Genomic DNA, 68231 nt, shown 5'->3' on the forward strand with positions numbered 1-68231 from the left:
GTTGATGGCTGTCACCCTCACGACACCATAGATGTCAGCAGTGGTGCAGTGGGATGCCCAGCTACAAAGGAAAAGATTTCAAGGAAAGATCGTTTGATGACCGTCCCTACCAAAGCTATGAATATTCATACACAAGTCTTTGGACATACGCTTTTATTTCTCTTGGGTAAAAGCCTAGGAGTGGAAAAACGGGTCATATATGGTAGGTGTATGTTTTAACTTTTTTCTTTTTTTTAAGATAGACTATTTTTTAGAGCAGTTTTTGGTTTACAGAAAAACGGCTCCTTAAATACCAAGAATTGGGCACATACCCCCCTCTTTCTCCCTCACATTGTTTCTCTTGTTAATATCTTACATTTGTGTGGTATAATGTCATGTAACTATCATTGTAGTATCATACAGAAGTTTCAGGCCCTCAAGATGCCCCCAGTTTCATCTATTATCCCTCCCCACCTCCACCAAACTCTTGGCAACCACTGATCTTTTTTTTAACTATCTCTAGTTTTGTCTTTTACAGAATGTTACATAGTTGGAATCCTACGCTACATAGTTTTTTAATGGCTTCTTTTTTTTTTTTTTACAAGTTTATTTCTTTGGGGAGGGCAGAGAGAGAAGGAGAGAGAGAATCCCAAGCAGGCTCTGCCCTGTCAGCACAGAGCCCCATGTGGGGCTCAGACTCAGGAACCCATGAGATTAAGAGTCAGACACTCAGCTGACTAAGCCACCCTGATGCCCTGTTCTTTTACTGAGCAATAGGCATTTCTTTAAAGTTTATTTATTCCTTTTGAGAGAGGGGGAGGGGGAGAGAGAGAGAGAGATGGAAGCAGGTGCACTCGAATGGGGGAGGGGCAGAGAGAGAGAGAGATGGGAGCAGGTGCACTTGAATGAGGGAGGGACAGAGAGAGAGAGAGAGAGAGAGAGAGAGAGAGAGAGAGAGAGAGAGACAGAGAATATCCCCATCAGGCTCTGTGCTGTCAGCGCAGAGCCCCAGGTGGGCCTCCTTCCCCCAAACTGTGAGATCATGACCTGAGCAGAGATCAGGGTTGGAGGAGGCAAGAGAGGAAACGGCGCATGCAGATTAAAACAAAACAAAACAACAAAACAAAACAACACACATCAGGGGGCCGGCGGCTCGAACTAGGGAATGAATCGTAGGTTCAAGAGAGAAGTAGACGGATCTGATAACTATTTAGGATACATCATATCAAAGTCTAAATCAGCCCGGATTATACACCTAAATATAAACCCTAAAACTACAGATAAGCCTAGTGTTGCTTGAGCAGAGCGTTAGGGCAGGGCTAGGTGAACCATGGGCGTTTCCATTCCACTCCACTTGGGGTGGAAGACTGCTCAGATCCGTACAAAAGAAGGAGGCTGCAAGGGAGTGGGACGGAGGGGGCAAGAGAGGTCAGTGCGAAGCCCGGGGCTGGGGAACGCCGCTAGTCCTCCTCCCTCCCTCGGTCTTCTGGCTTCTCCAACTTCTCCCGGCGCAGCTCTGCGGGCGGGAGGCGGGATCTCCCGGCCTTGGGTGGGCCTGGCGATCGGCTCGCAGCCTCTGCCGCCCCCTCCTGGGGGAGGCGGCACAAGGGCGCTCCCAGGTGGGTGGGCCGAGGGCCTGGGGGCGAGGGCAGGGACGCCCACCCCTCGCAGGGTCCGGGCTCCAGAGACCCCAGAGCGCGCGCGAGAGACGGGTGCCCGCAGCGGCTCACCTCCGTGCCCTTCGCGGCGCAAACGGGAAACCGAGGCCGAGAGGGGCAAGGACTCGCCCAGGGTCGCGCGGCGGGGGTGGGGTGGGGGCGGGGAGCCGGGGTGGGGGGGCCCGGCCGCCGCCGGCCGAGCGTCCCCCCGCAGGCGAGCGCCCTGCCCGGCCCCTCCTCGGAGCGGCTGCTGCCGCCGCCCGGGGTAATCTCGGCTGGGCGCTGGGGGCCGGGGGCCGGGGCGGGGGCGGAGGCGGCCCGGGGAGGCCCGAGGGGCAGGGAATGCCCTCCGGGGGCGCCGCGTGGGGTGGGGCCGCCCGGCCCTGCAACTCGAGCCGCTGCCCCGGGTTAAAAATACCCCCGGCCCTGCCCTCCCCGCACCCCTCCCCCTCCCCCGCAGTGCCCTTCCGTCTGGGCGCCGGCGGCCCCTCCCGGGGGACAACTCCGCCTTTTACTAATTTGTCCTCTCGCGGAGCTGGCCGCCGAGGGAGGGGCGGGGAGACGCCGCTAGAGAGATAGTCGCAGAAGGTGGCGGGGAGGTAAGGGAGAGCGGAGAGGAAGCGGGGGTCGGAGCCCGGGAGGGGAAGGAGAAGGAGGAGGAGGGAGGGGGAGAGGAGGGCGGTAGGAGCAGCGGGAGGAGGGCGGGGAGGAGCGCTCTTCCTGGTTGGGCCCTGCCCTGAGCCGCCACCCGGGAAGGCAGCCGCGGGGACCGCTGCGATCCCCCAAACACTGCTCCCCCAGGTAAGGAGCTGCATGGCCGGGCCGGGATTCCCCGACCCTTGGCCACTGCTGCCTGCCGAGGGGCTGCCCCTACCCCGGGGCCTTCTGCGTGCCTAGGACAGGGGCGGGGGCTGGGGAAAGCCGCACAGCCCGGGCCACCGGCCCAGCCTGCGCTCATCACTGTCTCCAGGGTCTGGGCTGGGGGAAGGCCAGAGGGGAAGGGGTCCAGCAGCCCTGGGCACCCAGCCTGCCTCAGGGGTCTGGGGACGGGGTCCCTGGCTGCCCGAGGTTCTCAGCCTCCAAGCCAGGGAAAGGGGCCAGCGCCTAGGAGCTTGGCTGTTTGGGGAAGGGGTTACCGTGTTATTATCTCCAGGCTCTGCCCTGCCCCACCTGGCTGGCTGGCCACAGCACTGCAGGCCCAGGACAATGGGAGTCTGGGAAGGGAGAGGTGGTAGCCTTGTGGGGGGGAGTAGGGAGGTGGTGGCCAGCATACCTAGGGGCAGAGAAGCCCCTCTCCTGGATGCTGGGAGCATAGAGAGGTGGGGAAACCCCAGGTTTGGAAAGGAAGGGTGGGCGGCGGGCCACAGGCAGGAGCCCCAGTTCTAGCCCTGGGAAGGCCTGGGTTCTGAGCAGGGTGGTCTGTCCTGCAGGATGGCCGAGGAAATCATCACCCCGGTGTACTGCACGGGGGTGTCTGCACAAGTGCAGAAGCAGCGGGCCAAGGAGCTGGGCCTTGGCCGCCATGAAAATGCCATCAAGTACATGGGCCAGGATTATGAGCAGCTGCGGGCTCACTGTCTGCAGAGTGGGGTCCTCTTTCGTGATGAGGCCTTCCCCCCGGTGCCCCAGAGCCTGGGCTACAAGGACCTGGGCCTCAACTCCTCCAAAACCTATGGCATCAAGTGGAAGCGTCCCACGGTGAGAGGGACCACCACCCTGGGTGGGACTCAGTTTACCCCCATCCTGGGTGAGGAGTGGGAACAGGACTCCAGGTCCTTGGTGGGGAGTGGGGTCTGGGGTGGCTGGGTTCCAGTGTCTAGGAGGGCTGGCCCAGAGACAGGACTCTGGGTCTCTTGCAGGAGCTGCTCTCAAACCCCCAGTTCATTGTGGATGGAGCCACACGCACAGACATCTGCCAGGGAGCACTGGGTAGGCCGGGGGTGGGGGGGGGTGGGGGGGGGTGGTTCTGGGTGTTTTTTCCATAATAGTTCCCCATGCCTGCTCCTTCCAGCTCTGCCCTAACCCCTCCCTCCTGCAAGCTCAGACAGGCTCTGGCTATCAGTGCTGGGCTGGTTTGCCTAGATTCCTGGGTCTCTTCTGTAAGTCGAGGGACCCGGCACCCAGGGAATCCCAGTTTCTCCCCAGCATGGGCCCTCGTGCATCACTGGGAGCAGATTGGCAGAGCAGGTCTGATGTGGATCCCTCCCATCCCAGGGGACTGTTGGCTCCTGGCTGCCATTGCCTCCCTCACCCTTAATGACACGCTTCTGCATCGAGTGGTTCCACATGGCCAAAGCTTCCAGAATGGCTATGCCGGCATCTTTCATTTCCAGGTGAGGAGCCCCGAATCCACCGGGGACCAGGGCGTGGGGGAAGGAGGGGTAGCAGGCACCCGAGGAGGTGAGGACCGGTGACGCACAGCAGTCTGCAGTTAGGTGGCTTAAGCCCACACCCTGTGGGGGCCAGTCCTTCCTCTAGAAAGAATTTGACCTCCTGATACTATCTCAGATCTGTCATGTGTGAAACGATTGGGCAGGGCAGGTATTTCAGCTGGCAGTTTCCCTGTGCGTCTCACAGGGAGAAAGTGCTGGGAGGGATAGAGAGATCTCTGTGTCATATCCTGTGGGACAAAGCCTTTTCCGCCACAGGGCCTCAGTTTCCCCATCTGAAAAATAAATAACGTTCCACGGGGAGAAACGGAACAGCACATGTGGCCGTCCCACCCAAGACGTAAATGTCTGCACCCACCCACCCCCACCTCCTCTTGTGACTTTGGCAGTCTCCAGCCTCTGACAGAGCCCTGCAGAAAAGAAAGACAGGATTTAAGTCTGTTTAAACCAGTTATTCCTTTTTTGCACACAGGACCCATTTTTCAAGTGACACTAAGGAATTCTCAGTCAGCTGATGGTGGGAGACACACACCTCCGGGAGTCCTGGATTAGACCCTCTGGCCCTGGTGGCCCCAGCCCTGCCCTCAGGACTCCTGGGTGCCCTCCCCTTACACCTAGTCAGGGAGTCCCTTACCCTATTCCGAGCAGACCAGCCTACAGGACCCACGGTGCCATCCATCTACTTAGGCCAAGTGCTGCACCTGCTCCCCTAGCTGGTATGCAGGGGTGTGGCCTCGCTGCCCCTTCCTCCGCCCCCTTCCCTCACTCCTCTAATCGGCTCCTCCTCAACCTCTTGATTGGCCCGTTCAACACTCCCCCCCCTACAACCCTCACTACTGGGGTCCACCTCCTCTCTTTGTCCCATTGTTCTGCCCTCCTTCCCGCCTCCCTAGCCCTTGGCCGCTTCTGCCCCAGGGTCCTGACTCCTCTGGGCCCTGGGAAACCCGTCTCTCTGGCCATCCCTGAAGCAAACTCATGATTGCGGGGAACGTCATCCATCTTGTGGTCTAGACGCCACATGTTTGATCTACACTTAATTTACACGTTCACCCCCGCCCCCCATACACACACACACACACACACACACACATACACATACACGTCCGGACCTAGCTTGGGGAGAGGAGAGATAGGGGGCTGGTTCCATGGAAGCCAGGTCCCCAGGGCTTTCCAACCTCTCCATACCTGACAAAGCACCTTGGTCTGTTTCAAAAATATCAGTAGCGCTGCCCTAAAAGCTTTACCTTTGTGATCGCGTTTAGTGTTCCCTTGAGGACGGCCCTGCCGTTCCCTTTAAAAAAAATTATTATTTTTTTTAGTGTTTATTTATTTTTGACAGAGAGAGACAGAGCATGAGCGGGGAGGGGCAAAGAGAGAGGGAGACACAGAATCCAAAGCAGGCTCCAGGCTCCCAGCTGTCGGCACAGAGCCCGACGCGGGCTCGGACTCACAGACCGGGAGATCATGACCAGAGCCCAAGTCGGACGCTCAACCGACGGAGCCACCCAGGCGCCCCCCTGCTGTTCCCTTTTATGGATAGGGAAACTGAGGCTCAGAGAGAATAACTTGTTCAGGATCCTGGATCTAGAGACGGTCAGGTCTCTAGTAAATGGCAGAGTTGAGACTTGAGCCGCGGCCTGGGAGATCCCAAAGCAGGTGTTCACTGTGCTCTCCCCTCCTCCAGCTGTGGCAGTTTGGGGAATGGGTAGATGTGGTTGTGGATGACCTACTGCCCATCAAGGACGGGAAGCTGGTGTTTGTGCACTCCGCCCAAGGCAATGAGTTCTGGAGCGCCCTGCTCGAGAAGGCCTATGCCAAGTGAGTGGGGGCCCGGGGCAGGGCTCCAGGCACCCCTGGGATCTAGGGTCTCGTTTGATGTCAGAGTGCTGACCTGGGGCTGCCCGCAGGGTGAATGGCAGCTACGAGGCCCTCTCCGGGGGCAGCACTTCGGAGGGCTTTGAGGACTTCACAGGCGGAGTCACCGAGTGGTATGAGCTGCGCAAGGCACCCAGCGACCTCTACCAGATCATCCTCAAGGCGCTCGAGCGAGGTTCCCTCCTGGGCTGCTCCATCGACGTGAGTGCACCCAGCCCTGCCCCTCGCGCCCCGACCTGTGACCAGTCTCCTCTTGCAGCCCGGCCTCATCCCTTGTCCCGGGCTTGGCTCCAGACCCTGTCCTTCACCCCACACCGTCTCTGGATGCTCCCCCGGCCTTATCCATCCCTCCGGTCCCATCTGCCTCCGTTGTGTCTGGCGTCATCCCTGCCCCCCAAACCTCAGACCCCAGCTTGCCTTCCCGCCCTCCCGCTGCTTGTTCCTGTCATCTAATGCCGTGCCCATCCGCCGTCCAGCTCACCAGCCTCCGACTTCAGCTCTTTCCTAGCCTCCGCTCCCGCCCAGCCTCCTTCACCCTCTTCGCTGCTGTTCTGTTCCCACGACTCACCTTTGATCTCAGCCTCCCCCCCCTACATCACTGCATCCTCGACTCTAACCCCGTTCCCACCTTCCACTTTTCCCCAGTCCCGGCCGCCTCTAGCCTGTCCTCACCCCCTCCTCCACCTCACTGCATCCCTCCTCGCGAGGGCCTTGGGGGCCTGGGGGAGCTACGTGCAACTACGTGTGTGGACACGCATGTTTGCACGGAGTCCGGTCAGCTCTGGCCAAAGCAGTGTCAGTGGGCTGCCCGGGTCCCCTACCGGCGGTAGTGTTGACGGAGTGCCCAGACGGCCCCTCTTCTAGGGGCACCGTGTGAGGGGCTATTAGGCGGAGTCAGGGTCCCCGCCTGCCACTCCCAATAGCTGTCGTACGTGCGTGGGGAACGTTCAAGACCCGTGAGTGTTTGGCACTCACCTCCTGACTGGGGATGGGGACGCCGGCCTGGTCCCCGGAACCTGGCCCCTGACCACAGCACGTGTGTCTCTACAGATCTCCAGTGTCCTGGACATGGAGGCCATCACCTTCAAGAAGCTGGTGAAGGGCCACGCCTACTCTGTGACGGGGGCCAAGCAGGTACCACCGCACGTGGGGGCTGTCCCTGCAGGGTGGTTCCTGCCCCCTTGCTTGCCTTTGCCTGTCTGGCCTGTGACCAGGGCTGTGGGAGGGGCTGGCTCTTCCTCTGACCTCCTGCAGCATCTTATTTGTCTCTTGGGGCCACTCGTCCCGAGATGTTTATCTTACCCTGCCCTGATTTTCTGTAGTCTTGTGCGTAGCTGCCTCCCTCCATGGTAAGTTCCTAGAGAAAGGGCTGTACTTTCCCTGGCGTGGTGCTGGGTACCGAGCGGGGCTCCTGAGGGTGAGGTGGCGGGCAGGGGTGTTTAAGGTGCGTGCCAGAAGCAGGTGCTGACGGGAGCTCTGGGGCACAGGTGAACTACCAGGGCCAGATGGTGAGCCTGATCCGGATGCGGAATCCCTGGGGCGAGGTGGAGTGGACGGGAGCCTGGAGCGACGGGTGAGGGGCAGAGGACGCTGGCCGGGGAGGCTGGGGAAGGCTGGTCAGTGCCACTGGCATTTCTGCTGGGGCTCTGCTCGGGATTGAACGGGGGGGTGGGGGGGGGGGGTGGGGAGGGGTGGCATCTCCGTGTTACCGGGTCTGGGGGGCTGTCCCGACAAAGCTCAGGCCCAACCGGCCACCGCACCCAGCCCGTGAGCATCCTCAGAGCTGGCCATGACAAGACAACCCCTGGGATGGGATCTCGGGCTTGACCATGCGGAGGTCTTCTGACCTGGGCTGAGGGCACAGGCCCCAGGAACAGAGGCCGGCGGGTCAGTTCCCACCAGCCCCTGGCAGCACGCTTCTCCCCGCCAGCTCCTCGGAGTGGAACAACGTGGACCCTTACGAGCGGGAGCAGCTCCGGATCAAGATGGAGGATGGAGAGTTCTGGTGAGCGCCCCCCCCCCCCCTTAGTCTGGTCCCTCTCGGGGCCTGGCGCCCCAGCTCCCAAGCTGCACGAAGTCCGCATGTGCCTCCTCCCTGGGTGCCCTGACTGGGGACCATGGCTCATCCCTGCACCGTGACCCCAGGATGTCCTTCCGAGACTTCTTGCGTGAGTTCTCCCGCCTGGAGATCTGCAACCTGACGCCCGACGCGCTCAAGAGCCGGTCCATCCGCAAATGGAACACCACGCTCTACGAGGGCACCTGGCGGCGGGGGAGCACCGCGGGGGGCTGCCGGAACTACCCAGGTGATCTGACCTCGCGGCCAGCAGGGCGCACAGGGGCAGGGAGCACGGGGTGGCCGTCGGGCCCTGCTGCCTCCCGGCTCGAGGGCCTCGCCCCCCGCAGGTCCCCTGGCTGGGCCTCAGTTTCCTCGTTTGTAAGATAGCATGGTTGTGCTGACCTCTGGGATTTGCTTTGAGACCTACAGTGTTGAATGTACTTGTAAATTCTGAAGAGCCGTGCCGGATTCACCATCCTAGGGCCTGAGCCCAGGGAGTTAACAAGTGGAGAAGACTCTGTGGCCATCCAGCCACTTTTCTGTCACTCCTCATTCTGGAACCTTCTCTCCTGGCCCACTGTCTTCCTCCCTGGGCCTCCATCACCTTTGCCTGGGCTTCTGAATCTATGTGGGTGACTTGGTCCACGGCCTGGCCTCTCTATTCTTCCCCATCTTGACCTGCAGTGGCCTTTTTTCTTCCACCTTAGTTCAGCCACCCCCTGAGACACCCGGGAGCCCAGCCACACCTTCCGGTCTGACCTCTGCCTTCACCCGTTCAGTTCCCTTATCCTGTAGCCCTCAGCGGCGTCTTACTATCTGGTCCATTAAAGCCACTGTTGTGGTGTCCTTTGTCTCCCGTCTTGTCTTCTCATCAGGTTAGCGTCGTTGTTGTAATCTTGTCCCTGCAAACATTCTGGCTCCTGCCTTGTGGCTCCCTCTGCTCCTCCCCCGCCTCCCCCGGCACAACCAGCGTCCTAACTGAGCCCCCTTCATCAGCTTCAGGACCACCGAGTGTGGCTGCAGAGAAAATCACACACCCGGGGCTGCACCTGCCCTGTGAATTCACGGCCACAAATCCCAGATGACCACCTTTCGTGGTCCCCAACAAGTCCACTGCTGATTAGTAACGTTCCCGTGCCCTCAAACTGGCCTCCGTGGTTCCTCCCATCTGTGGACTCGGCCTTGTACTTCACTGGAAGATAGCTGTCTTCACGCAGGGCACCTCCTGGATTCGCCCCGCCTGTCTCAGCCTGTGCCTGTCATTACTGCCTTCCCGACTGTGACAGTGGCAGAACTGTCCATGCTCATGGGGACCACGCCCAGCCCTGCTCTCGCTCGTGTTCTCCCATGTGTCTGGAAGCCTTTGGCTCCTTCATCCTTCACTTCTTGCTCCTGGGTCATTATGGAGAATCTCCTGGCTTAGAGCAATCCTCTTTTTGACCCCACTTTCCTACCCATTTCTGGGCTCCCCTTCGAGGCAAAAATGTCCAGCTTGCCACCCTCCTGCGTTTCCTTTCCCACTCCCAGCTCACGTTGTAACCCACGCCCGTCCAGCTTCCGTCCTCACCACGCTACTGTCACTGCTGGTTTGAAGGCCACCGGAGCCTTTGTCTGTGCCAAACCCACCTCCGCTCTGTTCTCATGTCCCGCGTTCTCCACCTTCCCAGCATGGCTCACAGCCCCGTTTTGGTCTTCTTCTCCCTCATGGGGATCCAATTTCAGCTTTTCCTCAACTAGAAGACCACCGTTCCCTGCATCATTTAGTGCGAAACCTGTCCTTTCCTCGCTGTCCTGGAGTGACAGCCGTGTCCTGTAGCTCCCGTGTATGTGTGGCTCAGTTTCCGGGCTCACCATTCCATCCCTCGGTCTGTCCCTCCAGCTGATAGCACGTTGGTTTCATTGCTACAGATTTATAGCTTTTGGGCAGGGTGAATGCCTTCAAGAGTCTCTTAGCTATTCTCGCCCTTTGTTTCCCTGTGTGAATTTTAGAATCAGCTAACCAGGTCGTTCAAAGAACCCTTTTTGAGACTTTAATTTGAATTGCCCTGAATCTATAGATCGATTTGGGGAGAAAGGACATCTTTCTGGTTTTGAGTCTTCTTATCTAAGAATGTGGTATATCTCTTTCTTTATTTTGGTCTTCAATGTCTCTCAATAACGTTTTATAATTTCTATTTAAAGGTTTTGAGATGTATTACTAGATATTGTATCATTTTGTTGCTATTATATTAATAATATTAAAAAATATAATGTTTATTTTTTGAGAGAGAGAGAGAGAGAGAAAGAGAGAGAGTGGGGGAGGGGCAGAGAAAGCGGGAGACACAGAATCCGAAGCAGGCTCCAGGCTCCCACCTGTCAGCACAGAGTTTGACACGGGGCTTGAACCCACGAACCGTGAGATCATGAACTGAAGTCAGACACTTAACCAACTGAGCCACCCAGGCACCCCAGTGTTTATTTATTTTTGAGAGAGAGAGAGAGAGAGAGAGAGAGCACAAGCAGGTGAGGGGCAGAGCGAGAGGGAGACACAGAATCCAAAGCAGGCTCCAGGCTCTGAGCTGTCAGCACAGAGCCCAACGTGGGTCAGCACAAGCAGGTGAGGGGCAGCTGTCAGCACAGGTGACAGCACAAGCAGGTGAGGGGCAGCTGTCAGCACAAGCAGGTGAGGGGCAGAGCGAGAGGGAGACACAGAATCCAAAGCAGGCTCCAGGCTCTGAGCTGTCAGCACAGAGCCCAACGTGGGGCTCGAACCCATGAGCTGTGAGATCATGACCTGAGCTGAAGTTGGATGCTTAACCTTAGGAGCCTAGTCACCTAGGCGCCCCAGTATGTCTTTTTAAAATTACATCTCCCATGTAATAGTGGCTGATAAACAGTAACATGCAGTTGACCTTTTAAATGTATTTTGTATCCAGCAAACTTGTTAAACTATAATTAATTTTACTGATTTATCTATAGATCCTTTTTGATTTTCTAATTGCAAATAATGATAAATTTGTTCGTTTCCAATTCTTGTAACTCGCACACTCCCATTTTACTGAGCCAGCCAGGCGCCCCCTCCCCCCACCCCCACCCCTACCCCTACCCCTTAGCCCTTTCACAAAGGACAACTTTTTACTACTGGATGTTTACTACAGATTTTATCCCTAAAGTTTTTTCTGTTCTAGTTTTTTTTGTAGATGCCTTTATCATATTAATGGGGTTTAATGTTATTAAATGCTTTTAGGTGTATTTATTATTATAATATGCTTCTTACCTCGTAAAACGGTAAATTACGTTAATCACTTTTCTAATATTAAATCAACCTTACGTTCCCGAGTGAAAAAACAACAACGCGGTCATGACATAGTTTTTTCAACTGTAGTTTTACATCCAAGTTCACAAATGAGATTGGCCCGTAATTTTCCTTTCTCATACTGACCTTGTCTAGTTTTGGTACGGGTGCTATATTTGGCTCAGAAGGTGAACTGGGAAGTGTTCTTCTTCTATTTTCTGGAAGAGTTGCATAAGATGGGATGATTTGTTGCTTAAATGTTTGGTAGACTTGATCTTTAAAGCTGTTAGCCCTGCTCTGTTCTCGGCGTGAAAATCAACATTTTGATACTGATCTTTAATGGTTATAGGATTATTCAGGTCCTTTATTTCTTCTTGAGCCTATTTTGACCAAGTTGTGTTTTCTAGGAGTTTATTTATCCTTTGCCTCTGTTTTCAAAATTATTAGCATAAAGGTATTAATATATTCTGATACCTCTTCTGTAATGACGTCCTCTCATTTATAGTATTATTTATTTGCACTTCCCTTTTTTTTTTAATATATTTTTTTAACGTTTATTTTTGAGAGAGGCAGAGAGACAGAATGCAAGCAGGGTAGGGGACAGAGAGAGAGGGAGAGACAGAATCTGAAGCAGGCACCAGGCTCTGAGCTGTCAGCATAGAGTCTGATGGGGGGCTTGAACTCACGGACTGCGAGATCATGACCTGAGCCTGAGTCGGTCGCTTAACCGACTGAGCCACCCAGGCGCCCCTGCACTTTCTTTCATCTTTATTAATTCTGTGAGAGGTTTGTTGGTATTATGCTTAAAGAAATGACTTTTGCCTGTTGATCTTTGTATAGTATTATTTTCTTTTTTTTATGTTTATTTATTTTGGTGGGGGGTGATTGCGATCAGGGAAGGGGCAGAGAGTGAGGGAGAGAGAGAATCCCAAGCAGGCTCTGCCCTGTCAGCATAGAGCCTGATGCGCGGCTGGAACTCAGGAACCTGTGAGATCAGGACCTGAGCTGAAATCAAGGGTCAAACACTTAATGGGCTGAGCTACCCAGGTGCCCCTATAGTATCATTTTCATATGACTTTGTTTGTTGGCAAACACTAATCTACATTTTTTTTTTTATCTCTAGATTTGCCTCTTCTAGACTTTTCTTATAAATGGGATCATACAAGATGTGTGGCCTTTTGTGCTTCTTTCTTTATTGTAATGTTTTCAAAATCTGTCCATCTTGTAATGTGTGTCAGGACTTGATTTCAATTTTAGGGCTGAATAATATTCCACGATTTGGAGATACCCCATTTTATTTATTCATTCATCAGTTGACGGACATTTAGATTGTTTCTAGTTTTGGGGTATTATGAGTAGGAATGCTGTGAACATTCATATACCTGTATTTGTGTGAGCAAAAGTTCTCTTGGGTCTCTAAGTAGAAGCAAAATTGTTGGGATCCATGGTAACTCCCATGTTTAACTTTCTGAGGAACTACCAACTGTTTTCCAAAGTGACAGCACCATTTTACGTTCCCACTAGCAATGTGTGAGTTCCAACTTCTCCGCATCCTTGTCAACACTTGCTGTTGTCCATGGTTTTTAGCCATCCTGGTGGGTATGAAATGGTATCTCATTGATGATGTGTGTTTCCCTAATGACGAATGATGTTGATAAGAATATCTTTTTATGTAATTATTGGGCACTTACATATATATTTCAGAGTTTCTATTCCAGTAGTTTGCCCATTTTTAGATTGGGTTGTCTTTTTTTTTTTTCTTTTAAATTCATTTTGAGAGAGAGAAAGAGAGCAAGAAAGAGAGATTACGGGGTAGGGGCAGAGAGACAGGGAGAGAGAGAGGATCCCAAGCAGGCTCTGTGCTGTCAGGGCAGAACACTTAACCGACTGAGCCACCAGGCACACCAAGTTGTGTTTTTTATACATTCTGGATATGACTTTATGAGATTGATGATTTGCGTATAATTTCTTCCATTCTGTGGATGTCTTCATTTTCTTGATAATGTCCTTTGAAGCATGGAAATTTTTAACGGTGATGATGCCCAATTTTCAATTTTTTCTTTTGTTGCTCATGGTTTTGGTGTCATATCTGAGAATCTATTGTCAAACCCAAGACCATGAAGATTTATCCTTGTGTTTTCTTCTGAGAGTGTTAGTGTTAGCTCTCATATTTAGATTGTTCATCCATTTCAAGTTAATTTTTATATAGGCATACCTCAGAGATAAATACTGTGGGTTCATTTCCACACCACCGCAGTAAAGTAAATACCACAATAAAGTGAGTTAAGTGAATATTTTGGTTTCCCAGTGCATATATTATGTGTATGCTATACTGTATTCTATTAAGTGTGCAGTAGCATTATAACGTCTTAAAAAAATTGTATACATCCTTGATTTAAAAATACTTTATTGGTGGGGTGCCGATGCAAAGCTCAAACCCACAAAGCCATGAGATCATGATCTGAGCTGAAACCAAGAGTTGGATGCTTAACTGACTGAGCCACCCAGGCGCCCCTAAATCACAAATGTTCTTAATGGCATCTAGAATGGCGAATCCTTTCCAGAAGGTTTTCAGTTAATTTTGCCAGGATCCATTGGAGGAATCATTATCTTCCTCACAAGATGTATTTGTTTTTTTCTTTTTTACGAATTTTTCAATGTTTATTATTGAGAGACAGAGAGACACAGCGTGAGCAGGGGAGGGGTAGAGAGAGGGGGAGACATAGAATCTGAAGTAGGCTCCAGGCTCTGAGCTGTCAGCACAGAGCCTGACGCGGGGCTCGAACTCACAAACTGTGAGGTCATGACCTGGGCTGAAGTCGGTCACTTAACCAACTGAGCCACCCAGGCGCCCCAAGATGTATTTCTTAAGTGGTAAGACTTGAAAGTTGCAAGTATTCCTTGATCCAGGGGATGCAGGGCGTGTGCTAGTTAACAGGCATGAAAACAACATTAATCTTGTTCTATGTCTCCATCGGAGCTCTTGGGTTACCAGGTGCATTGTCAGTGAGCAGGTCATATTTTGAAAGGAATCTTTTTCTAAGCAGTGGGTCTCAACGGTGGTCTTAAAATGCCCAGTAAACCATGTTGTAAACAGGTGTGCTGTTGTGTAGGCTTTGTTGTTCCCTAAAGAGCACAGGCAGAGTAGATTTGGCAAAATTCTAAATAGCCCTGGGATTTTTGGAATGGTAAATGAGCATTGCCTTCAACCTAAAGTTACCAGCTACACTAGCCCCTGATTAGCGAGAGTCAGCCTGTCCTTTGAAGCTTTGAAACCAGGCATTGGGTTCTCTCTAGCGATGAAAGTTCTGGACGGCATCTTCTGATACAAGGCTGCTTCGTCTACATTGAAACTCTGCTGTTTAGGGCAGCCGCCTTCCCTAATTACCTTAGCGAGCTCTTTTGGTAATTTGCTGCAGCTTCTGCACAGGACTTGCTGCTTCCCCCTGCACTTTCTTGTTACGGAGTTGGCTTCTTTCCTGAAACTTCACGACCCGGCCTCTGCTACCTTCACACGTTAATTCTGCAGCTTCCTCACCTCACGCGGCCTTCATGGAATTGGAGACAATGAGGGCTTTGCACTGGATTAGGCTTTTGCTTCGGGAATGTTGGGGCTGGTGTGATCTTTCATCCAGACCACTAAAACTTTTCCATATCAGCAGTAAAGCTGTCTCACTTTCTTATCATGTGTGTTCACTGGAGTAACGTTTTCAGTTTCCTTCAAGATTTTTTTTCCTTTGCACTCACAGCTTGCAGTTTGATGCGAGAGGCCTAGGCTTCTGCTTATCTTGACTTTTGATAAGCCTCATCATTTCTAGCTTTTGATTTGAAAGTGAAAGACAGGACTCTTTCATTGTGACACTCAGAGACCTTTGTAGGGTTATTAATTGGCCTCGTTCCAAGATTTTTGTATCTCCAGGAATAGGGAGGCTCCAGAAGAAGGAGAAGGATGGGGGAATGGCTGGCTGGTGGGTGGAACAGTCAGAATGCACACAGCAGTTTTCTAAGTTTGCTGTCTTACGTGGGTGTGATTTTTGGTGCCCCCAGACAAGCACAGCAGCGATGTAAAAGATCACTGGTGTGAGATAGGTGCCCAACTTCATTCTTTTGCATGTGGAAATTCATTGTTTCAGTATCATCAGTTGAAAAGACTATTCTTTCCCCATCGAATGGTCTTGGCACCCATGTCAAAAATCAGTTGGCCATTGATGTCTGGGTTTATTTTTGGACTCTCAGTTCTTTTAGTCTGTATGTCTATTTTTATGCGAGTACCACAGTGTTGTAATTACTGTAGCTTTGCAGTAAGGTTTGAAATCAGAAAGTGCGAGTCTTCCAACTTTTGGGTTTTTTTCATAATCTTTTGGCTTCTGGGACCCTTATAATTCCATATGAATCTGAGGATATGCTTTCCACCTCTGTGAAAAGGCTGCTGGAATTTTAATAAAGATGGCATTGAATCTGCAGATCACTTCAGGTAATGTTGACATCATAATACTACTAAGTTTTCCGATCCATGAACATGGGATGTCTTTTTTCATGTCTTTTTTTTTTTTTATTTTTTTCATGTCTTTTTTTATTTTTTATTTTTTCATGTCTTTAATTTCTTTCAGCAACATTTTGCAGTTTTCAGTGTTCAGTCTTTCAGCTCTTTATTAAATTTATACCTAGATATTTTATTTTTTTGGATACTATTGTAAAGGAATTGTTTCCGTAATTTACTTTTTCAGTTGTTCATTGCTGGTATTTGGAAAAACAACTGATTTTTGTGTCTTGGTCTTGTAACCTGCAACTTTGCTGTATTTGTGACTAGTTCTAGTAACTTTTTTGTGGACTCTGTGTTTTTCTACATACAGGATCATGTCGTTTGCAGTTAGAGATAGTTTTCTTTTTCCTTTCCAACTTGAATACCTTTTTTCTTTTCCTTGACTAATTCATCTAGCTAGAACTTCCCATACAGTGGTTGTTTAGCAACGATGTAAGCAAGCATCTTGTTCCTGATCTTAGGGTGAAAGCTTCAGTCTTTCGGCACTGAGTATGATATTAGCTGGTTTTTCCGTAAACACTCTTTGTCATATTGAGGACATTCCCTTTTATTCTTAGTTTTCTGAATGTTTTTATCATGAATATGTGTTGGACTTTGTGAAATGCCTTTCTGCATCAATTAAGATGATCATGGGGTACCTGAGTGGCTTAGTTGGTTAAGCTCTTGATTTAGGCTCAGGTCATGATCTCACAATTTGTGGGTTCAAGCCCTGCTTCGGGTTTGGTGTGGACAGTGAGGAACCTGCTTGGGATTCTCTTAATCCCTCTCTCTGCCTCACCCCTGCGCGTGCTCTCTCTCTCTCTCTCAAAATAAATAAACTTTAAAATATATTAAAAAAAAACAAACATGATCATGTAGGTTTTTCCCCTTTGTTCTATTAATGTGGCTTATTACATTGATTGACTTTATGTTGAACTATCCTTCATTCCTGGGATAAATCCTATTTTGTTGCATCTTGTCCTTTTAATATACTGTTGGATTTGATTTGCTAGTATTTTGTTGAGGATTTTTATGTTGATATCGTCCTGTAATTTTCTCGTGATGTCTTTATTTGGTGGGCTTTGGTATCAAGATAATGTTGGCTTCATAGAATGAGTTAGCTTGTCAAAAAGAAATGATAATGTAAATGAGAAATCAGGGGTGCCTGGGTGGCTCAGTCGGTTGGGTGGCCGACTTTGGCTCATGCTTTGTGGGTTTGAGCCCTGCATCAGGCTCTGTGCTGACAGCTCAGAGCCTGGGGCCTGCTTCAGATTCTGTGCCTCCCTCTCTCCCTGCCCCTCCCCTGCTCATGCTCTCTCTCTCTCTCTCTCTCTCTCTCTCTCTCAAAAACTAAATAAACATATAAAAAATGCAAAAATATGAGAAATCACACAGAATGGTAATTAAAACAGTACGTACCTATGTTAGAAAAGAAAGATCTCAAATCAACAACCTGATCTTCTACCTTAAGAATGTAGTAAAGGGTCAAACTAAACCCAAAGCAAACAGAAGAATGGAAATAATAAAGATTAAAGTACACATAAATGAAACAGAGAATGGAGAAACAATGGAGAAAATCAACGAGACCAACAGTCAGTCCTTAGAAGAGCTCAGCAAAATTGTAAAATCTTTAACCAAAGTAAACAAGAAAAAAAGAAGACTCGGATTACTCAAATCAGGACTTAAAGAGAGACCATCATTATCAAACCAACAAAAATAAATGGATTATAAGGAAGTACTGTGAACAACTGTGTGCCAACCAATGAGCTAACCTAGGTGAAACGGACAAATTCCTGGAAAGAAACAAGACCAACTTAAGAAAAAGAAAAAATCTGGATAGACCTGTAACAATTAAGAGTGAATTAATAACCAAACGTCCCAGTTATAACCTGCTAGTTACCGTTTTATTGTTGGTTTCTAACTTGATTTCCTTGTAGTCAGAAAACACGGTCTGATGAGATCGCAGCTTTGAAATCAACAGAAGCTGGTGCCGCGGCCCAGCACGTGTTCACATGTTCTCAGAAGACTGGTTCACGCTTTTGTGTGTGTGTCTTATATGCCAAGCGCTCCCCTAAATATTTTAAGTATGATAACTTGTTTAACTTTCACACTGACCCTGTGAGGCTGGCACTATTATGATTCCTGTTTTACAGGTAAAGAAAGTGAGGCACTGATAAGTGGCGGAGCTGGGATTTGAACAGAGGCATCGCAGCCCTACAGTCTGTTCTCTCGAACAATCCGAGTGGCACGCAATTCTGAGTGTTAGGGGGAATGTTTTATAATTGCCCGTCAGATCACACTTAATATTTGGTCGGCTTAGTCTGTCAGTTACTGGAAGAGGGAAGATAAAGTCATACACCATCCTGATGTTTTTGCTAGTTCCTCCCTTTATATCTGTTATTTTGCTTTACGGATTTTGCGTTATGACATTAGCTGCATCAAGCTTAGACTTGTTGTAAGTTCCTAGTGAGTCAGACCTGTTTTGTTGTTGTTATTTAATGGCTGCCTTCTCCGGGTGTAATTCTTTAACTTTCTAGTCCCTCTCAGTCGCTGTCACTATAGCTGTTCCAATTTTCTTTCCGCTAGTATTTTTGTGGTATATTTTGTTATACTGTTTGACGTCTAATCTTTCTATAGCTCAGCGTTTTGGTGGTTATCTCTTGTAAACAGCACGCCACTGGCTTTTTGATCATCCGGTTTGAAACATTTTGCCCTTGGATTGGAAAGTTTAGTCCATTGACATTCATGGTGATTGCTGATGACTTTGTATTTATTTCAGCAGACTTCCTGTGCGTTTTCTGTTTGTCCCTCCTGCTATGCCTTATTTTGGATTGAGTTCTCTTCCTTTTCTCTCGACTAGTTTTCCCGTCTCTGGGTTTGGAGGACCGAGGTGTTTGCTCCGTATCATTATTCGATACAGCCCATATTCACTGGCTCACCCATAGAAGAATAGTGTTTATTGCTCACCATTTCCACAACTTTTATCTGAGCTCATTTTCCCATCTGCCTAAAACATAAGCCTTCGTATTCCTCCTTCTCCTTCCCCTCCACCTCCTTCCCCCTCTTCGCCTTCTATAAACTTTCTCCACTCTTCTGAAAATACCTCTGCAGCGTGCTCGTTCTTGACAATTCTCTGAACACAAAATTCTGGATTGCATTCCTTTTAGCCCATCGGAGGTACCGTTACTCTTCACTCTGCTTCTCTGGTTGCTCTGTGAGCCGAGACTCTGTCTCCCACGCCTTCTGTGATGCTTTGTCTTTTCTGTTTTAAGATTGTTCATCTTTGAGGGGCACCTGGGTGGCTCAGTAGGTTAAGCGTCCGACTTCGGCTCAGGTCATGATCTCACGGTTCTTGGGTTCGAGCCCTGCGTCGGGCTCCATGCTGACAGCTCAGAGCCTGAAGTCTGCTTTGGATTCTGTGTCTCCTTCTCTCTCTGCCCCTCCCCTGCACACGTTCTGTCTGACTCTGTCTCTCAAAAATAAATAAATGTAAAAAAAAAAAAATTTTTTTGTTTAAAAAGATTGTTCATCTTTGATATTCCGTAATTTCACCAAGGTGTATTGAGGTGTGGATTTCTTTTTATTCTGCTTTGGATTCACTGGGCTCCCTGGGCCTGCAGGTTGATGTATTTCAACAGTTCTAGAAAATTCTTAGCCATGGTCTTTTAGAATAACAGCTCCTTCTTAGACTCTTCATTTTTTCCTTTTAGAATTCTAATCAAACGTAAGCTGGAACTCCTTGCTCAATCATCTAGTCTCTTTATCATTGCTCAAATTTGCCATCTCCTAATTTCCTTGCATTGCCTTCTGCTTCTGGGTAGTTCCTTCCGATCCATTCTCATTTCACGAGTGGTCTTTTTTGCTGTGTCAAATCTGGTGGTTAATCCTTCTAACAAGTACTTACTTTTATTAAAAAAATTAATGTGTAGAAGTTCCAGTGGCTCGTTTTCAAATCTGTTTATTCTTGCTCATATTCCCAAGCTTTTCATTTATTTCTTTAAATATAATAAACCCAGTCTTTTATATTCTGGCATCTGATTATTTCAATATTTTAAGTCTCAGAGGGTTGGTGTTTTGGTCCATTGTGGCTGCTGGTTCTCATTTACTCATGCCTTCTTTCCTTGTGAGATTTTTGTCTCCTTTGGCCTAGAAGTTCATCTGTGGGAGTTCTTTGAGTCCTTGGGTGAAGTTAGGTTCTTCTGGTATTTCTATCAGTCACCTGGGATGACTCTTTGAATCCCAGGACACTTTTAAAAATAAATTATCTCCTGAAGGTTTCCTTGACTTCATAGGCAAAACGAATTGAAACTGGGGGCGCGTGGGTGGCTCAGTCGGTTAAGCGTCCAACTTCAGCTCAGGTCATGATGTTCTGGCTCGCGAGTTCGAGCCCCGCGTTGGGCTGTGTGCTGACGACTTGAAACCTGGAGCCTGCTTTGGATTCTGTGTCTCCCTCGCTCTCTGCTCCTCCCCTACTCACGCTCTGTGTCTCCTTCAAAACTAAATAAACATTTTTGAAAGATTTAAAAAAGGGGCGCCTGGGTGGCTCAGTCGGTTAAGCATCCGACTTCAGCTCAGGTCATGATCCCACACAGTTCGTGGGTTCGAGCCCCGCATCGGGCTCTGTGATGATAGCTCAGAGCCTGGAAGCCTGCTTTGGATTCTGTGTGTCTCTCTCTGCCCCTCTCCCACTTGTGCTCTGTCTGTCTGTCTCTCTCTCAAAAATAAACGTTAAAATTTTTTTTTTAATTAAAGAAAAGAAGGAACAAATTGAAACTGCAAGATCACGTGAAGGCCTGTGGTTATAAATTCTTGGGGAGAATTTTTTTTTTTTCCTTCCTCCCAGTGGGGTTTATTTTTCTTTCCTACGTACGCTGTTGGCATTCCTCATAGGGGTCCCAGTTTTATTGCAAAGATCTCCTGCTAGATTTTGTCTCCTGTCCCTGTACCCAGGGCTCAGGGTCTCCAGGAGTCTGCGGGAGTCCTTCAGCATTATTTACCTCGCGGGGCTCCTAGTGGCCATGTTTTAAAAAAGGCTTTATTGAGTTATCACTCACATACGGTCCAGTTCACCAACTTGAAGTGGCAAATTCAGTGTGGTTTCCATATATTCACAAAGTTGTGCGTCTATCAGCACATCAATTCTAGAGCATTTTTATTACCCCAAAAGAAACCGTCCACCCTACAGCTGTCACTCCTGACCCCTCCGCCTCACTCCCAGGTAACCGCCAGCCTCCTGTCTGCGTCTGTGGATCTGCCTGTTCGTATGCTTACCTGTGTTAGAGCCCATATCGGTACTCTCTTTGTGTTGCCGAATAATATTCCATTGTTTGGTTATACCACGTTTTCAAAAATCCATTTCTCCGCTGATGGACGGTTTGGGTCACTTCTACCATTCGGGTATTACAAATAATGCCACTGTGAACATTTACATCCACGTTTTCGTGTGGATGTACGTTTTCGTACATCGCAGTTTTGAGTATCCTTGCAGGGTCATAGGATAATTCTGTGTGTAACCATTTAAGGAACTGCCAGACTGTTTTCCGAAGCGGCGGCCCTGTGTTACATTCCCACCAGCAGTGTGTGAAGTTCTGATTTCTCCACATTCCCGGCTAACACTTGATATCTGTCATTTTGGTTAATGTCAACTTGTGGGGGGGGGGGGAGAGGGAGGGGACTGCTGTGGCTTATTAGTGCCTCTAAAAAGCAGCTTTGCTTACTGTGTCCAGCACCTGGTTGTTTTAGGGGGTCGTGGGCAACTGAGTCACCAGACTGCCAGAGGCGCAAGTCTCTGTCACCCTTTGCAGCCGTGTGGCCTCCTATCAGACCCTGCCTTCTCTTTTTCTCTCCTAAGTCATCGTCCACACAGCAGCTCCAGCTACCTTTGCAAATCCGAATCCGTTCATGCCGCTCCTGGTGCAAGCCTGTTGGGGCGTGGGGAGGGCCTTTTGCCCTTTGATTCAAACCACCCTCCTCACTGCCCACCCGGCTCCCACCAACCTTTGCCACTGTCCGCATTTCCCGTGCTGGCCGGAGCTGGATGCTGCATTAGACACCGGCTGTCTCCTCGTGTGGGTCCTTGTTTCTCCCTCCTGCTTCCCAGTGTCTTCCCAGGGCTTCTCCTTCAGATCTCACTCAAATGTCACCTCCTCAAAGATGCCTTCCCTGACCAGCTCCCAGTCTTTGTAATTGTTCTGATAAGTGCCCCGACTTGCTCAGACTTGGCCTCCCCTCCTGGAATGTGAGCTCACGAGGGCAGGGACTGCGTGTGCCCCCCGCTGCCCGTCTGTCACACGGCGGACACTTAGTAATAATACCTGTTGGACGAATGAACGAAGGGACACGTGGGGGAGGGGAAGCCCGGAGGCGGGGACCACTCTGCTCTGCGCCTCCCCTGACCCCTCCCGCCAACCCACCTCCTACAGCCACCTTCTGGGTCAATCCCCAGTTCAAGATCCGACTGGAGGAGACGGATGACGCGGACGACGACTACTACGGGGGTCGAGAATCAGGCTGCAGCTTCGTGCTAGCCCTCATGCAGAAGCACCGCCGCCGTGAGCGCCGCTTTGGCCGCGACATGGAGACCATCGGCTTCGCCGTCTACGAGGTGAGCCGATCACACGATCACGCCGAACCGGTGTCGAGAGCCGGCCTCCCGGTGCACTGTGGGCGAGCCCCACCAGGGGGCGCCAGAGGACACCGCCGCCACAGTCCTGAGGCAGGTGGCCCTGGCCACTGTCCCCCGGAGGCGCCTGCCGTGGCCGCTCTTGGGCCGAGGGTTCTGGCTTAGCTGACGACTGTGACGTAGCTTCTGGGGGACAGACTTTGGCTCAGCCTCAGAAAGAAGTGGCCAAGTGGGCGGCCCTGGAGGAGTAGTGAGCTCCCTGTTTTAGTATATAAGCAGAGACTGGCCTGGGAGGGCCCTGCTTCACTCACTGTGTCCAACACAGAAACTTCTGGACCTTCCTGGCAGGGCAAGAGAACCGCTACAGTCTCGGCCCAGGCCCGGAGCTCCCGACAGCAAACTGGTGGGGACTCTGATGTCCCTGGGCTGTAGGACATTGCAGTTGGCCGCTCTGGGGGCTGTGCTGGGTCCGACTCAGAGCCAAGGCCCAGGGTGTTCCAGGGGTGAAGAGGACCTTGCCCGGGGCCCTTTCCTGAGGTCCTGAGGTGCCTCTCTGGCGTGAAGACAGGTCTGGGCGGCCAGTGGCCCCGAGCCCTGCCTCCCGGTCTCCTCAGGTCCCGTGATTCTTAAGAACTCAGGGCCTCTGTCCAGCACACGCTGTGCCTGTAGGCCAAGCACACATCTCTAACTTTTTCCATCTCTCTGGCAGGTTCCTCCGGAGGTAGGTGACATCTGACACCTGGATTTACATACCCCTGAACACACAAGGCCTGTTGGTGCCCAGAGGGGAGCAAGATGGCAGCAAGCCCACACGTAGAGAGTTAAGAAGTCACCTCGTTTTACTGTTCGCGAACGGTCTTCCCACCCCCGCCCAGAGGGGGCAGATGTTGCTGTCCCAGGGGGTCTGACTTGGGGGATGCTCTGGGTAACAATAGCGGGAATGTTATTTCGCCGGAGTCCTGGTGTTCACGTTCACCTCCAGAGTATGTCCTCACCTCCGCCCTGTGCGGTAGGCAGCGTTGTCCCCTCCGTCTTGCGGACGGGGAAACTGAGACAAGATGATCTGGCGGGGCCGAGACCAGCCTGCCAGCCGCTCGGCTGGGCCCCGGGGCCTGCGGCCCGGGTGTGCGGGCAGCTCCCCGAGGGCGGGCTGAGCGGCCGGCTGCAGCCCCCACCCCCTCCTCCCCTCCCGCCAGCTGGTGGGCCAGCCGGCCGTGCACCTGAAGCGCGACTTCTTCCTGGCCAACTCGTCGCGGGCGCGCTCAGAGCAGTTCATCAACTTGCGGGAGGTCAGCACCCGCTTCCGCTTGCCGCCCGGGGAGTACGTGGTGGTGCCCTCCACCTTCGAGCCCAACAAGGAGGGCGACTTCGTGCTACGCTTCTTCTCGGAGAAGAAGGCCGGGACCGAGTGAGTAGAAGGCCCCTCCCCGGTGCCCGCTCCCCGGCCCCCGGGCCCCCCTGCACCCCCACCCTGACTGGCCCCTCTGTCCTTCCACCTCTGCAGGGAGCTGGACGACCAGATCCAGGCCAATCTCCCTGATGAGGTACGCGCCCTGCCCACCGCCCCCCCACCGCCCAGGTGCCTTTCTCCTCTGCCTCACCCCTTCACCCTGGGCGTATCACGGGGACCTGGGTGTCCTGGCTCCTGGGAGCCCCCCCGGCAGAAGCCTTAGGGGTAACACCAATCCCTCATCTGCCCAGCACTTTACGGTTTTGCAGAGGGCTTGGTGATAATAGTGATGCGAGGTCCCTGAGCTCTCGCTGGTCTCTGCCAGCTCTGTGCTGAGCTCTTTACCTGGTCACCCCGTTGCCTCCACAACAACCCTGTCCGGGTGAGGCCACCGTCTCCCCTTTCAGCGAGAAAGTCAAGTTCGGGGAGGTTAAGGAACTTGCCCAAAGCCTCCCCCGCCGTCACGGAGCTGAACTGCACTCTCCTCAGGCCGCAGAGCCCCGGGCAGGGGGAGAGCGATTCCCACTTTACTGGTGACAAGAGGGAGGCTCAGAGACACGAGGAGGCAGGCGTGTGGTGATGAGTGGTCCCGGCCTCGCCCCGGCAGCTGCCCATGCGGGGGCCTGGCCGGAGCGCCCCTCACCCGCTCTCCCCCTTCTCCATCTAGCAAGTGCTCTCAGAAGAGGAGATTGATGAGAACTTCAAGGCCCTCTTTAGGCAGCTGGCAGGGGAGGTAGGCAGGGTGTGGTGGAGCGGAGGGCGGGGAGGGGGGCGCAGGGGCGCAGCGTTTCTCCAGGGCGGGTGCCTCCTCCCTCTTCCCCCAGGACATGGAGATCAGCGTCAAGGAACTGCGGACCATCCTCAACAGGATCATCAGCAAACGTGAGTGTCCCAGGACAGCAGCTCTCCACCCTGTAGTCGGCACCCCCCCACCCTCCAGACTCCAGAATCGAGGCTTCTGCTCTCCCACTGAGGCCAACCCAAGCCCTTGGTCTTCATGGGCAGGGGAAGCCCCCACTGCCTTTCTGAGCCCTGCTCACCCCCATTTTCCTCCCAAACTCCTTGCACCATCTTGCCGGACCCCGTTCTCCATGCCCAAGTGCCGTGACCTGGTGTCGTTAGAAGCCGAGCTGGTGACAGCACCGTAGGAGCAAGGAACAGGCCTCCCCTTCCTCTGGAAGATACGCCCCAGGGCCAGGCCGAGGGGCTGCCTGCAGAACGGGGCTGGCTTCACTCCCCCACGTGCGCAGCTCTAGGCAGCCCCGCCCCCCAACCTTCCCTTTGCCCCTGCCTCTGACCTCCATCCATGCTGTTCCCTCAGCCCAGACCCCTCTCCTCTTGTCCCCCTTCGGGGCCTGCGGCCAACCTCACCCCCGCCCTGGCCGCCTTGGCCTCACGTTTCTACTGCATTTCTCCCACTTTGGTGTAGCACTGATCTCCTTTCATTCTTGGTTCTTCGCGGTGTAGACACCGGCTCGGTTGCTAAAGTACTTGACCCTGTGCCGATAAAAGTGACCTGACGCACCCACTCTGCTGGGCTTTGCACACCAGGTGCCAGGAATCCAACTTCCCTGGTCCCCATCCCACCCAGTGCCCCGGGGGCAGGCCCCGGAAGCCTGCTGCTTGAGGTGTTGGAACCGATTTTCTTGCAGACAAGGACCTGCGGACAAAGGGCTTCAGCCTGGAGTCGTGCCGCAGCATGGTGAACCTCATGGACGTATCTTTTGCTTTCGTTTCGTGAGGCTGCTTTGGTGTGGGGGACGTGGTGGGGAAGGATGCCCTGTGACCTTTCCCGGAACGGTGCAGAGAAAGGGACAAAGGTCTGTGGAGTGTAGAGGGACCAGTCCTTTTCCCAGGCCATTTCTCCATGATTGGGGGGGGGGGGGGGGGCAAGGGGGAGGGGCAATTGAGGCACAGGCTTTATGTTGAGTGAGAGGTAGAGGAGGGCCTGGGTCCTTGAGTCACCTTAAGGCTGGTGCTGTTGGCACCCCTCCTTGTCCAACCCACCTGGCCCTGTGGGCGCCTGCCCTTCCCGCTCCCCTCGTCTTGCTGTCAGTCTCCCCTTCTCCCCATTGTTCCCTCACCCTGTGCGGGTTTAAGCTTCCTAACGGTAGCCCCCCAGCGGGACGGCAACGGGAAGCTGGGCCTGGTGGAGTTCAACATCCTGTGGAACCGCATCCGGAATTACCTGGTAGGTGGTCCCTCCCTCCCGTGCGGCCTCCGTCCCAGGAGGGGTCTGCTGCGGGCTCCCAGACGGGCTGCGTGGTCTAGGCCCTCCGCCCTGGGTCTGCCGCTCCAGACCCCAGCCCCCGGCCCACCTTTCGGGTCTTTGCCCTCCACCCGCAGCAGCCCCCCACCCAGGGGTGGGCCGGAAGGGCTGGGTGCCTCCCTCGGCCTGGCCTTCACCCTCTGTTCCCCACTCTAGTCCATCTTCCGGAAGTTTGACTTGGACAAGTCGGGCAGCATGAGTGCCTACGAGATGCGGATGGCCATCGAGTCTGCGGGTAAGGCCTGTCCCCAGGCAGACGGCCCCAGGCTGATTGCCTGTCGGCGGCTACCCAGAGTGGCGGCCCGCGGCACCGGCCCTGTCCCCGGGGTGGAGATGGTGATGGTGTGGCGGTAACGGCCATCTCCTGCCTTCTTACTGAATTACTGAGCTAAGTGCTTTATCAGTGCTTCCCTGTGTCCTCACTGTGGCCTAACGGGGATAAGGCCGTTACTGTCTCCATCGCGCCCGGAGAAAAGCACGATTGGGGACAGTGACCAGCCTGCGGCCACACAGCCAGGGAGAGGTGGAGCTGGGGTCCAGAGCCTCCAGTGAGAGAGGTGCGGGCCTCATCTTCACAGTCCCGTGTCAGGATGAGGCCAGGACACTCGGCACAAATAGAACTGGACCCCCGGGCCCTCCTTGGCCGCTGATTCCCTGGGGCGGTCTGGGCTCCCGCTCCCTCGGGCTGGCACTTGCTTGCCCAGCACCCCCCGCCCCCTGCCCCCAGCTCCTGGCCCTACTCAGGTGGGGCTCACCCTGCCCAGGCCCCAGCCCCCCTCCCTGGCCCCGCTTCCCTGGCCTTCACGCACTGTCCTGGGCCAGGCTTCAAGCTCAACAAGAAGCTGTATGAACTCATTATCACCCGCTACTCGGAGCCCGACCTGGCCGTGGACTTTGACAACTTCGTGTGCTGCCTGGTGCGGCTGGAGACCATGTTCCGTGAGTGTCTTCATCTGGCTCCTGCCTCTGGTTCTGTCTCCCATAAGTTGATGGGAATGACAGCTACAGATGGGACCTGTGTGCCATGGCGTGTCCCAGAGAGGCGAAGTACCTGGGAACCTGAAGGCCGAGTCGGGAGACTGGGGGTGGGGGGAAGGCAGTAGGGGAGGGGGAGGACAGCAGAGAGAGCTGCTTCCCAGTGTGACAGGTGAGGGCTTGGGGTGCCGTGGGGATGTGGGGGGGAGGGGCAGGCGGCAGGGTGGTCCTGCGTGAATGTCCCACTGATTTCTAATGCCAAAACGTCTTCTTTTGAACGTAGGGTTTTTCAAAACTCTGGACACAGATCTGGACGGGGTGGTGACCTTTGACTTGTTTAAGGTGGGAGCTTCCCTTGGCCGTGGCGGGGGAGGGTATTCGGGTGGTGATGCTTTCTACCCACCTGGGGCAGGAACTTGTGGCCTCAGAACCAGACCCAAAGGGCAGGCCTCTGGAAGGATGGAAGGATGGGATGGGGTGGGGGTGTCTGGGTCTTGGGAAGGGAGGTGGGGGGCATGCTCCTGGAGGTCTTCGTGGGTGCCTGTGCCCTGGTCTCCCAGGGGTAGAGGAGGTAAGAAAGTGCCCCTCCCCAGAGACGGTGGCCCCTGGGCTAGGAGGCTGGACTGGGCGTTTCTGCCGTCCCTGGCTGACCTCTCTCTCTGCCCTCCTCTGCCCGCAGTGGTTACAGCTGACCATGTTTGCATGAGGCAGGGGCTCCGGTCCCCTTGCCGTGCTCCTCTCCCTCGTCTGCCAAGCCATGCCTTCCCGCCATGCCGCACCGGGCCACACCAGCTGCAAGTGCCTTCCTTGGAGCAGGAGGCGGCCTTGTCCTCCTGTCCCCTCACCTCCCAGCTGCCACGGTCCCTCTGCTCTGCGCAGAGCCGTGTGGCCTTCCCTGCCTTCGCCAGTCACGGGCTCAGATGGACTCCCCCCGCCCCTCCCGTCGCCAAACGAGGAAGGCCACTTTTGCTTGTTCCTGCCTCAGGATGAGGCTGCCAGGGGAGCTGACGGCCCCCCGGCCTCCGAGCATCCTGACGTGTCCTCTCCCCTCGCTGCAGCCAGAGGGCACCCACCCAGCCTACCCAGCGGCCTCACCTGCAGACTTTACACCATAACCACTAACTCTGCACCGTCTGCCGTCTAGATGTGCAGAAGCCCTTCCCAGCCGAGGCCTCTTCCTGGGGCTGGGAAAGCCTGTTCTCCCCCGTGCAGAAGCCAGTGCCCCTCACCTCCGTGGCCTGCCCCCCAGCCCTGCCCCACCTGCCAACCAGGAGTCACCTGGACTGAGGGGTGGTCAGGCGCTCCCTCCCTCGCTCCCTCCTTTTTTATATCGGTGATTTTAAAGGGGACTCTTCAGGGACCGGTGTACCAGTAACGGGGGTGCCAGAGGCACCTGGGTGTGGGGTGGGGGTGGGGTCTCGGGTTTCCATGCAGAGAGACCCCAAACAATAAAGGAAAAGGCCCCACATCTGTCTCTGGAGTGTGCTTCTGTCCAAACCTGCTGCCCAGGAAGGCATCAGCAAGCCTTGACCTTCAGGGACAGCCCGGGACCTCACACCACCCCTGCCCGCCCGCTGTCTCCTTCCCCAGTACCCTGGGGGCTCGCACCCCTGCCTGAGTACTGGGTATCTAGGACGTTGGGGGGGGATGGGGCCCCAGCTGCAGGGACAGGGCCAGACTGCTGAGGTCCCATGTGACTCTGCTGGTCCTCTGTGCCCTCCTCACAGCCTGGTCCCTGCCCTCCCTGTATACTCCAGCCTGTGAGGCTCTGGCTGACACCCAGACTCCCGCTGAGCACAAACCTGACCTCCCAGGAAGCTCCCAGCGCACAAGAGCCTCCTTCACCTAGACACCTGCAGCTTATGTAAGCCGCCCCAGCCCCTCTGGGGTCCTGGCTTTTCTTCCCATAGATAAGGGTGGGTTGCAGTGAGGGTGGAAGACGAGACAGAGTGGGGGGTGGGGGTGGGGGGGGCCAGGGGTAAGCCACAAACTAGGATAACTAGGATAGCATCTGCAGGGCAGAGGCTGACAGAGCCTGGGTCGGAGGTGGGAGCTGCCCTCAGAGCCCCAGGTGGAGCCCCAAGTGCAGACTTTTGGGACACTGCTTGCCACAGGCTGGCACAGGGCCCGGACCCACTGTCCTGGGCCTGTGTGTTGTCCTTGGGAGTCCTAGACCAGGTCCTGGGCCTTGGCGTCCTGTCTGTAAGGGGAGTGGCCATCACTTCCTGGGAGCCCGGGCTGGTTTGGGAGAGGGCCAGGTCGAGGGCTGGGAGGGCAGGTGCACTGGGCCCCGCCCTCTTAGTTCTCTGTATTGGGTTTTGTCTGATGAGACGGTTGGGATGCTAAGGGTCTGGATGATCTGGAGGCCCTAACCCCTCACGAACCCCCACGCTGGGGCTGAGTGCCTGGGGCGGAGGCAGGGAGATCAGGGCTTCCCCTTGGCTGCCTTGTTTGAGCATTTTCAATGCTTTTTTTCTTTTTTCAATTTTTATTTATTTTTGAGAAAGAGAGAGAGAGAGAGAGCATGAGCTGGGGAGGGGCAGAGAGAGGTGGGGACAAAGGATCTGAAGCGGGCTCTGTGCTTCGATGCTCAATCCGATGCGGGGCTCGAACTCACCAACCACGAGATCATGACCTGAGCCGAAGTTGGACACTTAACCGACTGAGCCACGCAGGCGCCTCTGCCCTGTATGAGCATTTTTAAAGGACTTCTCCCCCGGCCCCCCACCTCAGGCTCTCCTGTGCAGCCAGCCCCTGACTTCTTGAGGGTTGGGGGACAGGGACTGGATCCCATGTGCCGAGGCTGGAATCGGGTTCTTGAGGATGCCTCACAAAGGCCTCCAGAATAAAGGGGAGCGTGGTGATGGTGCCCCATTTACTGCTGGGGTCCTCCTGGCGAAGGCAGGGGTCCGGTGGCTGGGCCTGCAGACCTGAGCGGTGGGCAGTGCGCTGTGAGGTGGCGCCCTGGGACCCCTGGTCTTCGAACTGGGAAGTGAGATTAAGAGAAATGAGGACAAAGGGCCGGGGGGCGGGGGCCTGCAGACCTGGGGACACTCGAGGCCTCCTGTGAGGTGTAATTGGATCCCTCCGACCTGCCAGACACGGGGCATCTGCGGTCCTGACCCCGGGCCTGTTCCTCCACCTCCCAGGGCCCCGTCCTTTACATAAGGCCCCGGCAGGCTGGGCCGTAGGCCAGGCCCGCGGCCATGGCCTTCACAGACCTGCTGGACCGCCTAGGCGGAGTGGGTCGCTTCCAGGTCATCTACACGGGCCTGCTGCTGCTGCCCTGCAGCCTGCTGGCCTGTCACAACTTCCTGCAGAACTTCACGGCTGCCGTGCCTCGCCACCATTGCCAGGGCCCCGCCAACCACACTGCGGCCGCCACCAACGACTCGGGGGCCTGGCTCAGGGCCGTCGTACCCCTGGACCGCCGGGGGGACCCCGAGCCATGCCGGCGCTTCAAGGAGCCTCAGTGGGCCCTCCTGAGCCCCAACACGTCTGTCCGCGGGGCGGCCACGGAGGGCTGCAGGGACGGCTGGGTCTATGACCGCAGCGTTTTCCCGTCCACTATCGTGATGGAGGTCAGCGGGGGCCGGGGGCGGGGTGGGGGGCTGCTGCCCGAGGCCGAGGCTGGAGCGTCCCTCTCTCCCCTGCAGTGGGATCTGGTGTGTGAGGCCCGCCCCCTCCGCGACCTCGCTCAGTCCATCTACATGGCCGGCGTGCTGGTGGGCGCCATCGTGTTTGGTGGCCTCGCGGACAGGTGAGCCTTTAGGGAGGTGGGTCCCAGCCACCTGAGCCTCTTCGTTAATTTTTCTTCTTTCTGTATTTTTAAAAAATAGTTCTTAATGTTTATTTAGTTTTGAGTGAGAGGCCGGGCACGAGTGGAGGAGGGGCAGAGAGAGACACAGAGTCTGAAGCAGGCTCCAGGCTCCGAGCTGTCAGCACGGAGCCCGACGTGGGGCTTGAAGCCACGAATTGTGAGACCTTGACCTAGAGCTGAAGTCGGATGCTTAACCGACTGAGCCACCCAGGCGCCCCTAACGTTCCTTTATTGAGGCTTGTTTGTGTATACATAACACATTCACACGGTTCAAAATTCCAGAAGGTAGGAGAGAGCATGCAGGGACCTGTCCCTTTCCCACTCCTGCCCTGCCGTCCAGTAATTTCTAGAGGGCAGCCTGGTTTCTGTGCATCCTACCGGCGATGGTTTATGACTTTATGCAGTCCAAGCCAACATGGACACGTGGGCACCTGCTCTGTCCCACCTTCATTATACAAATGCTGGCCCACCCCACGCATGCTTCTGTGACCGGCTTCTTCTTCACTTCGAGGCCTCTGCGTATTCCATTAGAGAGACCCCTCCCCGGGGCGCGTTGGTGGCTCAGTCGGTTAAGCGTCCGACTTCAGCTCGGGTCATGATCTCGCAGTCTGTGGGTTCAAGCCCCGCGTCGGGCTCTGTGCTGACGGCTCGGAGCCTGGAGCCTGCTTCGGGAGTCTGTGTCTTCCTCTTGCTCTGCCCCAACCCCCCCCCCCCCCCGCCCTCTCTCTCTCCCCCTCCCCCACAAAAAGAATGAATGACTGAATGAGTGAGTGTATCATGGGGTGTGTGGAGAAGAAATGTTGCCCGCCCCCTTGATAGCCTGCGGCCCTCCCAGCCCAGCTAGAAAACTCTGGCCCTGGACCCTCACTGAAAAAACGGGGCAGTGTCAGAACCAGACTGGGATAACCCTGCTACCCTGAACCCTGACCTTTGACCCCTTTGTGGTGTGACAAGGCCCCAACCCACCCTGGCCTTCCCAACATGACCAGTTTCCATGAAGAGTTGACCCGGGGATCCTGCTCCCAGTGGCCTGTGAGTTCCGGGGTGAGGCCTCCAGCCAGCCAGAAGTTCGCACAGGGGACTCTCTCCCCACCTGCTGCACCTGCCTCTGGACCTTGGCAGAATCCCTGCCTTTCCCTAAGCCTGAAGATTAGGAGGTGGGGGGGGGGGGGCCAGAGATACTCCTCGAGTGAAGGGGCCAAAGAGGAAATACATCCCTGCGTCTTCAGTTTTCTTCCACACCACGCTTCTCCCTCCCTGACCAACCTCTGCCTCCAGGGCCTGGGGCCCAGCGGATATTCTGTTATGAGGGAGGGGCCTTGGGGGCACTTCCTCTTGCCCTCCCTGCTGCTGCCACCTCCGACCCTAACCTCGTGCCCGGCGCCTGGCTCAGGCTGGGCCGCAAGGGCCCCCTGGTCTGGTCCTACCTGCAGCTGGCAGTTTCGGGGGCCGCCACCGCATACTTCGGTTCCTTCGGTGCCTACTGTGTCTTCCGGTTCCTGATGGGCATGACCTTCTCCGGCATCATCCTCAACTCCCTCTCCCTGGGTGAGTCCGGCCGAGGAGGGGCCTGGCGGGGAGGGGGGCTCGTGGAAGGGGGGATGGCCGCCCTATTAGTGCAATCTTTCCTGTTGTGTTGTGTTGGGAGTCTCACCCAGTAACCTCCACTCAGAACCGGGGTTCAGAACCTCCACTCAGAACCTCCACTCAGAACTTCCACTCAGAACCCAGCCCGGGGTTCTTGGGTGACCTGGGCTCTCAACCATGACCCTGTCAGCAGTGAGCTGTGGACCCTGGGTTTCGATTTGCCCACCTGTATGCTGAGAGGGTTGAATTATTTCCTGTGTGAATAAGTCAAGGATAACCACTTAGTAAGCGCCTACTGTATGCCAGACTCGTTGTGGGCTCAGGGCGGGGACCCAGAAGGGAGGTGAGATACAGTGGCCCCCAAGGCTGCGGGGCTTATGTGGCTCCAAAAGGGGCAGGATTCACCCAGGCCGCAAAGGTGGTGACTCCACAGCGCCATGGTGGAGACCTTGTGCCCTGGAAGCCAAGTGGGAACGTCCACCACCCCCCCGCCCCAGGCCGAAGTAACAGGGTCCGTCCTCACTCCAGGCTGGTTTCAGGCAGCTCCCGGTGGCTCTGGCCCGGCGCACTGTCAGGCAGCAGGAAACCCACGGTGCATGCAGGCTAGCCACCTGCGTTTGCTGATGACTTAGTTTGCTCCCGGGACAGGCTCAGGGAGGGTCTGAGGGATCCAGACGGCTGCCAAAGACGGAATGGATCTTTCGTTTCAGGGGTGGGGGAGATCTTGGGGCTGGAGAACCGGGAGGTGCCAGGCCGGCGCACCTGACAGCCCCCCTCCCTGAATCAGGACATCGAAGGTTGCACGAGCTCACTCAGGATCCCAGCAAATCCCAGCCCATTTGCCTCAGCCTTCGGGATGGGGTGTCAAGCCACAGCCCGTGGGATCTGAAGGCAGGAATGGACATGCATGGCCCATCTCATGCTAGAATCGCCTCTATGACACACACACACCCCTACATACACATGCACCCATATACACACACCCCTCCCCACACACATTCATGCACCACCGTGTACCTGATGCTCCTCTAAGCACCAGAGACAGAGCAACGAACAAGGCAGATCTCTGCTCCTGTGGAGCCCGTGCTCTTGTGCAGGAAGAAAGATAGTAACACAAATAAGTAGATTATATAGTATGTTGGAAAGTGATAAGTGCTACAGGAGAAAATTAAAGCCCGCAAAGGAAATAAGCTTGGGGTGGGGGGCAGAGGGAGGGGGCAGTGGCCAGGGAAAGTCCTCACTGAGAGGGGTCACTGAGGAAAGCTCGCGGGAGGGAGGGAGGGCATCTGCCGCTATCTGGGGGGAAGGACATTCCAGGCAAAGACCCCGAGGGGTGTGTGTTTCTAGTGGGCTCCAGAGGACGGGGTCCTTGTGGCTGGAGCAGAGCACGGGGTGGGGAGGGGGCAGGGGAGTGGTGATGGATGAGGTCAGGGAGTTGGGGGGCAGACGCTTAGGCCCTGTGGCCATTTACAAGACTTTGGCTTTGACTCTGAGCAAGACGGGAGCCACTCGAGGATCCCGAGCTGCGGAGAGGATCTGACTTAGCATTTGCCAGGATCCCCGTGGGGGCCAGTTCCGGGGCTCCCGTGCCGGTCAGCAGGCTGCGGACGGGCTTGGGCCAGGGGGTAGCAGGAGGAAGCAGGAGGGGCTCTGCTAGATTCTGCCCATGGAAGCAACAGGATTTGCTGATGGCCTGGACACACGATGGACACAGGAGCTGGCTGCTCATGGGGAAGACGTGTCCTCGTTAATCTGTTGTGGTTGCCTCTGACGAGCGTGCATGATTCAACCAGTCCCCCATAGATGGGCTTGTAGGTTGTTCCCAAGTTTTGCTGTTTACAAAACAATCATGTAATTAAGAGCCATTCTATTTCCTTTCCTACCAACCATCTACATCTTTTGCCTGTTTTTTGTTCGTTTGTTTTGCCTTTTCTTCCGTTTCCTATTGATTTGTAGGAACCGGTCCAATGTTAGGGAAATTCACCCTCTATCTGTAATTTGAGTTGCAAATTTTTTGTTCCTTTGCTTGTGTTTGCTGACCTTGTGACCTGGCTCATGGTGTTTGTTTGTGTTTGTTTATATTCAGACGTTCCTGTGTTTATGGACTCAAGTTTTGTTGATCTTCCCTTTGGTTGCTTCTGGGTTTTATGACTTTCTTAGAAAAGCTTTTCCTGACTCTAGGATTGAAAAAAAAAAAATCTGCCGTGATTTTTCCTAACATCCTTGTGGTTTTATTGGTTATGTCTGATTCTTTGATGCTCCCTGTGTCTCAGCAGATCTCGGGGAAAATTTCAGGTGTCCACAGAGTGCCTATAAAGGGCACAGGTGAGTGAGACAACCCCGTGGGCTATGAGTCCCACTGATCCTGTCCTGCTTTTCTCTGCAGTCGTGGAGTGGATGCCCACCTGGGGCCGGACCGTGGCGGGGGTCTTGCTGGGATACTCCTTTACCTTGGGTCAGCTCATCCTGGCCGGAGTGGCATACGTGATCCGCCCCTGGCGGTGGCTACAGTTTGCTGTCTCTGTTCCTTTCCTCATCTTCTTCCTCTATTCTTGGTATGTCCTGACAGAGAGGGGCGTGGGGCGTGGGGCGGATGACAAGTTTGGGGTATGCAGTGACCCACGAAAGAGGGTCGATGCCTGTGGAGGCCATGGGCTCACAGGTACGGCCCGTGGCTTATCGGGAAGCTCCAATAAAATCCCTTACACTAGCGTGGGGCTCCAGAATATTACAGCGGTTTTGCCTCATCAGTTCCTTTGCAACTCACAACCAGTGGGGAACCGAGGCACAGCCCAGGGAGGGCCCGTGCCTCATTTAAGCTACACACCAGCGTCACAACCAGATTCAAAACTGGATGTGTGGAAGTTACTAGATGCCCTTCAGGGATTCCCTGTCTGGTGCGCGCTGAAAAAGGCAAGCTGGCATGTCCCAGTCTTCCGGATTCAGCAGGCAGCGGGAGAGGTCACCTTTCAGGGTCCGAAGGAAGGGGAACGAAGGTGTACTTGGGTCTGGAGAGTGGGTTCCGCTCAACGCTGCCATTCTTCGTCCTTCTTCCGGTCACAGGTGGCTGCCAGAGTCATCCCGATGGCTCCTGCTCCATGGCAAGTCCCAGCTAGCTGTGGAGAACCTTCGGAAGGTGGCTGTTATGAATGGGAGAATGGAGGAAGGGGAAAGGCTGACCAAAGAGGTGGGCAGCAAGGGTGCAAGGAAGAGTAGGAACCATTTCTAATCTTGCTGGTGGCCGGCCTCAAGATGTACCAGGATTTAGTAGCTTCCCAGGACTCGTCCACCATCCAGGTGGAGAGGCGGCGGAATAAGCAGAGTAGGATGAGTTCCGGTCTGGCCAAAACGTTCGCCATCGAACGGCTGTGTGATCTGAGATAAATAATTTAACTGCTTTGTTGATCAGGCCATCCATCTATGCCATGGAGGGGCGGGGGGGGGACCGCATTCCCATCGACGCCTCGCTGAGACTTAAATACAATAACAAAATAAAATGAAAACATTAACATAGAAATCATAAGGTGAAATTATCAAAGAATCAATAATAAAAGTACCATGTATTATAAATACCCTCATAAGATAATTACCATTTATAAGACAGTCACCAGTTATTATAAATTAAGTACCATTTATCGAGCCCCGTGTTAGGCACCATGCTAAGGTACATAGTTTTATTTATTTATTTATTTATTTATTTATTTATTTAATCTGAGAGAGAGAGAGAGAGAGCACACGAGTGGGGGAAAGAGGCAGAGGGAGAGAGAGAGAATCTTAAGCAGGCTTGATCCACCCTCCTTTGACCGTGACCTGATCAAGAGTCCGACACTCAACCAACTGAGCCACCCAGGTGCCCCCATAATCTCATTTAATTGTCACTGTAGCAGATAAGGAAACTGAAGTTTGAATGCATCACGTCATTTGCCTAAGAACACACGGTGGGGAGTGGCAGAACCACGTGAAACCCCTACCCCTGACCACTGGCCAAGCCAATCTCAGATCCTCTACCAGAAGTGAGGCATGAGGGTCTCTCTTGAACCACGGGTGGCTATTTCAGCCTAAGCAGCAGGCAGCTCAGGAGTCTTGGAACTCGCATGAGAGCCTCTGCTTCATTCTAAAGCTCGGGACACAATCTGTCGAGGGCCGTTGGTCTCAGGACAGAGAGGAGACTAGAAACAGCCATCTTGCCAGAGAACTCAACCTTGACCTTCCTCTCCACAGATGAAGGGACTCCTGGCAGGAAGATAGGATCCCAGATCCTTCCCTTCTGGTGATCAACCTTTCCTTGCCCAGGTGGTGACCTCCTACATCCAGAGTGAAATAGCAAGCGTCTGCCCTTCCAACTCAGTCTTGGACCTCTTCCGAACCCCGGCCATCCGAAAGATCACGTGCTGTCTCATGGTGGTCTGGTAGGTGATGTGCTCAAGCCCAAGTCTTTGACCTGAGGCCGGGACATGCCTTTCATCCCCACTTCCAAAGTCTGTTCTTAAATACTCTTAACGTAACAGGCAGGTGAGCCTTGTGAATTCAATCTTGTTTCATACTCTTTCTCTAGGGTCCTCTGACCCTCTGCTGGGCGCTGATATGTGGTCATAGATGAGACATCTGGGCTGACCTAGGGACCCCAAATCTGGGCAGTGGGTCTCACCTTGGTGGAGGGCCACCTGTTGAAATCACCCACACAGCTTTTCCCAAATGCACCTTGTCCCATCCTGATATGCCCTTGGGGCTCTCCAGGAGATTCTGGGAAGTGTCCCACTCTAGAAAAACACTTGGGGGTCCAGAAGGGGACAGACAGGGAAACGGTAATGTCTATGAGGTATGACAAGTGTCCTTATGGCAGTTCTCTTGGCTGGGGATGCTGAGTGCTTCATGCAGGAAATGGCATTTAGGGGGATTTTACAAAATGGCTGTGGAGTTTGCCACGTGAGCAGGAAGAAATTCACAGCAGCTGTGTAGATGGGCCTGAAGATGTAAAAGGGATAAAAATACAGGGACGCCTGGGTGGCTCAGTCGGTTAAGCGTCTGACTTTGGCTCAGGTTATGATCTCGCGGTTGACGAGTTCAAGCCCCGCATTGGGCTCTGTGCTGCCGGCTCAGAGCCTGGAGCCAGCCTCAGACTCTGTGTCTCCCTTTCTCTCTTCCCCTCCCCTGCTCATGCTTTGTCTCTCTCTCTCTCTCTCTCTCAAAAATGAATTAACATTAAAAAAAAGTTTCTTTTAATGGGTAAAAATACAAAAGCGATCCGTTCCCCTTGGCACAGACTGGAAGCTGGCAAATCCTCAGATAAGGAGCTGATTTAAAAAATGGGAGGGGACCATTGTCATTTCACTTGACAGAATAATAGTAAGTGTGAAATAGGGATATTTGTGAAGTAGGGAACACAGGCTATGAATGACCTGTTCTCTGGAGCAGACCCAGCCCTCGGATTTAGTGGGAACCAGCCAGGCAGTGATAGAAGACAGACTCCCTGGGTGACCTTGAACAAGCCAGCCAGCCTCCTGGTGCCGCAATTTTCTACTTAGATACCTACCCCTAAGGTCCTTTTAAACACTAAACGTTTGGGGGCGCCTGGGTGGTTCAGTCGGCCGAGCGTCTGACTTCAGCTCAGGTCACGATCTCGCGGTTCACGAGTTCGAGCCCCGCATCAGGCTCGCTGCCGTCAGCCTGTCGGCACAGAGCCCGCTTTGGATCCTCCGTCCCCCTCTCTCTGCCCCTTCCCTGCTTGCGCTCTCCCAAAACTAAATAAGTGTTTAAAAAAAAAAAGAGAGAATGAGAGAGAGAACAAAACTTTTGGACATATAACCCCACACCTGGCTGGGGTTTAAGTGCTCAGGTAGATTCTGTTCTCTGATTTAAGTCTGGAACTGTATCTGCTGTGCAGTGGAAATGTGGAATGGTCCACCACTCTGGACCTTGAGAGGGCTTCTGCCCCAACAGTGTTGCCCGTGGGGCAGTTCTGGCTCTGGGCAGCCAGAGAACTCCTCGGAACCCAAGTCAGGGAAGGGACGCCCTACTGCGGTCACCCAGCTGACCCAGGCTTTCCCCTGGCCTGTGAGCTTCCAACTTTCCTGTCTTCTTCCCACTGGGAAGAAACATCATAAATTAAAAATTCCAGGGTGGGCGTGCCTGGGTGGCTCAGTCGTTAAGCGTCCAGCTCTTGATCTCAGGTCTTGATCTCAGGGTCGTGAGTTCAAGTCCCACGTGGGGCTCCACTCTGGGTGTGAAGCCTACTTAAAAAACCAAAAAAACAAAGAAACCAAAAAGTTCCAGGGTTGAAAGTCCCCTCTTGGATCCCTCTGGGAAGAATAAGCTAAGGCCCATTTCTGTTAAAAGGGAGGAACTTGGACAGCTAGCGACTGGGCCGCCCAGATGGTTTTCAGCGGGTGGGGAGGAACTGGTAGACTTTCACAAACTTCTGTTGTAAATGCTTTCTGTTAACTTGCATTTCTCTTTCTTCGCTGGCTTTTTTCCTAGATAAATCGTACGGCGTACTCATTGAGAAAAATATTTTCTTTTCAAACAGCTCAGAAACATACAGGCAGCACAGTGTGTTGGTTAAGAGGCAGGACTCAACTGTACTTCGATGAAAAAAATAAAACAAGGGGCGCCTGGGTGGCTCAGTCGGTTGAGCGTCCGACTTCAGCTCAGGTCACGATCTCACGGTCCGTGAGTTCGAGCCCCGCGTCGGGCTCTGGGCTGATGGCCCGGAGCCTGGAGCCTGCTTCCGGTTCTGTGTCTCCCTCTCTCTCTGCCCCTCCCCCATTCATGCTCTGTCTCTCTCTGTCTCAAAAATAAATAAACGTTAAAAAAATTTTTTTTAAATTTAAAAAATAAATAAATAAATAAAACAAAAACAAAAGAGGCGGGACTTGGAACCCGATCGCTTGGATTAGAATCTCAACTCTTGCCACTTACTGTCTGTGTGATCTCGGGCGAGTTACTTAGCCTCTCTGTGCCTCAGTTTCCCCATATGTAACATTGATGTCATAAAAGTACCTACCACATAAGTTGCTTGTGAAGATTAGAATTTAAAAAAAAAATTTAAGGTGTTTTATTTACTTTCGAGAGAGAGAGAGAGAGCATGAGAGGGGGAGGGGGCAGAGAGAGAGAGAGGGAGACACAGAATCCGAAGCAGGCTCCAGGCTCCGAGCTGTCAGCACAGAGCCCGACGCGGGGCTCAAACTCACAAACTGTGAGATCATGACCTGAGCCAAAGTCAGATGCGTAACCGACTGAGCCACCCAGACGCCCCCAGCGTGTACTCTTTTGCAACTAGTTTCTCTTGTTCAAGATCATGTTTGTGAGGCACCTCCAGGTTGCAGGATATAACTTAGTTATATTCCTTGTGTAACATTCCAATGTATGAATATACTACTTGTGGGGGGCTGAATAACGACCCCCCCCAAAGGCGTCTAATCTAACTTTTCAAAGTTTCTGTGAATATAAACTTTTTCCAAAATGTAAAAAACAACCAACATCCGACAAAAACTCTACCCAGAATATAAATATATATTTATATTTATTTAATCATATGTTCTCTCTGTATATAGTTAACTGATGAGTAGTATCGATCCCTGTCCTAATCCCAGGAGACTGTGACTGTTACCTTACGTGATACGAGATAAGAGAAAGTGTATAAATTGGTTTCTGCCCCCAGCTCCTCCCACAGAACCCCTAAACCCCTCATCATTTCTTAAGTGATAAGATGACTAGGAGGCAAGTAAGAATTTTGTCTTTGTTTTGGGCCCCTCCTCTTCCTGTTGACGTCATAGCCTCACATGACCCAGTCAAGAGTTTTCTAGGTTCACCATCTTTGATGACACAGGATGTGGTGGTTGCAGGGGCCACGAGGAGAAAAATATCATTTGGGGTTGTCGGACTCTAGACTGGTTTCACATAAGGGAGCAGGGATGAGACCTTTGTCTTCCCCACCCTTGGAAAGTCATTCTTACCCCAAGATGAAAATAGGGCACATGATAAAGAGCAAACTGTTTTGGTTGGAGGGGGACAGAGATACTGAGCTGCTAGATCGGGGCTCCTGGGCGACTCAGCCGGTTATGTGTCCGACTCTTGATTTCAGTTCAGATCGTGATCTCACAGTGTGTGAGTTCGCGCCCCGCATCGGGCTCTGCACTGACAGCGCAGAGCCTGCTTGGGATTCTCTCTCTCTCTCTGCCCCTCCCCCGCTCTCTCTCTCCAAATAAATAAACTTAAAAAAAAAAAAAAAAAGCTGCTAGACAGCCAGGCTCCATCCATGACCCCTCCCTGAAATACGAGAGCCTTTCCGAAATGCCATGGGGGAGGGGTATGGCCTTGCAGCAGACCCCTGGGCAGAGGAGGGGAGATGAGGAGAGGGGTGGAAAGTGAGAGTCCAGGGCTTTTTCCAGGAGAGTCTTTGTCCTCATCTGAGCCCTTCCCTGCTGTCCTTGGGGTCCAGGTTGCCCCACATTCCTGCCAAAACCATGCCAGAAAGGAGGCCAGGGGCTCTGGAGGCCTTACTAGGAAGGGAGCCCCAGTGTTCGCTCAGGAGACGGCAAGGCAGGGAAACACGAAGGATAATTGTGTTGTGTTTGGATAACGTGACAAAGTTGTTTCCACGATGGGGAGAGGAGCGCGGTTTCCTTCCCAGAATGCCTGTCTCCCCACCAGACCGGAAGTCCCGGGAGGGCAGGCCGCGTCCATCTTGTTCACGGCCGTGTGCCCAGACGTGGTGGCACATTTATTTCCATGGTGTGAAGCAAGAAAGGCAGGAACATGTACACCGGAGAGAACGAGGAAGGGGGAAGAAGACAGAGAAATACCAGACAGAGGGGGAAGGAGAGCATGAGGGCTCAGCGTCCGGGAAGCCAAGGCAAGAGGAGCCCACCAGAAGGGAAGGGTCGGCGGAGGACGGGGTGGGGACAGAAGGACATCGAGAGGGGGTCCGAGCAATGCCCCTGATGTCCAGGCAGGTAAGGAGATTGATGAGGCAGAATTGGTCTTCCCAAGGTCAAAGTATCTACGCTAAAGCCAACAGGGACGCCTGGGTGACCCAGTCGGTTAAGTGTCCGACTTCGGCTCAGGTCATGATCTCGTGGTCAGTGAGTTCGAGCCCCGCTTCGGGCTCTGTGCTGACAGCTCAGAGCCCAGAGCCTGCTTTGGATTCTGTCTCCCTCTCTCTCTGTCCCTCCCCCGCTCACGCTCTGTTCTGTCTCTCAAAAATGAATAAACGTTAAAAAAAATAAATAAACAAATAAATAAATCATAAAGCATAGCAAACAAAGCCTACATCACGCTGCCTTCCCCTCAGTATTAAGAGCCACAGGGTGTTTTATCCTGGGTTTGTTTGCTTTCCAGAGTGTTCAAAATAGTATGTTGGCGGCCTTGCCTCTCAGCTCCACCTGGGAGGAGAAATCAGACCCGGATTTCCCGTGGACTCCCTCAGACCTGCCCAACAAGAATTACCGTGTCACTTTTCCAGAAGCGTCTTTGCTTTTTCTCCATCTCCCCTGACTCCTGTGGCTGGGGTGGGTGGGAGGGATGGTAGGCATTTCTCCGTCGGGGGAAGGGGGCAGATGCCAGGCCCGCTTGGGGAGAGCCCACCGCCGGATTCTGTTTTCCCACCTCCCCTCCCCATACGCTCCTGAGGCCATGTGGTCAGCATGTGGTCCGCCGGCAGCAAAACCAGGCCGACCCACAGGGCTTCATGAGGGTCGTCAACCCCAAGCCCCCTTCCTCTGGACCTCGTTTTGTTTCGCTTTTCGTAAGTGTGGTAAAATACACGTAACAAAATTTAGCATCTTGGCCGTTTGTGGGTGTGCAGTTCAGCATTGCTGTGTTCCAGAACCCTCCTCACCTTGCAACACTGAAACTCTGTTTTAACCCATTAAACAAGCGCTCATTCTCCCTCCACCCGGCCCCTGGCAACCGCCGTTCTCCTTTCCGTCTCTACTTCAGGCTGTCTCTACTTTTGTCTGCTTTGGGGACCTCGGGGAAGCGGAAACGTACAGTATTTATCTTTTTGTGACTGGTTAATTTCACCTCAAGCTTCATCCATGTCGGAGCACCTGTCAGAATTTACTCCCTTTTTATTTTTTGTGAGAGAGAGAGTGCACAAGTGGGGGAGAGAGGCACAGTGGGGGGGGGGGGGGGAGATGAGAGAGAAAGAGAGAGAGAAAGGGAGAGAATCTGAAGCAGGCTCCATGTTCAGTGAAGAGCCTGATGCGGGGCGCGATCCCACGACCCTGGGGTCATGACCTGAGCCAAAAGCAAGAGTCAGACGCTTCACCGAAGCAGCCACCCAGGGCGTGCCAGAATTTCTGCCTTTTTAAGGCTGAGTAATTGGCCTCATACACCACACACTGTGTCTCAACTCATCTCTCGATGGACAGTTGGGTTGCTTCTGCCTTTCGGCTGTTGTGAATAACGCGGCTATGCACGTGTATGTACAAATGTCTCTTTGAGACACTGCCTCAGGGATGTCGTAAATTTCCGCGGAGACCCCCCCCCCCACCCCCCCACCGGGTGTGGGAACTCTACCCCCCTTTGCTGTCAGATTGGCCGTAAACCCCCTTGCCAGAAGCAGCCCATCTTCAGGTGCCGATTTCTCGGTAAACGCTGGGAGACGCGGTGGGGGTCCCGTGGAGTCTTTGCCTTGTTGGAAGGCTCTCGTTTTCTCCCTCCAGCTCTTAGACGTGAAGCTCAGATCAGCCACTGAGGGCTGGAGGTGGAGGGGACAGGGGAGAACACTCACATTCCAGAACCCACGGGCTTGGGGGAGCAGGTGGCTGGGCAGGCAAGCGGGGGGAGGGACCAGGGCTCTAAGACTCAAGTCAGAGACTTGGATTTGGTGGCGGGGAACGGGAAGTTGGGTGATATTCCCCCGAGAGAGGAGTCCTGTGTCTTTCATCCCGTGTGCTGTCCCCCCGGGTCCAGAACAGTGAACCCCGGGCTGGAGCAGGACCATTCTGCTGCTTCTTCCAGGTTCTCCAACTCCCTGGCTTACTATGGGCTGGCCATAGACCTGCAGAAGTTTGGACTCAGCATATACCTGGTCCAGGTCCTGTTTGGGGTCATAGACATCCCGGCCATGCTGGTAGCCACCACCACCATGATTTACGTGGGCCGCCGGGCCACAGTGGCTTCCTTCCTCCTCCTGGCGGGGTTCATGGTGATCGCGAACATGTTTGTGCCAGAAGGTGAGCCATCCCTCACCTTCCCGGCCTCCCTCCCCCCTTTCCAGGCTCCAAGCCTCACCCTCTGCCTCCTCTCCATGCCCCAGCCCCTCCTGAGCGCCCTGCTCCCTCCACTACCCCCTCTGCCTCCCTGATCCCTTCTGGGGCTCCGAGCACCCCCGACCCTCTGCTCTGCCTCCCCCCTCTACAGACATGCAGGCCTTGCGCATGGCCCAGGCGGCACTCGGCAAAGGCTGCCTGGCCAGTTCCTTCATCTGTGTGTACCTGTTCACGGGCGAGCTGTACCCCACAGAGATCAGGTGGGTGCATGGGGAGAAGCCGAGCAGCGCCTGCCCCGACCTGGAAGGCCCGGGAGCTCCAGGTCGACACCTGCTGGGCTTGCTGAAGCAGGACCCCCTCTCCTCTCTGCTCTGCCCCCTGGCACCCAGGCCCTGGCACTCCCAGCCCTCTGGGAGGTCTGGGCCATGGCCACTGACCGGTCCACACTTTCTAGGCAGATGGGGATGGGCTTTGCTTCGGTCAGTGCCCGCTTTGGGGGTCTGACTGCACCCCTGGTCACCACGCTTGGGGAGTTCAGCACCGTCCTGCCGCCCTTGGGCTTCGGGGCCACCTCGATCCTGGCCGGCCTGGCTGTCTGCTTCCTGGCTGAGACCCGCAACGCGCCCCTGGTGGAGACCATCGAGGCCATGGAGAGGAGGTGAGGAGCCTCTGGGCACGGTGGGGTGGGGGTGGCCAGACAGGCCCAGGTCCCCCGTGACACAACCCGGGGCAACGAGTGTCCTCCTGCGGCTGCTACAATGTCATGGCCAGTGGGGCCGTACTGGGAGACTCGCGTAGGCCACGCCTACGCTTGTGTCTGGGATCTCGGCTTAGCGTTCAACAAGGACAGAGCCGGCAACCAGTGTCAAAACAGAGCCCAGAATAAACCGTGGACCAGGCAAAGCAGGAACGTGAGCTGAAGCAAAGCGGGGCAGAGAAGCAGGAATGGCAGTTTGTGGGGAGGGGAGGTATCACATCCTGACGCAAAGACAGGCCCGTGTGGCTGCCGTGGTGGCCTTCAAATTTGGCTCAGAGATTCCTGGCAACAGAAAGGGAGAGCCCGTTAATGACTTTTGTCCTACTGTCAGAAAAAGTGATACCAGTTCTCTGGGGAAAGTGAAACTTTTCTCAACAGTTGGCACCAGGTGAAATGTCTCTAATGATCTCCTTAGAGAGGTCACCGAGTAAGGTGACAATGTCTTTGGCGATGTTTCTAAAAGTGCCAGGGTGGGGGCACCTGGGTGGCTCAGTCGGTTAAGCCTCCGACTTCGGCTCAGGTCATGATCTCGCGGTCCGTGAGTTTGAGCCCCACATCAGGCTCTGTGCTGACAGCTCAGAGCCTGGAGGCTGCTTCGGATTCTGTGTCTCCGTCTCTCTCTGACCTTCTCCCGCCCCCACTCTGTGTCTCTCATTCTCAAAAATAAATAAACATTAAAAAAAAAACATAAAAATAATCCCCCATGAGCATCCTACATCTAACCTGAGCCATGGCCTAGGGCTGGACTCACATAGATCAAGGACAAGGACATATGCTTTGGCAAGTCCTGCCAATTCTGCCTCCAAAATGTCTTTAGAACCTGTCCATCTCTGTCACCCCTGTGACCATCCCCCTCCTGGTCTAGATAACTATACAAGCCTCATAGCCTCCCCTGTCCCTTCCACTTTATTCTTTTTTTTTTTAAGCTTATTTTGAGAGAGACAGAGACAGCATGAGCAAGGTACAGAGAGAGGGAGAGAGAGAGAGAGAGAGAGAGAGAGAGAGAGAGAGAATCCCAAGCAGGCTCTGTGCTGTCCGTGCAGGGCCCCATGAGGGGCTCAAATCTACGAAACCATGAGATCATGACCTGAGCCGAAATCAAGAGTCAGACGCTTAACCAACTGAGCCACCCAGGTGCCCCTCCACTTTATTCTTTATATAGCAACTAGTGCAAAAGGCTTGCCATGTAAAGAAACACACCATTCCTCCTTGGAACCCTTCACTGGCACCTTTTTACATTAAAGGTAAAATCTGAAATCTCAGGGTACCTGGGTGGCCCGGTTGGTTGAGGGTCCGACTTTGGCTCAGGTCATGATCTCATGCTTTGTGGGTTCAAGCCCCATATCAGTCTGGCTGCTGTTAGCACGGAGCCCACTTTGGATCCTCTGTCCCCCCCTCTCTCTGCCCCTCTCCCACTGGAGCTCTCTCGCTCTCAAAAATAAATAATAAAAACATTTTTAAAAAATCTGAAATCTTAAAAAAAAAAAAAATCTGACCTCTTACAAGCTCCCAGGATCTGGCCCCTGACGCCACCGAGGCTGTTCTCTCTGTCTGGAACGTTCCTCCCCATGCTCTCTGTTTAATTCCCACCCACACTACAGATATAGGTCCAGACTCCCCAGATGCTGGGTAAATATTCGTCAGGAACCCAAGCCAGAGCCTGTTTGCAGGTGTTCTGAGATGTTGCCTGAGGGACCCAAGTACATGAAAATGCAGCCGGAGAAGTGCCCTCCCCTGATGTTACTGCGATGGTTCTGATCCCGGCCATGTTTAAGATCACATTTTGCTTTCCCTGGCTATAGAGAAATCCCACCAATACCAAATGAAATTCTAGCTGGGGTAACACCGCTTCCTTTGATCCTGCCAGGAACATTTATTCTAAAACTACCGTAGGTTGTTATGGATATGAACCAACAACTAAAAAATGATGGAGGCCATCTACTAAAAATAATTTTAATTTTTATAAAAGTTGATAACAAGGCCATTTTTCCCACAACAATTTGCTGACTGGATCTGACCTAGCTGGTCCTGCCAGGAGTGTGGAAAACTAAGTGAGCTCCAAAAAGGCAGGGAGCTCTCTTAAGCTCAACAAATGTTGCTTTGCTAGACAAGGAACTTTTTGTCCGAATCACAGGAGAGAAAGTCATTGAGACATCTCTCCCAAAGCCTCGCGTGTGTATTTCCTTAGAACAAGGATGTTCTCGGGGCGCCTGGGTGGCTCAGTCAGTTAAGTGTCCGACTCTGGAATTTTTTATTTTTTTTTAACATTTATTTATTTTTGAGAGAGAGAGAGAGACAAAGCTGAGGTGGGGGACGGACAGAGAGAGAGGGAGACAGGATCTGAAGCAGGCTCCAGTCTCTGAGCTATCAGCACAGAACCCAACGTGGGGCTCGAACCCACGAACCGCGAGATCATGACCTGAGCCGAAGTCAGATGCTTAACCGACTGAGCCAGCCAGGGGCCCCTATACCCTGATTATTTTGATTGCTCAATTTGTTCCAAATTTGACCAGTAGGACCCTTTTGACTTCTGTGTTCCCTTAAAATTCTTTAAGCACGTCCCTCTTTTCTGGCACAACCAGATAGTCTAGGATCATCGCTTCCCTGTGGCTGTCCCTGGAGCGGCCATTTCTCTGAGCGTCCTGGTTCATTTAATAGAGAATCGTATTTAGAAGCCAAGATCCAGGTGAGAGGGGCTCACCGTTATTGGGGGTTTTCTACTCTCAAGCCCTCTCAGGGAACAGAAGCGGCGAATATATGAATATACATATAGATCACACACCTGTGTATCTGTTTTTCCATATCCAGAGATCATACTGAAAACGATGAGCTCACACCATTACCTCCAACCTCAATCTGACACGCCCCACCGCCAGTTTCTCCCTTCTCATATTGAACTCCCTTCCCCCATAATGGCTTGAAGACCGAATTGTTCAGGAGGGGAAGGGAAAAAAGTTTTCCATATATTCTCGATGGCACAGGTTGTTGTTCTCCTCAATAGACCTCCAACCTCATATCCTCGCATCTATGCTTCCCCTTGAGCGAGTGTAACCATGCCAAAAGGCAGACTAGCTGCACTCAAAGTCTATTTGCATTTCACATAAACTTTTGCACACAAAATTGAAGCCTGTGACTTATTAAGGAGGAAACAGCCAGATCCGGGGCAACAAAGCCTGCTTTCGAGTAGGCACCAAGCAAGGGCACGTCCAGATGGAGCCCTGCCGTAAGTGAGCCAAGAAGAGTGCAGGACACAGGGAGATTTGGAGAGTTCTGGAGGTCGAAGATTTGAGCTGGTGTGTAATTTAGGCTTTTTGACATCTGATCTATGTATTAAATTATTATTCACTGAGTTCCTACTGTGTGCCAGACACAGTGCTCAGTGTCGGTGTAGAGTGAACAGAAAAGATGTGATCCGTGACCTCTTGGAGGTTACAGAGTTAAGAGAGGCACGTAGAGAGCAAATACACAAAAATAAATATGTAATTAAGAGAGAATAATCGAGGGGCGCCTGGGTGGTGGCTCAGTTGGTCAAGTGTCGATTTCGGCCCAGGTCATGATCAGTTTGTGGGTTCAAGTCGGGCTCTGTGCTGACAGCTCAGAGCCTGGAGCCCGCTTCGGATTCTGTGTCTCCCCCTCTCTCTGCCCCTCCCCCACTCACACTCTGTCTCTCTGTCTCAAAAATAACATAAATGTTAAAGAAAAAAATTTTTTTTAAAGAGAGAATAATTGAGTGGTTGGGGATGCCCCTAGACTTGAGAGAGATGGAATGAGCCAGGCTGAGAAGGGCAGGCGTGTGTTCCTGGACAAGGGAACACCCAGTGAAAGCCCCTTGAAGTCCCAGAGAGCTGGGAGGAGCTGAGTGATGAACCTGAAAGGCCAGCCTGGAGAGGGGCAGGGGCAGCCCTAGAGATGACTGAGAATTTAGGCTTTTAAATCAGTAGAGAAACGACCGCAGGACTTGGAGGAAGGGATTGATGTGATCTGATTTTTAAAAACCCCTTCTGTCTCCTTTGCATTAGTAAATCTCAGCCTAAATGGGGCCTTGGGTTTAGGAATTTAGACCTTTCTACATTATCACCCCCACCCCCACTGCAGAGACCTTTTTGCATACACATTTTTTTCCCTAATCACACCCCCTCCCTCCCAATAACATTTTAATGCCACAGATATACTGTGTATCTATTCACGAACCGTGACCCTTTGGAAGACCACAAGCCATTGTAATATCTCAGATTTTTTGTCCCCTCCCCTGTACCAAGAACCACTTGTTGCCCCCTGGGGGCAATATCTCCCCCGAGAAGATTCATAGACAATGATAACCTGTTCCGTCAGCTGTAGGACTCCTTGTAGTTAAGATTTTTAGAACCTCTGAGGGGCTTATAATTAGATCCACATTCAGTATGTCCCTGCAAGGTTCCCAAGTGTTCTGGTCCATGGGCTTCTTCCGGAACCTGTAAGGAGCTCTTCTTGGCAATTCCCTTCCAATCAAATATGAGACAGAAACGACTCAGCTTGTTCTGGTTTGGTAGGAAATAGTGATGCTGGGGAACCAGAGACAAGAGATAGCCTCTCTCATGAGTCAGTCGAGTGGAGTTTTTGATATTTGAGACAATAAGAATTCAAGAACTCCTCAGCCAATTTCGTTTTCCTCAATTTCTAATCTCATCAACTAATTACGAGTGCTGGTCACAGGCCTTGGGTGTCGAGGATTAAGAGAAGAAAATGGCTCGTCCAAGGTTCAAGTTACCCATCTCCAAGATGGCCGCAAGCTGAGAGGGATTCCCTGTAACATACCTTCTAATGCTGGTTCCCGGAGTAACGATGGAAGGGAACTTCCTCCACTTCACAGGCTGACGAAAACCCATTTGTAAATAAATTATTTCTATGTTAAGTTGCCAGATCCTTCATGAATCACAAGACTAGATAGATAGTGTTTCTTCAGAATGGCCTAAATGCCTGGTGTGGGGTTGGGTCAACCTCTGTGACCCAGTTGGACTTATGCCCCAGATTTTTAGGGCGACATAACAAGGGAACAGTTGACTAATAACCCTGTTCAAAAAACCCTTTTAAGTAAGACTATCACATTCACAAAGAAGGAAATGCTGATCGAAAATAAACAGAAGAGAGGTAGTGAGGTCAGTCATAATGAGAGAAATGCAAATTAAAACAGGGGAGAGGTCATTTTAAAATACCCAATAAGGGAAAAAAAAAAAAAAAAGGAAACATAGTAGTAGTCAATTAAGATGTAGGGACAGGAAGGAGGAAAGTTCTGCAACTTTTCTGGAAGTTTCTTTGGCATTGCTGTTCACGAGATGGAAAATTTTTCATATTCTTCTAAGCAGCAGTGACATTTCCAGGATTCTGCCCTAAGGAAATAAGCTGAAATGTGGCCATTGTATGTGACATAAATGTTTATTTACAAGGCTATTCATCACCATGCTTGAGGTATCAGGAAAAATATGTCAACTCTCCAGATCTCCAACAATTTAAATAGATTATGATATATTGCACAATAATTGAAAGTTATGTTGGTGAAGAGTTTTTAAGGGCATGGGAATATTTACAATATACGGTTAAATAGTATATTAAAATAATTATGATAGTTTCTTTTTTTTTTTTTTAATTTTTTTTTCAACGTTTTTTATTTATTTTTGGGACAGAGAGAGACAGAGCATGAACGGGGGAGGGGCAGAGAGAGAGGGAGACACAGAATCGGAAACAGGCTCCAGGCTCCGAGCCATCAGCCCAGAGCCTGACGCGGGGCTCGAACTCACGGACCGCGAGATCGTGACCTGGCTGAAGTCGGACGCTTAACCGACTGCACCACCCAGGCGCCCCGATAGTTTCTTAATTATGTCCGGAAATAGAGACTCGAGGGGTGCCTGGCTGGCCCAGTTGGTAGAGCATGTGACTCTTGATCTCAAGGTCATGAGTTTGAGCCCCATGCTGGGTGTGGAGATGACTTAAATAAACAAAACTAAACAACAAAAAAGAAACAAAACAACAACAAAAAAATAGGGGCTCAAAAGAGAGAAAGAAAGAGGTTAAAATGGTGACAGTGGTTGCCTCAAAGTATGAGTGACGTTTAATTTTTTTTCCTAGCTGGTTTACATTTAGAAATTATCTCCAGGTGTCTGGTTGGCTCAGTCAGAAAAGCATGCGACTCAGTCTCGGGGGACTGAGTTTGAGCCCCAAGTTGAGTGCAGAGACTACTTAAATAAATAAAACTTAAACAAATTTTTTCAACATAAAAATTATCTTCAAGTTGTCTATATTGAGCAGGTTTTCTTTGGTAATTAAGGGGGAGAGGCACACAAGGAAAGCATTTATAAGCCTTCAGTTAAGTCGTTTCCCAGACACAGGGTAGCCCCTCTGGGGGCCTAGAAGCTAGGGAAGGGTCTGACGCTCCTTAAAGCCTGCCATGATCTTGGAAAGACCCAGATGAGAGGCAGCAGGGCCTGGACAAAGTACCAAGGATCCAATCAGTGACCTTCCATGGAGCTTCTCCCACTGCTACTGGGAGCTTAGAGAGGGGAGGGGTGGGGGATGGGCTCTCAGCCTTGCAGCAAGAGGTCTGGCGCTCCACCAAGGCCAAAGCCCAGGCCATTGGTTAACTGGGACCTCCTGCCGCCCTCTCCTCCATGGTGAACACCAGTTGCATGGCTGACCCCGGCATGTTTTTAACGCTGACTATATTATATTTCAGACATTAAAAAAAGAAAGAAGACCATGGACTTCGGGTCACACAACAGGCTGCCTCTGGTCATCTTGCTCATAAGATGACTTTTAAAAGTGATATTGAGCAAGCCTAACCATTGTAGCAGTTGGATCTGGAGAATGTGTGCCTCTGGGTTTTTCGGAATTATCTTTGAAAGGGATGGGGAATCTATCGCCAGAACTGGGGAGAAACTGGCAGGCGGGACATAAGGGCCGTCCGTCAGCCCCCGCAGGCACACAACAGATACGACAGATAAGCTGGATGGACCGAAGGGGCAGAGTCAGGAAAGGCTTCAAGTCCAGAAAAGACACATGGAGGACAGCAAAGCGAGAAGAAAAGTGTTTGTTTGTGATTATCGAAGCAATAATCACACACAAAAATGGCTTAAACAATTGAACTAAGAGATTAGAAATAGAAGAGTTACAAGGTAAGAATAAAAACACTGATGAAACATTTTTTTTCATGTTTATTTCTTTTGAGAGAGAGAGAGAGAGCATGAGCAGGGGAGGGGCAGAGAGAGAGGGAGACAGAGAATCCAGAGTGGGCTCCAGGCTCCCAGCTGTCGGCCCAGAGCCAGACACGGGGCTCGAACTCACCAGCCGTGAGATCATGACCTGAACCAAAGTCGGACACGTAACCGACGGAGCCACCCAGGCGCCCCAGACACAGATCCTTTCAAAGAAACACGGATAAAAGAGAAAAGGGCAAAACCGCAGCCGGTCAAGCAGAAAGCCCCAAGGGGCAGCTCTCGGACTTGGAGGCTTTCCTGGTGACGTCCCTGCCATCTCCCATCCCCTCACTCTTCTCCCTGCCTCCAGGGCTGGCTGACTCTCTGCCTGGGTTGGGGGAGAAGGGCCTTGGTAGTGCCCACTCCCCCAGGGTCTCTGTCGGAGCGCCTGGTCCGCAGGGAGCCGAGCCCGGCACCTGCAAGTTCGTTGAGCCTCGTGCCCCATTCACCAGTTGGGTGACCTTGGCACGTCCTCACTGGAAAACTCTTTGACCTTGCGCTCTTTCCCTGAGGTGCCCCGTGAGAACTAGAGGGAGGGCTGCTGCGGCCCCCACCTTCCTGGGGACAGCAGCGACGCATGCCTTGCACGTAGCACAAACACACTCATGAATGCTGCGCACACACCGTCTGCTTCTCACCCCTTCTTTTCTGCCTCTCCGTCTCATTTTTCCATTTGCCTTTTCATTTCAACAGAGTCCAACAAGGTCTTCGCAAGGAGGATGCAGAAGAGAAGACGGAAGAAATTTCTCTCCAGCAGCTGGGAGCTTCTCCCCTCAAAGAAACCATCTAAGCTGCCAAGAGCCTGGAGCTTGCTGGCCGCACCTTCTTCGGTGTTTAGACACCGCTGGGGCTTTTCCTGACAATGATCAGGGGTGAGGTTGGCCAAGGACCGTGGTGGCCTGGCGAGTCCGTGCCAAAGAGCTGCCTACAAACCAGAGCTGTGGCGACTGGAAGAAAACCGACCAGCGGCAGCCAACTGGCGTCCCAAACATGCAGAAAGTCAAGAGAATATGCCCAGGCACCAAAGGAGGAACTGTTTTCCCTTCCGTCCTTGGATCCGCCCCCTTAAGACCTCTGTTCATTCTTATCCCACCTCAAAACACCGTCTGGGCAGCGTTAGGGTGGCTGACATTTCTGCCCCTGGTTGTCCCTGGAACAGCCCCACCCGGCTTGTTCTTGAGAACCCATTCTGCTCCACTCACGGGGCCTTTCCTCTTTCTGGCCGCATATGCAATTAAAGCTCTCTTCCCCTGTGTCTGTGACTTACCTTCTCAACTAGCAAATGTGGGACTTGCACGTGGTACGTGCTTTACGTGCTTAATAAGCAGTTGGTGAATAAGCGGTGAAACCAGACTTGGGAGACGGAGAGACCTCTAGCCCTCAGCTGCATTCCTCGCAGCACCACCTTGCAGAAATGGGATGTGGTTTGCTTCTCCACAAGTCTTGCAGAGAGACAAATCCCTGGTGTGGGACGGCATCCCTCTGACCTTGTGCCTGCCTCCCTGACCTTGACCTTCACTGGAATTCAGATTAGATTTACACCAGGGATTCAAGTCCTGGCTCATTTCGTAGTCTTGGGCAAATTTCCTTGTCTAATCCCTTCTTCCTGGAGTGGCCAGGGAATCGACGAGATCAGTGTCCCATCCCCTAAAGCCCAGGAAAGAGCACAATCTGGGGGGAAAAGTAAGAATATCACAGTGTGGGCAGGAACCACTGCGACCTGCCATTTTGCCAAGGTCATCTTTCAGCAGCTTAGCCCTTGGGAGGGAGCTTGAATGAGAATCCAAAAAGCTGTCCCAAGGTATCAGCCTCGAGGTACCGACTCCTCAGTCCCTCCCATAGAGTGAACCTCTCATTCAACGATCCTCTACGTGGGTTTTCCTGTTTGAGTTCTTCTCAACCCACAGCCCTCAACAGCTCAGTAAATTTGAAAGGTGGAAGGTTTCTGTGCCTGATCATACTTTAAGATTCACCTTGGGAGTCATCTCCTCCAGGCAGCACTCCCTGACCTCCCCTGCCTGCCTCTGGGCTCCCATGATTCCCTCCTCACATTCTCCCTACTGTGTTGTAATAGATCCATTCCGTACTTACTTAGTGGCTCCTTGAAGACAGAGTTAGGTCATATTTTTTTTTAATTGTTTTAACATTTATTTATTTTTGAGAGACAGTACGAGCAGGGGAGGGGCAGAGAAAGAGAGGGAGACACAGAATCTGAAGCAGGGTCCAGGCTCTAAGCTGTCAGCACAGAGCCCAATGCAGGGATCGAACCCACGAATGGTGAGATCACGATCTGGGCTGAAGTCGGACGCTTAACGGGCCAAGGCCCCCAGGCAGCTCAGTCGGTTAAGCGTCCAAAAATTATTTCAGGCAAGGCCACCTTCCTTTGGGGGAAGGACAGGGGGGTCTATCAAGCAGATGACCTCACTAGTGTTGATCAGGAAATTCTAGACTGATTGGTTTAAAATTCCACTCCTGGGAAAGGCTAAAACTGCAATTAGGTTAAGTCTTGGCTTGTTGGTGTAAGGCTTAGCACAAACGACTTTATTTTGGCCTGTTTGTTTTTTTTTTTTAACGATTCTCCCCACCTACCCACCCCCCGCCCCCATTTTTTTTTTTAGAGAGAGAAAAGCAGGGTTTGAGCTCGCCTGATGTGGACTTGAACTCACCAACCGTGAGATCGTGGCCTGAGCCGAAGTCAGATGCTTAAGAACTGAGCCACCCAAGCGCCCCACGATTCCCCTCTTTTGATTAGACTGTCAGCCTGAGAGATGTGATCAAACTTCTAGGCATGAGTGCCATTTTCAGCTACCACTCTGTAGTTCTCCAGCCTTTACTGATCCTCTGGGTGACACAGAGGTCACAGGTCATGACAGTTTTTGCAAGGTTCTTTTGCTGAACCTCTCTGGTATTCACAGGTCATGACTTCAGGTTTACAATTTTTTAGTCTTTGTTCCTTCTCTGATGTTCCAGTCTTGGGGGGATCATTTACTTGATGGTTAGCCGTTGCCAACACGCATTTAAACCTCTTGAGAGAATACAGCATGCCAGGCAGATTCCTATGGTCATTATAAACCGGATAATTCCCAAAGTCTGGAGCACACTTCAGAGCCACGGTCCCCAGTACCTAATCCAGTCAAAATCAAATGAGTCAAAGACCCTTTGGAAGGAGTCACCTTTTTAAGCCTAGCAGCTAGCTCGGTGTAATTATGTAATTGAACATAATGGGGTATAGCTGAGTTTATGTAATTGAGTTTCAACTACACCCCTGCAGGTATAGCAGGCTGGCCACAGCACAGACACCTTGCTCAGCTAAAAGATCATAAAGGGTCATCCTATCATCAAGAACAAACTTTGGCCAGAGAGTCTAAGGATTTTTGTTGGGCAGCTATTTTTTTTAATGTTTATTTTTGAGAGAGAGCAAGACAGAGAGACAGAGCACGAGCCCAGGATAGCAGAGACCAGGCGCCCCTATATAAGCTCTTTTCAAGATTGTTTTGCTGGAAATTTTTATAAGAAATCTCAGATTAAACTCTTAAAAGCCTGAGGCCAGGAAGCAAAGCCAAGGTTAAAGCAGTTCCTTAAAGCTGTCTCGTCACGTCTGAGTTTTACATATCTCTCCCAAATATGATATTCCAAAGTTTTGGTAATATAACCACTGTCTTTAAATGTGTCCTGTTATAAGGAGAGAACCGAGTCTTATCGAACTTACGCACATAACTATATGGCCATGACAAGAATACCCAAGAGTTTCTGGAGGGATCGGGTAGGGAGAGAAAATGTTTCCTCTTCGTTTACAAAGGTATACTTTACCAAACTGCTATAAGCCATAGTAAGAGAAAAGAGAAAAAAGTTTTCTTAAATCTGGAAAGGCAAAAAGTTAAGGAGCCAGCAACGTTTCAAACAAAAAGTCCTAAAAACTATAATCATCCCTGATGAGTTCACTCTTTCCCATGTTATGAATTCTTGTTCTGCTGGAATCCAATGTTTCCATTAGTTCTGGAAGTTCTTACCCAGTTCAGTTTTATGACCTTAAAGATGAAAAGAAGACAACAACCAAAAACCCTGTATTCTGGAGCACTTTCCGTGAATTTCCTTGAAATGGAAGCAGTTTGCGGGAAGACTTTCATCAAAGCATCAGAGTAATATAATAATTCTGTAAGTGACAAAGACGTTTAAATATCCATTCTTAAAGATATGATGAGAGTTCACTAAAATGGAATTGGCAAGAAACTTTGGTTATTTCTGTGACACTCAATATTTTATTTTATTTTATTTTTTAACGTTTATTTATTTTTGAGACAGAGAAAGACAGAGCATGAACGGGGGGAGGGTCAGAGAGAGGGAGGGAGACACAGAATCTGAAACAGGCTCCAGGCTCTGAGCTGTCAGCACAGAGCCCGACGCGGGGCTCGAACTCACGGACCATGAGATCATGACCTGAGCCGAAGTCGGCCACTTAACCGACTGAGCCACCCAGGCGCCCCTCAATATTTTAAATAATAACTGGAGTTATGATGTTAACATTATACCAGGACATACCACTTTAAGAGTTTCACACAATTTCTGGGACACTTACCACATGGACCTGTAAAATACAACTTGGAGAATTAGTATTACATCTTATTTGACAGTGTTTCCCATGTAATTTAACATATCCAATTAGCCTAATTAGTTTCACATCTCCCTTCTTATGAAGAGAGAACAAACCTTTTGAGACGTTCCAAGGACCTCTGAAAAATCCCAAAGTGAGTTCAAGGTCAAACAGACTTCATTTAAGAATTTGATTTTTGGGGCGCCTGGGTGGCTCAGTCGGTTAAGCATCCGACTTCAGCTCAGGTCATGATCTCGCAGTTCTTGAGTTCGAGCCCTGCGTCGGGCTCTGTGCTGACAGCTCAGAGCCTGGAGCCTGCTTGGGATTCTGTGTCTTCCTCTCTCTCTGTCCCCCCCTCCCCCCACTCGCACTCTGTCTCTCTCTCTCTCTCAAAAATAAATAAAAATAAACATTTAAAATTTTTTTGATTTTTGAGGGGCACTTGAGTGGCTCAATCGGTTAAGTGTCTGACTCTTGATTTCGGCTCAGGTCATGATCTCACAGTTTGGGAGTTCAAGCCCCTCTTCAGGCTCTGCACTGACAGCATAGAGCCTGCTTGGGATTCTCTGTCTCCCTCTCTCTCCCTACCTCTCTCTCTCAAAATAAATCAATAAAAACAACAAAAAAGAATTTGAGTTTTGAGAAGTTTGTCAAAAATACCAAAAGTTTTTAACCTTTGGTCAAATGGGATCATGGGTCACTATGAAACATTGCTCAGTTACCTGAAACATTACTCCATTATCTATTAAAGCAAAGTGACAATTAAAGACATCACAGCCACAGCTAGATGGTTACGTAATTTTAAGAAAAACTTAGCTCTGCTAATGTTGAGAGTATTAGATCTAAGTAGGCAAAGACCAGATGAAGAGAGCAAACACAGGAAATAGGTGTTTTTTCGGGTTTTTGTTTGTTGGTTGGTTTTTGAGAAACGGGATGCTAGTGGGAGAAGGACAGAGGGAGAGAGAGAGAGAGAGAGAGAGAATATCCCAGGAGGGGCAGAGGGAAAGAGAGAGAGAAGTAGGGGTCACCTGAAGCGGGCTCATGTTTTTACCCCGAGTGGGGCTCATGTTCACCCGATGTGGGACTCAAACTCACAAACCATGAGATCATGACCTGAGCCAAAGTCAGATGCTTAACGACTGAGCCACCCGGGCGCCCTGGAAATAGTTTTGATAAAAAGTATCAAAGGTAAAGAAAGCCCGGGGTGCTGGGCTGGCTCAGTTGGGAGAGCATGCGACTCTTGATCTTGGGGTCATGAGTTTGAGTCCCACAATGGGTGTAGACATTACTTCAAGAAATACACTTTAAAAAAAAAAGTAAAGGAAAGCCCTTTTAACCCTTAAAAATCTGAATTTCTAATGAAAAGGAAGCGAACAATTGTGAAATGTTGCTCCAGCATTTTATAGATTGGTAAGATAACGAACACATTTAACCTTCGACAAAGTCAGCCATCACCACAAGATATCTTTCCTGCTGATGAATTTTGTAAGCAATAATATGAACTGAGTGGGCTTTTAGTAAGCCCAGGTGGGATAAAAATACCATATTGAATGCTGATAACTCTAAAGACATGCCTGTCTTAATTAAATCAACAGACTTAAAAACTGGCTTTAATACCAAATATTTTCCCGCATCACATGAGCCTGAACTTTATCTGGATTAAGCTTCTATTCTATCTCTGAGAATTTCACTTATATAAGCATTTAATTTTCTTTAAGCCAATTAAAGGGAGCTCTTTTACAAAACTATTTTGGCAACACCATCTGGAGGTAGAAAATACCACGTATCTAACAACACACACATATATAGACACACGTGAACATACAGACACAACAGACAGACACGAACGGGGACCTCACAGCTTCCGCTCTAAAATTTTAACCATGAGGACCCCCTGGGTGGCTCAGTCCGTTAAGTCCGACTTCGGCTCAGGTCATGATCTCGGGTTCAAGCCCCGCGTCGGGCTCTGTGCCGACAGCTCAGAGCCTGGAGCCTGCTTCCGATTCTGTGTCTCCCCCTCTCACTTCCCCTCCCCTGCCGGAGCTCTGTCTCTCTGTCTCTCAAAAATGAAAAACACATTAGGGGCACCTGGGTGGCTCAGTCCGTTGGCAGCTGACTTCCGCTCAAGTCATGGTCTCCCGGTTCTTGGTTCCGCTCAAGTCATGGTCTCCCGCATTGGGCTCGATGATGTCAGAGCAGAGCCTGCTTTGGATCCTCTGTCTCCCTCTCTCTCTCTCTCTGCCCCTGCCCCGGTTGTGCTCTCTCTCTCTCTCTCTCGAAAATAAATAAACAGTTTTTAACAAGTTAACTGTTTAACAGTCCCTCCATAGTGGAAAAGGCAGTTCAGGCAGGATTGGTACAGTCTTTTGTCTTAGGTACCTTTTATATCTTTGATCTTTCATTAGCTTTTTGCCATGAATCTTTCAATGAAGCTATTTTGTAGTTTTGAAAACTTTTGGAGGCCCCTGCATGCCACCTAAAATAGGTATGCCCGTTCTTTGTGTTTAATTTGAAAACCTCTACTTTCAAATGCACTTTTTATTTTCTTTATTATTTATTTATTTATATATATATTTTTTTTTGGAGAGAGAGAGAGCGAAGGAGGGACAGAGTGGGAGTCAGACTCTGAAGCAGGCACCACACCCACACACCCAGCTCGGAGCCCAACACAGGGTGGGATCTCACCCCCGTGAGGCGGTGACCTGAACGGAACTCAAGAGTCGGATGCTTAACCAACTGAGCCACCCAGGCGTCCCTCGGTTGTGTTCTTTAAATGAATAGTCTAACCATACGTTGCTTTTATTTATTTATTTTTGTTTTATTTTTCTGTACTTATTTTGAGAGAGAGAGAGCACGCGCGCAAGTAGGGGAGGGGCAGAGAGTGAGGGAGAAAGAAAATCCCGAGCAGCCTCGCCACTGTCAGCGCAGAGCCCGACGTGGGGCTTGAACCCACGAACCGTGAGACCGTGACCTGAGTCGAAATCAAGAGTCAGGTGCTTAACCACCTGAGCCACCTCGGGTTGTTTTTAGTAAGATTTTGTAATGTTGTGTAGCTGTCTGAAGTTTCAGGGACCACAGTTCTTAGATATTAAAATGCCAGAAAGGGGGTACGCTCAACTCTATGGAATTCAAAGATCCAATTTTATTATTATTACTTTTTTTTTTTTTTTTAGCTAAGGCTTAGGGTATCTTGGGGCCAAACTAACACCCAAAAAGGATGTGCCACTGGGTTGGGAATTGTGTGATGTTTTACAGCATACCTTGTTGCACAGTTTTCTTGAGGTTGGTAGGTGATCTAATATCAATCTGACCTGTTCCATGACCAATGTGCCCTAATACAGACTCTTTGGGTTAGGTGGCTGGTGTTCTAACAGCTTTTAAATGCTTTACTTAAAAAAAAAAAATTTTTTTTAATGTTTATTATTTTTGAGAGAGCGAGAGAGACACAGTGTAGGCAAGGGAGGGGCAGAGAGAGAGGGAGACACAGAATCTGAAACAGGCTCCGGCCTCGGAGCTGTCGGCACAGAGCACAACACGGGGCTCGAACTCATGAGCCATGAGGTCACGATCTGAGCTGAAATCGGTTGCTTAAAGGACTGAGCCACCCAGGCGCCCCAGCTCTTAATTGCTTTAAACGCCCACCAATTTTTGTGGACTTTTTTGATTTCTCATTAGCAACTAGCCTTTTTGAGTTCTCATTAGCAACTAGCCTTTATCTCTATGGGACAAGACAAACCAACAGTAACCGAGAGATGTCAAGCGAATGACCCTGGCCAAGCGAATGACCCGTGGGCACCACCACCAATGCCCTTGAACTTTGGACTGGGGAAAGAATTGAACCAGCAGATTTCAACAGGTGGGGACTGAGGACTGCCACTAAAGGTTCCCACGTGGATCCTCAGAAAGAATTAAGGGCTGGGTGTTGTCCGCTCAAAAATCGGGGAAGTGCAGTGGAAGAGGCCAGACGCTTGGCTTGGGCAGAACCACCTGCCAGCTCAGATGGGCTCGGGGCAGAGTTGTCCGCCGGTTCAAGCTGACCTGCCGTGTAGCAGAGGCCAGTGAGACCAGGAGGTGGACGCAAAGGAAGCAGAGCTCAGAACTGAGAGGCACTTGCCCGTGGCTTCAGAAACAGCAAGAAAGACAGAGAACTCAAAAGCTTCAGGGTGCCACAACCTATGTTTCTCGTGGTCCCCAAATGCCCTCGAAAATTGGGCTTTGGATCCTATCCCTGCTGCCAAATTTGTTAAAAACAAAAACAAAAACAAAAACAAAAAACAAACAAAGTTGAAAGAGTAAATTTGAAGATCTAAGTGGCTGTATTCCATGATTCATGAAGCGGGCAGCATCCCGCCTAGCAAACAGAAAGGAGCTCTGAGGAGCTGTACGGACTAAAAAGCTTTTTATAGGCGAAAGGGGGCAGCAGCATGGAATTCACAGACCAAAGAAATGATTATTTCAGTCACTTTCCTTTTGGCGGGGAAGGGCAGAGGTCTATCCAGCGGGTAGTGTTACCAGGAAATCACTAGTGTTACCAGGAGGTGCTACATTGATTGGCTTAAAATTCCACTCGGATGAGAGGCTAAACCTGCAATTAGGTTGGCTATTAAGTCTTGGTTTCCTGGTATTCTTTAGCTTTTATTTTTGAAGAAAATTTAAAATAGTGATTCCCAATCCTGGAATCACTTGCAAACTTTTGAAAAATACCAGTGCTAGGAAGGGCCCACTCCCAGGGACCCTCGTGTCATTATTTGGGGTTGAGAAACATTGATCTGGACATAGTTTTCCTAACCAGCAAGAAAACGCACACAACTTAACCTAGTTGATAGGGTTATTATGGCAATACTCTCCGAATACCTGGTTAGTGGAGTAGTTGCCATGAGGTTATGTGATTTGTCAGGACAAAGGGTATACATATCTCTAAGTGAACAAACCTGATTGTCTCCAACAAACATCCTGACAAGGAAGTTTCCGATGAAAAACGAGGATAATCTTGAGGTTATAGGTCACAGTCTACGGGATAAAACCACGCACCAAAAATACTGGCCGGAAACTAAGGGAAGACAAGCTCTTGATCACGATACGAGCGCGAACTGTTTCAACAGAACTCCCCCTGCCTGCTGTCCCCTAGAATCATTTTCATGGTGACTGGCAGATGGCCTCCAGACTTTTTTTTATCTTTTACTCCCCCAGGCACTAACCAGCCGGGGCACTCGTTTCTAGGAGCCCTTGACAACAATGTTCTGGACGTCTCCCGCTGTGGCTCCGGAGAGATGGCTCTCCGAGGTGCCCAGGGTCCGAAGATCAAGGAATGCCTGCACCAGGCGAGACCGAGAAAGGTCAGCTGAGATAAGGGCTGGTGGTATCCCGGCTGCTGAGAACTGTACGTGGAAGAGGAAACTCAGCTCACTGGGCAGATTTGGGGGCAATGGTGCTCACCCCGGAAAGCAGCCCCCACAATGCACCTGCTTACATCTTCGCTGACCCACAGGCAGGGTGGCCTGGTGCCTGGCAGCGGGAGGACAGGAAGATGTCACCAGGCCCACGACCCCCTCTCCGTGACCCAGACGCAACATGAATGGGATCTACATGCTGATCCAGCCTCCGCTGCTGGATGGCAGGAACCACCAAAGGGTAGACTTTATTTATCTATTTATTTATTTAAGTTTTTTAGTGTTTATTTATTTTTGAAAGGAAGAGACAGACAGAGACAGAGAGACAGAGCATGAGCTGGGGAGGGCAGAGAGAGAGGGAGACCCAGAATCTGAAGCACGCTCCAGGCTCCGAGCTGTCAGCACACAGCTGGATGTGGGGCTCGAACCCACAAGCCGTGAGACCGTGACCTGAGCTGAAGTCGGATGCTCAACCGACTGAGCCACCCTTATATTTTTTAATTTTTAAAAAATGTGTATTTATCTTGAGAGAGAGAAAGAGAGAACACACATGCACACAAGAAGGGGAGGGGCAGAGATACAGGGAGAGAGGGAATCCCAAGCAGGCTCCTTGCTATCATATCAGCACAGAGTGCGATGTGGGGCTCGAACTCACGAACCGTGGGATCACGACTTGGGTCGAAATCAAGAGTCGGGCGCCTAACCGAGCCGCCCAGGAGCCCCTAAAAGGCGAAACTGAAAAAGTCAACTGGACGTCCAGGGCTCAGCACACACACTGGCAATCCAAGCCCTAAATTCCGTAAAGAATTTTACGGAAAGAATTCCGTAAAATTCCAAGCCCTGAAGAGTTCCGTAGCTTTAATAGAGTGCTTGATTATGAAGCTAGGGAGGGGTGAGGGGGTCCAGACTGGCTCTAAGAGGCCCGACCACATAACTAACCCGTCACCCTCTCTTTTTCCCTTCCCATGCCTACCCCTGGACAACCAGGTCACTAGAATTTGCAAGTAGCAGAAAAGAGGGTTGGGGTGGGGGACTCGAACCTGGTGCTTCTTTTGCAGCCACTATGGGCGCTGGTTTGGGCAATCAGTAGTGTTGATATTGATGCTAATGACCGAGAACAAAAGGTGATGACTCCCGAGGTGTCCTGGCGTGGCCCCCAAGGCAGGCGGTGGGAGATGACTTAGGGTGCTACAAGGGACATACAGAAGAAACTGCTGAGCCCCCGGGGGAACAGCCTGGGCAAATGGTGTGGGTAAAGACTGGAAAAGGATGTGATCATCGCAGGGACCAGGCATGGGGGTCGTAGGGCTGTGGAAGGAAGGGACCAGCTTCGAGTCGGGAGGTCAAGGCACAGACGGGGACACCAATCTCTTTGTCTAGCTCTTGTGCACAGGACGTCTGGCCAGTTTCACCCAGGCGTCCACGGCCACCCTCAACCTGACCACTAACGAAGAAAGAGTCTTAATCCCACGCCTGCCAGCAGCTACTGAATCCAGGAGGAAGCAGCCTCCACTCGGTTGCAAAAGTCATAAATGCTGTCGTTTCGAGAAGGGAAGCCACAAAGCGACGACCGCGAACGAGAAGTGCAGTTACGTGGTGCAAAGTTTGCAAACCATACCAAGCCGTGTAGTATTTAAAGTGACAGGAGGCATTCAATATGGGGGTCGCCGAACAATCGTTGTCTTTACGTTTGTTAAGGGGGAGATACAATTTGAAAGATTACAGCGGGTACAGGATACATGATATTTGTTAGCATACCTAGAGGTCTTTGAGGAATTATAATCTCTTGAGGTTAAACATGCCTATGGAGGTTGCAAGCAAGCTCGTACCTGATATTTGCCCTGATTTTCCGGCCTGGGCAGCGTTACCGGTTTTCGACACGCCATATTCCAGATTGAAAATACCCTGCCTTTTTTGTCCACGGGGCGGGGGATATATTCATTTTTCCAAGAGTATCTAACATGAGCTGATCCTAAGAAAAGTCTATAATCTACAGAAGGATCTGCACACCTTTTATCAGTTAAGGTCAAATTTGTTCCAGGAATAGCAATATGAGTCTCATTTTTTTTTTTTATTTTTTTTTCAACGTTTTTTATTTATTTTTGGTACAGAGAGAGACAGAGCATGAACGGGGGAGGGGCAGAGAGAGAGGGAGACACAGAATCGGAAACAGGCTCCAGGCTCCGAGCCATCAGCCCAGAGCCTGACGCGGGGCTCGAACTCACAGACCACGAGATCGTGACCTGGCTGAAGTCGGACGCTTAACCGACTGCGCCACCCAGGCGCCCCTCATTTTTATAAGCACAGTGCCTCCACTTTGGGAAGCCTAGCTTGGGGCTCACAAAGACCCATTCCTCAGTAGCGTCATCCCTCTCTGGAGGAGAAGTGGCACAAACAGGAAAGGCTTTAGAGTGATCTTCAGGAGTAGACATTCTAGGAGAAGGGTCTCCAGGTAGAAGCAAGATTAGAGACCATAGGAGCCTTTTGTTTACCTCTGCATCATTAGGAGAACCTGTCAACAACCCTTTATAAGAAGTTGAAGCACAACCATCAATGGAGGGAGCCTCATCCTCCGTAGAATTGGGGATAAGAAAGCAGACAGGAACAGAACTTGAGACTCCATAAAAGGAGAAGTTCTTTGTATTAACGGCCTGTCCCAATTGAACAGGAGACTGAGTTCCCCCCATCCAAAGAGGAATGTTCGTGTAAACCGGGATAACCTCATTTTCCCAAGTTACCGGTTGAAAAGGAGGAGGGTTAGGTAAATAAGGCCAATACGAGGTAACCGGTTCAACACCGTTTACCTGACATGCCGAGATAGCAAGCATAGCAACAAAGAGAGTAGAAGGAGACACTGAACTCCTTGGTTGAGAACCACACCTTCGGCTTCTTTGGGCAGCTTCTTCAGTTGGCCCCAAGTTCGTGGACTGCTTTCTCGAGTCGTCTGGGTCGCCCGTGTCGGTCTCAGTTGTCCTGAAGGCGAAGCTCTCTCATGGGATGTGTCAGGGGTTCTCTTAGGTTCTCCTCCGGAAGACGTCTCTTGTTTGAGTCAGCAAGTGGCGAGGCGGAGGAGGCGGTGGGTTGGACAAGTCCGGTGAGTCTGTCCGGAATCCACAAAGGTAGATCTGAATCCTGTGGAAGAACACGAGCGTATCCTCTCCCACAGGTCAATAAGACATCAGGCCCTTTCCACGTTCCTGTAAGAAGATCCTTCCATTGTACCAATGGTTTAGGAGCCTCAAGATCAGGGTTCCGGTGACGCTGCATGGCAGACATGCCCGCAGTATCCATATTGAGATCGTTAATAACAAACATGGCATGACTTAAAATATGACGAGGGGAACTATATTTGAGCTCTCCTTCTTGCAGTTTGGTAATCTGATGTTTTAAGGTCTGATGTGCTCTCTCTACAATAGCTTGTCCCTGAGGATTATAAGGAATTCCTGTAGCATGTTTAATGTTGAAGGTGTTACACAATTGCTTAAAAGCTTTTGAAGGGTAGGCCGGTATTGGCTGCGTCCTCATCTGTTGACTCTTCGCTGCCACCATGAGGCGAGAGACAAAATCCTCAAAAGGCTCGTCTGCCTTTTGTCTAACACTTGCTAGTGCTGTTGCTTTTCCAGTGGTGACCGGCAAGGACTTCCAAACACTGACTGCACAGGAATTTACTTCTGCAAGGACATCCTTGTCTAAATGACATCTGACTCCGGGCAGTATCATATTCTCCTTTCCCTAACAACATTGCTACAGTCATAGGAGCATCGTTAGGCTTTCTTTTTATGGAAGCCCGCTTTTTGGCCAATTCTTCATATTCCGCCTTCCACGGTAGATGATTGCGACCAGACAAGCAGGCCTTGGCCACTTGCACCCAATCATAAGGTGTCATCCATCGGTTAAGCAGTGTGTCCGAAAGAGTCAACGTATCGGGAGCAACAGGACCATAGTCCTGACGTGCAGCCTTTTCGTTCCTTGAGTATTTTATATGGCAGACTTTCCCAAGTGACCGCCTCATCGAATTCTCCTCCATACATGACAGGAAAACAGTGAGCAAACTCAGCATCCCCTGCAAGTTCTGCCTGTCTTAACGCAGCTGAAAAACCTGAGGATCCATGGGCCTTTTGTTGTGCCCAGGTCCTTGGAGGAGGGGGACGAGCTGGCAGACGTCTAAACAATTTATCACGGTGTAAAGGACCAGGGGGAGCCCGAAAAGGCTTCGCAGGCTCTTTATGGTTTAGCTGAGCTGCACAAACCCCTATAGGGCTTCCCTCATCACGATACTTGGCTGCAGCATCCTCCAAATTCTGTTCCTCCTCGGGTGTATATAAGGTTCATGATATTGTCTTTTCTAGGCACGAAGACCAAATCCCATACATTGGAGCGTGGAGAACCCTCATTGAAAACCCTCCAGATTGGTTAAAACTTCTCCTTCCCCTTCCCCCTCACCTCCCTAAAGTACAGGCTTTGCTGCTCAAAGGCCGCCCATTTGGAGCTCAGAATAAGAATCTTGACGGGACTAAGCAACCACCCCCTCTATCACCTGCACCGGAGGAAGAAAAACTCACCACCCGCCGCCCTATAGTTCTCGCCCAAAGAATATGGGTCAAGATGCTTCAGATCAGGAGGCAAGCCCGAGTCGGGACACTCCCCTGAGCCCGTCTCACACCTGGTCAGGGACTCCCTTCCATCCCCCTCCCGCTGCCCGACCCCTTCGTCCAAGGCCACCCCTGCAGGGTGATGTCCGACCCTTTATGACTTATGTACCCTTCTCCACTAGCGACCTTTACAATTGGAAGCTTCGAAACCCCTCGTTCTCAGAGAAACCCCAAGCATTAATTTCTCTCCTTGAAACTCTATTTGTGACCCATCAGCCAACCTGGGATGACTGCCAGCAGCTGTTGCAAATTCTCTTCACCACTGAGGAGCGAGATAAGATCCGTCGCGAGGCCCAGAAATTAGTGATGGGGCCAAACGGGCAACCCACCGAGGATCCCGCTGTAGTCGAGGAAGTCTTTCCTTCCTCGCATCCTGAAAATTGGGACCCAAACACTCCTCACGGTAGGCGATCATTGACCCTATTTCGCCAGACTCTATTGGGAGGTCTCCGAGCGGCCGCCCGCCGGCCCACAAACATGTCTAAGGTAACAGAAGTCATTCAGGGGACCGAGGAAAGCCCCTTGGCCTTCTTAGAAAGGCTCATGGAGGCGTATGGCACCATTACCCCTGTAGGCCCTGAGGCACCTGAAAACAGCCGGGCATTAAATCTGGCCTTTGTCTCACAGGCAGCCCCAGACATTCGGAAAAAGTTACAAAATTTAGATGGGTTGAAAGGAAAAAATTTATCTGAGTTAGTTGAAATAGCCCAAAAAGTTTTTAACAATAGGGATTCTCAGGAAGAAAGACAGACACAAAAATTGACTAGGGTGGTAACGCCCGTCCTGGATGCCCGCGAGGGAAGAGGACCCCAAACGCCCAAAGAATTCTGGTCTGGGCAAAAGAAAAAAGACAGACAAAGGGTTAGAGCGCCACTAAGAAAAAACCAATGTGCATATTGCAAACAAGAGGGACACTGGAAGAAGGATTGCCCCAACTTAGCCCAACGCAAAACTCGGCCACCCCAGGCGTCGATAATGAAAGTTGATTCCGACTGACGGGACCACGGCTCGGTGGCCCCTTCTGAGCCTTTGGTTACTGTTAATATAGGGGGCCAGACTAAGACTTTCTTGGTGGACATTGGGGCAGCCTTTTCAGTTCTAAAACAAGATCCTGGCCCCACCAGGCGAGGAGCAACCCTGGTGCAAGGAGCGACTGGGTCCCAGACTTGTAAACGGACCACTGAACGACAAGTAGATTTCGGCCGTAAAACTGTCACACATTCTTTCCTAATCATGCCTGAATGCCCCTGCCCTGGATTACTAGGTAGAGACCTACTACATTAACTAACGGCTTCTTTGAAATTCACTAAAGGGGGGTATGCATATTAAAGTCGGCCAGGGGGGCGCCTGGGTGGCTCGGTCGGTTGAGCGCCGACTTTGGCTCAGGTCATGATCTCGTGGTCCGTGAGTTCGAGCCCCGCGTCGGGCTCTGTGCTGAAAGCTCAGAGCCTGGGGCCCGTTTCGGATTCTGTGTCTCCCTCTCTCTGACCCTCCCCCGTTCATGCTCTGTTTCTCTCTGTCTCAAAAATAAATAAATGTCAAAAAAAAAATTAAAAAAATAAATAAATAAATAAAGTCGGCCAGGATGGCCCAACAACCGTGATGGCGACTGTGCCACTTGGGGAAGAGGACCTGCTCACTCCGGTGCCTAATGAAAGTGTCCATGCATTCGATCCCCTCCTTAAAAGCCTCCAGGCGGGCTTCCCCCAGGTATGAGCTGAGACCAATCCACCGGGGCTGGCGATTCATCAAGCTCCGATAATAGTGGAACTTAAGGCATCCGCGCTTCGGGTAAGACTAATATCCCACGTCCCGGGAGGCTAGGCGGGGAATCGCCGTTCACATCATGTGTTTGCGCGACTCCGGCATTTTGATCCCATGCAAGTCGCCATGGAACACTCCGCTTCTCCCTGTCCGGA

The 68231-nt window shown here is 51.5% G+C and overlaps 2 protein-coding genes across 5 annotated transcripts; both read left to right on the forward strand.

Moving 5' to 3' along the window:
- Nucleotides 1-1356: 1356 nt before the first annotated feature.
- On the forward strand, nt 1357-28539 carry CAPN1 (calpain 1). 4 transcript variants are annotated; one of them, XM_042904637.1, is made up of 22 exons: nt 1357-1407; nt 3068-3335; nt 3497-3566; nt 3852-3970; nt 5712-5845; nt 5935-6103; nt 6953-7036; nt 7390-7475; nt 7833-7907; nt 8048-8208; nt 22180-22361; nt 23089-23100; nt 23576-23787; nt 23884-23923; nt 24497-24562; nt 24654-24711; nt 25482-25546; nt 25952-26020; nt 26255-26333; nt 26921-27037; nt 27357-27415; nt 27753-28539. In XM_042904637.1, exons 2-22 carry the CDS (start codon nt 3069-3071, stop codon nt 27777-27779), a joined length of 2151 nt encoding a protein of 716 aa, XP_042760571.1. In that variant the 5' UTR covers nt 1357-1407; nt 3068; the 3' UTR covers nt 27780-28539. The 4 variants fall into 4 exon arrangements, with proteins under 4 accessions (XP_042760571.1, XP_042760570.1, XP_042760569.1 ...); XM_042904636.1 differs by lacking the exon at nt 1357-1407 and adding an exon at nt 1518-1598; XM_042904635.1 differs by lacking the exon at nt 1357-1407 and adding an exon at nt 2131-2236.
- Nucleotides 28540-30279: 1740 nt separating this feature from the next.
- On the forward strand, nt 30280-53051 carry LOC122199515 (solute carrier family 22 member 20). The gene is made up of 10 exons (XM_042904638.1): nt 30280-30654; nt 30730-30833; nt 32287-32441; nt 34867-35035; nt 35544-35667; nt 36774-36889; nt 43446-43660; nt 43848-43956; nt 44151-44354; nt 52373-53051. Exons 1-10 carry the CDS (start codon nt 30280-30282, stop codon nt 52467-52469), a joined length of 1668 nt encoding a protein of 555 aa, XP_042760572.1. The 3' UTR covers nt 52470-53051.
- The last annotated feature ends 15180 nt before the right edge of the window (nt 53052-68231 follow it).

Source organism: Panthera leo, chromosome D1 (assembly GCF_018350215.1).
Source record: "Panthera leo isolate Ple1 chromosome D1, P.leo_Ple1_pat1.1, whole genome shotgun sequence".
NCBI lineage: Eukaryota > Metazoa > Chordata > Mammalia > Carnivora > Felidae > Panthera > Panthera leo.

Bases quoted from the DNA above. Each gene is read 5' to 3' on its own strand.
- LOC122199515 (XM_042904638.1), top strand. From the start codon at position 30,280: ATGGCCTTCACAGACCTGCTGGACCGCCTAGGCGGAGTGGGTCGCTTC. The intron at 43,661-43,847 runs GTGAGCCATCCC...CCCCCTCTACAG, and splicing joins GAACATGTTTGTGCCAGAAG to ACATGCAGGCCTTGCGCATG. The intron at 43,957-44,150 runs GTGGGTGCATGG...CACACTTTCTAG, and splicing joins CTGTACCCCACAGAGATCAG to GCAGATGGGGATGGGCTTTG.
- CAPN1 (XM_042904637.1), top strand. From the start codon at position 3,069: ATGGCCGAGGAAATCATCACCCCGGTGTACTGCACGGGGGTGTCTGCA. The intron at 5,846-5,934 runs GTGAGTGGGGGC...GGCTGCCCGCAG, and splicing joins CTCGAGAAGGCCTATGCCAA to GGTGAATGGCAGCTACGAGG. The intron at 24,563-24,653 runs GTAGGCAGGGTG...CTCTTCCCCCAG, and splicing joins TTAGGCAGCTGGCAGGGGAG to GACATGGAGATCAGCGTCAA.